The 72,089-nt window shown below is 34.4% G+C and overlaps 3 protein-coding genes across 3 annotated transcripts; 2 read left to right on the top strand and 1 right to left on the bottom strand.

Annotated features, from left to right (window-relative positions):
• The first annotated feature begins 12,577 nt into the window (after nt 1–12,577).
• LOC127107560 (protein XAP5 CIRCADIAN TIMEKEEPER) lies at nt 12,578–17,167 on the top strand. Its single transcript, XM_051044849.1, has 11 exons — nt 12,578–12,703; nt 14,077–14,293; nt 14,386–14,451; nt 14,581–14,849; nt 14,962–15,038; nt 15,236–15,297; nt 15,407–15,538; nt 15,662–15,715; nt 16,399–16,464; nt 16,629–16,703; nt 16,821–17,167. Exons 2-11 carry the CDS (start codon nt 14,123–14,125, stop codon nt 16,869–16,871), a joined length of 1,023 nt encoding a protein of 340 aa, XP_050900806.1. The 5' UTR covers nt 12,578–12,703; nt 14,077–14,122; the 3' UTR covers nt 16,872–17,167.
• A 13,395-nt stretch (nt 17,168–30,562) lies between these two features.
• On the top strand, nt 30,563–32,367 carry LOC127107561 (40S ribosomal protein S15-4). The gene is made up of 3 exons (XM_051044850.1): nt 30,563–30,707; nt 30,808–31,017; nt 31,940–32,367. Exons 1-3 carry the CDS (start codon nt 30,705–30,707, stop codon nt 32,186–32,188), a joined length of 462 nt encoding a protein of 153 aa, XP_050900807.1. The 5' UTR covers nt 30,563–30,704; the 3' UTR covers nt 32,189–32,367.
• Nucleotides 32,368–42,516: 10,149 nt separating this feature from the next.
• LOC127101743 (zinc finger BED domain-containing protein RICESLEEPER 2-like) lies at nt 42,517–44,022 on the bottom strand. The gene is made up of 2 exons (XM_051039190.1): nt 43,812–44,022; nt 42,517–43,592 (listed from the first exon to the last, which is right to left on the bottom strand). The coding sequence occupies exons 1-2, from the start codon at nt 44,020–44,022 to the stop codon at nt 42,517–42,519; spliced, it is 1,287 nt and encodes a 428-aa protein (XP_050895147.1).
• Nucleotides 44,023–72,089: the final 28,067 nt, after the last annotated feature.

The raw sequence follows: 72,089 nt of genomic DNA on the forward strand, positions 1-72,089 counted from the left end.
TTTTTCTTTTGTGAGATTGGTATAAGACCATTGATGGCATCCGGTATCATTGTTTTATTTTAGGAGATTGGTGTAAACCCATGTATTGGTATCCGATATCCGCTTTTGTTCGTGAGATTGGTATAAGACCATTGATGGCATCCGGTATCACCTTGCTTTTATTTTTACTTGCATTGTTGCCTCATTCCAAAGGACACACTTGAATCATCTTCTATATGATTTCAGGAGGTGAACCTCTAGGAAGTTCTACACTCCACCATCCATCCATTTTTGTTACAAATTCTTTTCACATTGTTGACTTTTCAAACTTGTATATACATGTTGTGCAAACATTCTCACTTCTTTCCAAATTAGAAACTTTGACCTTAAGTCCATGATTTTCCAAACTTCATTTTTGTAAATACTTCATTTTGAATCAATCTAATCATACTTTGACCATCCTTTTGTAAATAATCCAAATAACTTCACCCATTCAAATGATTTTGTGGCTTTGTCCATGTTTGTTAAGTTTTCATACATTAGCTATAGGTTTGATTTACCCTAGTTGGTTGATATTAATCTCACCTATTTGTCCTTAGTTGATTGAATTGTAAGTCTTCCTTGCTTATTATAGGGTTAACCCCTCTCTAGCAAGTTGAAGCTTTTCTCACATGGTGGACTTGTTGTTTCTTAAGGTTGAGTTTTCTCCCGTGGGTAACGTAAGACCTTTGAGCTTGTGTTTTAAAATTGAATCCACTAACTTTTGGAAGTTTTTTAGCCGAACTACGGCGTTTTGATCCTTTACCTTTTATGGAAAGGTACGTAGGCAACGGGTTCATCCGTTCAAACACAAAAATAATTAACTTGTACATCCTTTTCTCATCATCCCATTCATGTTTGCACAATATGTCAAAACAAATAAACATTTTTATACAACAAGTGTGAAAAGGGCTCCCTAGGAGTACCTAGGACGTGATGGGTGCCTAACACCTTCCCATTGCGTAATTTACCCCTTACCCCGATCTCTGATCTTTTATTGGTTTTCTACGTGTAAAACTTCTTAGGTTTTGTTCGCTTTTTAACCAATCCTTAGGATAAATAAAAGTGCGGTGGCGACTCGATTCATTGTATGCTTTGCTTATGGTTTAATCAATAAATCATATAGCGACGAATACACCGCTACAGATGGACCTTCTAATATTTCAAGCATGCACTCAAGTTATATTTGTACAACTACTACTAATGCCTCTTCCTCACCAGCCACACATTAATATCTTGTTCATCTCCCTTAATTGGAGCACTTAAATGATGGCATGGAAGTAAGAATTAGTTCAGAAATAGATTAACACCATCCATGACAAGAGGCATAGTGGTTATCATAGTGCGTAGTAACAGTAAATCCAAACTCTCATAATCCATCGTAATAGCACTAGTTGCAACAACCCTCCTTTCTCATTGTCATATGTTTTATATAAATTTAATAAACAAAATCCTTTAAAGTGAAGAGAGAGTGAAAACATGTATAGCTACTACTTTGAATCTTTATCTATGCAGCTATTATTTAGCTACAATAAAGCAGAATGATATGCTCAACAACATGGGAATCACTAATAAATTAACTAAATATCAACTCATGGATGACATGTGAGGTTTTATATTGTGTTATAGCTAGTTTCATAGATGATAACAGTTGTAGAAATGTCTAAAATTCAGTCTCAAACACTTCTCTCCAATACACTCTTGAGATATAACAATATTGATGGACTTTTCAATGCTAGTATTGCCTACGTTACTGGCCTCACCAGCCTTTAGCAAAGACAAATTCTTACTCATAAATACTCAAATAACTACTAATACGTTACTTGATAATATATAAACGGTATCGGATAATTGTCAAAATAATCATTCACAAAGTCTTAGTGAGCAAATAAGCATGGAAATTGGCAAATCATCAAAATGCGTAAAAATACTTCACAACAAATAAATGCCCTTAATATGAAAGAGTGTATAAGGTATAATATAGATTTCTATTTCATCCTACTGACCTGGCAATAGTTATGTCATTGAAACGTATTAAAAATTATGCCCAACAAATTGAAAGTATCGTATTGCTAGCGCACGAAAATAAGAATAAAAACATAATGCATACCATTGATTTTGAATTGTCACCTGTTTCCATTAATGGAGCATCATAATTGAGTAAAAACGTTGGTGCTATAATCCCATTATAAATTAATAAAACGGTTATATTTGATCCGTCACGAAATAACTCAGTAATCATTACTTGGAGCTTTCTATCTCTAGTTTATCCGCATAAGTAAGGTTAAACGAGGTATGGAACGTTAGTTCTTTATGCCACTATTCGGGATCTCTTATTCTTATTCAACCATCATAAGTACAATAATTTTCTTAGGTCCAACACATAAATTAATTGTCATTATTCCATATGTGTCTAAAATCATATTAAAATAGTATCTTACATTAAAAGCATTACGAACAAAAAACAATTAAATAAGATTATAGATCAATAGGTTCATATAATGGTCAAATCAATATAGAATCAAACAATATAAAAATAGGTTCATCATAACACAACCTAACCTAGAGGAGCTTAGTTACTCATAGTGCAATTAACAATACCACAATTGATAGATAAAGATAACATAAGAAGTCCTTTGAAATGATGGTCTCCAATGGATCCAAATGCTATAAGAATCTCTACTTGTTCCCACAAAATCGTACTTCAATCTCCAATTTTTGTAACCCTTGTGAAAGTGCAGAAAATCCTCTTTTAAAGGCGTTATAATGGACCAGAACGCGTCAGAAAAAAACCCAAAAAAGTGACCATCTCGCGCGTGATAACCTGCATCACGCGCACAATGCAACTTTAAATGCCCTATCGTGTGGGTGATGTTGCGTGATGGTGGATGTAATTATTTCTGAAGCTACACCTTTTTTTGCTCCTTTTTCACTCAAATTTTCACTAAGTCCATAATTTGCACACTTAACTATTTTCCCTCATTCTTCTTCATATTTGCATGACTTTCACTTGTTTTACTTTGATTCTTCGACTAAATATATGCAATGACAGAGTGTCATCATATTTTCACAAGTTGTCGTCATTGAAACCAAGTTGTCATCCAAATTGTCATCATCAAAAGCAAACCGTGATAATAATCTTTCAACTTTGATCACTTCTTAAATGTCCTGGAAAATATGGTTCCACACTTATCATCAAATTTTGGCACAAAAAGTCCTTTATCCAATAGACAAAAATAAAGACAAGATAATAAAGGCATATTTAAAACAAAATAATCTATCCCCTTTTGGCAGACATAAAAAGAAAAGGACCTAAAATAGAACAAGCAACAACCATGTTTTGGCGAAGCTTTATCATTAGAGGATGAACCAGATGAGAGAGGCAACATTGGAAATTTAGGCTCAGAAAATACTGAAGGAGAGAGTTGAGGACATATTGCATGAATGATTTCATAAGAGACCCACTTGGTTAGAACATGGTTTTGTTGTCTAAAACTTATGATGGTTTGCTGAATTGCTGCTACGCTACACAAAAGGACCTCATTGTTGTTACAAGAATGCTTTGAATACTTGAGATTCAAATCAGAATGGGGAGGAGCGACATTGATGTCAAGAGTCTTAAAATCAAATAAGCTTAGGTAACCAAATGTTTCTGGTTGAGGCATGCTAGAGCTGGAGGCATTGGTTTGAAAACATGGTGGAGATTGATCAAAGACCGGTGGAGACAAAAATGCACTTATAGCAGCATTAAAACTACTTTCAGCATTCTTTGGGAATGAGAGAAAGGAAAATGGACTTGAAGAAATGAATATCCAAATTTTAGTGTTGTAGTTTGTTGGAAGGAAAAAAGATTTGATCAGGAGTGGTATGCCGTAGGAGTACAAAAAGTGGAAGCATTGATTTTGAAAGTGAGTGTATCCTTAGTGAGAATGTTTGAATCCTCAAAAGGTACAGATGAAACATATACATGAGAGAATGTGTTTTCTACATGAGTAAGTGAATCCTTAATAGGGTTTTGTGATATCTCACTAAGCTTAGATGTATCCTCATAGGGGAATTTTTTATCTGAGGGATTCTCACTAGGAGTGACGTTTTTTTGGAGAGGGTAAGAAAGCCTAAGTTTTGAATTTTTTTAGAGGGTGTTATGGATCTAGAAGTTTTCTTTCATTTTGGAGTATCTTTTTTTGTGACAGGAATTCTCACTCGACCTAGCCTAGATTTGTGTACAATGTTTTGGTATTTAACATTCAGTTTTGTTACAAGATGAATTGAAGATATGAGTTAGAATCATTCCATGGGGTGCACTACGAGTTACAAGAGCAATATTTTTCATAAAATTGAGTATTATATACCCAAGATGGAGAGGTTTTTAATGCATAATATGGTAGATACAAACAAACTTGGAGTTTAACACTAAATATCCTCCAAACTAAACACTAGATTTTGTACCAGGATGATCATGAACCAAATAAGAGTTTTTATACCAAGCGCAACTCACAAACCAAATAGAGATTTTAACGGTCAATCTCATAAACAAATAAGAGCTTTTATACTGGCTAAGTTCACAAACCAAATATAGTTTTTAACATAAATCTTATAAACCAATGAGAGCTTTTATATTGGGTGAGCTCACAAACGAAATGGAGAATTTAATGGATAATCTCTCAAACCAAATGTGAGCTTTTACTGGCTAAGCTCACAAACCAAACAAGTTTGTTACAAAATAAATTCTACAAGAGAAAAATCTCTTGCGTAAATTATAATATTTCCCCTACACCGACTACATAACGAAAAACCTCACTAATATATTTCACTCATAAAGCACTAAGGCAATTTTAGTGAGATGAGAGAAATGAGAAGAAAAGGAGTAGAAAGTGAGAAAGAGTGTTAAAGCATGTTTTGTAGTGTGATTTGAGAGTGGGGAAAGTGCTCTATATATAGAAGAGAATGAAGGTGTGAAAAACATAAGAAAATGGGGGTTTGAATTGGGTTTTATAAAACAAAAGTTTTTTCCAACTCAAGAACACCACTTAACAAGTTAATGAAAATGAGATAAAAACACAAGTATTTTTATCCTGGTTCGCTTGAAACTCAAAGCTACTACAGTCCACCTGTCAAGGTGATTTTGTCTTATACGCAATGACTTAATCCACTATAATCAACATATTACAATAATCACAAAGAATAACCTTCTTTGTCTTCTCAAAGATCCGACTATACCCTGGTCTCCTTAAGGACTCACAAAGAATAACCTTATTTGTCTTCTCAAGGATAACCTCCTTAAGGAATCAAACAAACAGTTTGAATAATATTTTGTGTGTTACAAGTTGCTTCTATACAAGAACATGTTATACAAATGATAAACAAACACTTAAATAAAAATTGTGTGCAAAAGAATGATAGCTTTTCACAAAGAAATAGACTTGTCAAAATGTTGTATCATCAGCATTTTCTTCAAGTCTCCAAGTCTCACTTATATAGCATAAGAAGAAGACCATTGGAGGGGAAATAGGGAAAGCTCATAAAGCGGTTGTCTACTGTTGGATAGTGAAAGGAATGATATTGCATACTGTTCTTCACCCACAAAATCAATGACATGTGTGATGTATAGTACTGTTCTTGCCCACGAAATCAGGTAGTGGAAAGGATATTCGATTTGTACTATGTACTATTTGATCATGTTCCCATTTGATCTTATCTTCAATTTCATTGGCTTCTGATGAAATTTGATGAAGCATGAAATGAAGAAACATAGAGTTGGATTTAGAAACTTCAGAATCTTCAGTGTCTTCATAATCTACAGTCAGAACCTTGATAACCTCAATCGTATGGCTTGAGATCTTCATAATCTTCAGCTACGTAACACAATTTTAGAAGCTTGCCATTCTTCAGAAGCTTTGGTGATCAGAGTCACGTCCAGAAGCACGAACTGAGAGAATGTTGCAGCATCAACATATCGTCCCCTCATAAGCTTCTCAGGAGTGAATCAATACAGAATCAGAAAGATCATTGCAGCAGCAACATTGGACATCTTTCAAAACTTCTTATAACTAGCGCATAGGCAGAATCAGAACTCATTATTCAGAAACTGATGACGTTGCACGTCACATACTCAAAATTGGAACTATATGTTAAAGCTACACAATAACAAACCATTAGGATACCAAAGTTGTTATCAATAAAACTCAAGGTATAGATGTAGAACGCAATCTTGTTCTAACAGAGAAATCTGACTCAAAAAGGAAAACCATCCATGGATTTTTTAATGCTCATAATCGACTATGCATATCACCTAATTGATTGAGTCATTTGCAAAAATGGCAACCCTAATTCCCCAAAAGGAAACTATAGCATCTTGAAAAATATGACCTCACGAGCGTTCACGCGCTCGTGGAAATGATTGAACAAAGTTGCAACCAAACTTTATTTATTCCAAAAGAGGAAAGGGAAAATATTGATAAAACCCTTAAAAGAAAAAAATTATTGTTGCAAACAAATTAGGATTCGGGAGTCGATTATGCAAATGGGAAGTATGAGCACCCCGCACCATCGTTGTACTCAACGTGAACCATTTAGTTAAATTTGCGATTAAATGTTAACGCGTGTCAATTTTTTTCTTCGAGTGATAAAAGATTGAAAAGGAAAAGGAAAAAGGTCGCAAAATGTTTTTATTAGGGTGCTTGACGAGATTGAGGCTCTCGCTCCTATGTATCCTCAGGTACAATGAGGAATTTAAAGTTATGTAGTTCTTCATAGCAAACTACGTGTTGGTTGGTAGATTTTATTGAACGCCCATTTAGATCATGCTCTAGCGGTTAATCGTTGCTTGTGCTTGCGATTTCAGGGTAAAATGTTTGCTTGTATTGCGGTAGAACGAACTAAATAATGTTCTTTTTGAAAAGGTTTTAGATCACATAGGGGCGAGAAAATAGGTTTGATGTGTTGAAAGTTTTTTAGATGGAAGACGGGAATTCGTACAATGAGATCTGCAACAGTGTCCAAACACTCGGGGAAGGAGAATGTCTACACCCAATCAATCCTTTTTCTTCTAATTTATTGTGAAAAATGTGTGGCGAATTAAGTTAAGGTTCTTTAACATAAGATGATTATTTGCACATTGAACTCTACAGCCAGTGTCCAAATAATCGGGGAAGGAGAATGTATACACCAAATCAATCCTTTTTCTTATATATAAGAACCAACTAAAAATTCAGTTAATTATTGTGTTTTAATGCGGAAGACGAGTATTCGAACAATGAGCTCTACAACAATGTCCAAACACTCGTGGAAAAAAGAGGTATACACCTAATTAGTCCTTTTTCATCCGATTCATTTCTGAAAATAAGATAAAAGGAATTTAATTGATTAAGTAAGTGCACTCGATAAGGATTGAGGTTTGATTTATGTTAACTCAAAATTAATCGAAAGAAATGAGTTTTGAAAACTTACCACGTGATGTTGGATCAAGGGTTTTGATTTGCGTTGCGAAACAAATTAGGAAATGATTTTGAAATTGTTTTGAAAATGGTTTCGAGAAAAAATGAAAGGTGAGAATCCTAATGAGGTTGTGAATTTCATCGCAAATGGCGCAAGTTCTAACGTGAGGATGCAAACTCTAGTGCGAGGCGTAACTTAACTCCACAAACAAAAATGAATCGCAAATTGGATATAAACAAATGTAACGGAATAATAGGATAGAAACACATACAAAATAATTACATCACACATTCATCATAATCAAATAGAAGAGGATAAAGAAAACTAAAGTGCACGGATCAAGATATCATAACACGGGGACGCGAATCGATGTCACGTAACGCGAAGACGTGTGATGCAAACTAAAGTAGAGTGTAAATTCCATTTAAATGTAATGACATTGAATCGTTGTATCTCAATACAAATCAAACCACAAGTTGCTAACGCATAAGCACGGTCATGGCAAATAAATCGAAATGCAACAGATCATAACACGAATAAACGAGATCATAATGAAATGAAACTTTAACATACGCAAAGGCATGTCGTAACACAATGGATTGTGCAAGATATAAATAAATCATGTAAGCAATGTAATGACAACAAATTGCACATGTCGCATGTAATTACAAGAAAATCCAACAATGTTGCTAACGCACAACGCAATCATCGCAATCGAATAGAAAAATACATAAAATGCGCGATACAATACAAATCCAGCATCGCAGTATTAATAGTACTTACAACATTTCACCATCAATACATAATCAAAAGCAGTTTCACACAACCGATATATGCGCTCAATATGTATTCAAGAGCGAAACCGAGTTTGAACTCTCGACATCGTAACACAACAAAAACAAATAGAGTAACGCTTCTGCAGTATTTAAAATATCCAACTTACAACTCCAAACTATAAACTTACATGGTGAAACCCGTACAAACAAAAGCAGCAACCCAAAGTTAAATGAATCAATACAAGAAATAAATCCAACTCAAACAACATTGTACAAACAGGAAGTTCAAATAGAATACATAAAATTCGAACGTATAAAATCATAGCAGCACGTACACAACACAAAAAATAATATAATATGCAAAGTGATAACACGTTCGAACCGAAATGTTATCAAAAGTTGTGAACAACAACTGAGTTGAGTTTGAGTTCAGTGATGCTCCGGAAACTGGATCAGAGGCTTGTTTCGTGAGGGTGTTGCGTGCCACATTTAGAAGGGAGGTTTGGAGGGTTGTTACGCGTAGGATACTAGAGAGAGTGAATTGTTTATGATGATGGAGAGTGAGAAGTGATAAGCTGGTGCAATCATGGTTTTGTATTGTTGGTGGAAGAGTTGTGGTGGTTCTAGTGTTGTTTTTTGTCGTGTAGGGAAAGTGGTGGGGTTTGTTTGAATGGTTTAATGGTTATGTTATGGTGTGTAAGGTTGTTTATGTTGTGGTTTTATGGTCAGTTTGGATGGCATGGATAGTGTGTATGGAGGGAAAATTTCATAGCCATGGTTGTTGGATGAAACACGGTGGCCGGAGGGGAAGAGTTTCGTACGGTGGTTTTGTGTAATTCATGACGGGTTATGGTGTGGTGTTGTTTTCTGATTGGTATGCAGTGCAATGTTGTTTGGTGATTGAAAGTAGGGAATATGGAGTGAAGAAGGCAGAAGACTGGTGAGCTTTTTGTTAATGTGAGATGTGTATGCGTTGGATGATTGTGAGTGGAGAAATCTGATGCACAATACTTATGAATGAATTAAAATCTTTAGTAACTGAAGCTTTTTTCGTTTTGAAGTGGGAAAAATATTAGAGATGAGAGGCTGATTAGATTGGTAATTGGAGCGCGACTGATAGGTGAGAGTGATCTCATTGGCCAATTGCATTATAGTTAGCATATATAATATGTGTTTAGGGTTTCCTAGTTTTAATTCAAAAAATGTCCCTTTAAATCTCTTGAATAATAAAATTAGTTTAAATTTTAACAAACAAAAATCAAATATATATTTTTCAATAAAAACAAAATAAAAAAAATTAATTGCTTTATTCATTATTTTTCCTTGACATTTTGGTAAAACATAACAAAAATAAAAGGAATTAAAATGAATACAAATTGGGTGCGAAAATACGCGAAAAAGTAAAATGAATGCATTGAAATAATCTACGTGAAATATACTTTCGTAAAATAGATAGATAACAATCAAATTTTACAGTAAAAAGTGTCCGGTTGAAAAGGCTCAGGCTGATCAAAATGCGAATGTAAACATGATCGAAAAAATTAAACGAGCATGTCAGGTTAAACTACACGAATCGTAAATCAACAAAACAGTTAGCTACAGGTCCGAACTCAAAATTTTATGCCCGTTATGTGTGATTGAGAATCGATTCAACCGGTATGTTTGTAAAACCAAAATTTTATTCTAAGAAAAACAAAATGAAGTTGGATGCATGAAAGTTTGAAATGCTCGGACAAAATTGGGTTATGATAGAAACCATACAACGACTAGTGTCCTAATTGATTAAGAGTGCTCATAATCAATTAGGAAGCTTTAAACATTACTCTAATCGATTGGCTAAGAGCCTTAATCGATTAGGAATTGTATATAAGCCTCTTAAATATTTAGGAACACCTTTTATCAGTTCCTCAAGCCCCTTGATGGTTCCTATAAGGGTTGTAAGGATTTTTATCAAATAGAAACGTTAAAATACTTTTAGATAAGTGTGTACATTGCTTTAGTAGTTTAGAAACTACTCTAATATCTTTTACAAGACTTTGATCACGCAGACACAGATCAGACGAGCTTTCATACATCCTCTATGTCATAACTTTGAAGATTCAAGATCCCTTTCTTGACACACCAATGATTCAAATGTTCATTTAGGACTTGACTTATTCTACCTGTTGATGCTTGATAAGACTTCTTGATAGATACCATCATTAGATAGATTGCTTGACTGAGACCCCGCTTTACATTAGGTGTTTTCTTAAAGAGATCTAATATGACAACTTGATCTCCCAAACATAACATCTTGATCATCACTTCAAATTAGTAATTCACTTCATAATGTTATCATTATCAAAACCATATAGTTCAACTAATTGATGTAGTCATTATACCTACAAGTACATAGATCCATAACTGGTTTGCTGGAAAACACACTAATAGAGCACCATTTTTGTTGAAAGACTCTTTTATCTTAGGGTTAATAATAATGATGTTAGCGGCGTGTTCACATGGAGAATCAATGTTTTAAAACGAGTTGGATACAAAAGCATTAGATATATATGAAAGGGACAATTCAGATTTAGAATTAAGGGAAATATGTGATGAACATTTCATAGTTTTTTTTGTGGTTTTAACTCTAGTTGATCTTCTTGATTAAGAGGGAAGATTGGGTCATATCATTGTTGATTTAGGTTTGGTTTTCCTAGCTCTTGGTTCAGTTGGAAGAGGTTGCATAGATGTTAATTTGAGGGATTTCTAATTTACTTTTATGGAGATGGAGGAGTAATAGTTATTAGATGGTCATCACATAAGACTACTTGAATGTTGATGGGAGACGAGGAAGTCATTTTGCAAAGAAGTTATAGGAAGGAAAATGTTTGAATAAAGGGAAAGATGAAAAGATTATGTAGAAGGAGGAAGGTGAGAAGATAATAAGGAAGATGAAGGGAATAAGAGGAAGCTTGGGAATAGGAAAAATGAGCATGCAGTCTTGAAAAAATACTTTGATTAGATGTATTAGGTTTTTAGGTCATAATGGTTCACACACACATACAGGGAGGGAGGGAGAGAGAGAGAGAGAGAAAATGAATATTTTATAATAAAAAAATGTATTAATGAATTGAATTTAAATTAAATTAAATTAATTGAAAATCTTATTTATTATAAAAGTATTATAGTACTTTTAAAAATATGATTCTCTCTTCTCTATTTTATATTATTTTTTCTATTAAACCAATCAATATCTCAAATATATTTTATTTTTCACTTTTTCTCCCCTCTTACACTCTCTTATCTATTTCTTTTTTTCATAATTTCTTTTCTAAATCAAACATATTCTAAACACAATGTGAGATAAAGAAAATACTTCCATTCTTAAAAGACTATGTCTTTATTTAAATAGTGATGGGTCATCATGAGGAACATCTACATTGGATCAAAAACAACACACAAGTGAGAGAGACACCACATATTCACCAAAAACCTTAAGGTGATAGGTGTATGGATCATCTCACTTATAAAGTGATCAACTTTCACTTTTCTAAGCAATGTGAGACTTCCAACTCACACTTGTATACAACAATCTCCCCCTTAAGTGTGAGTCCATCATATACGTTATTTCTTAAGCATAAGCTCTTTAATCCACATACACTTGTACCACCGTTGCAGACACTACAACAGAACATGTCGTCTGACCACCATATTGTCAGGAAAACTTTCCATATAGGAGTCCGTCCCTTAATTGAACCATCGACTCTGATACCACTTGTTGGATTATCATGAGGAGCATCCACATTTGGTCAAGTGAGAGAGACATCACATATTCATCCAAAATCTTAAGGTGATAAGTGTATGGATTCTCTCACTTATAAAGTGTTCAACCTCCAATTTTCTAAACAATGTGAGACTTTCAACTCACACATGTACACAACAAATAGTATTATAAGTTTCTTTTTAGCGACATCTCTTAAAATTGTCTTAATTTTTTATTTTATTTACATTTATATTTAATTTATTTGTTTAATAATAATAATAATAATAATATAAATAATAATAATAACTTTTACCCTCCATTTAATTGAAAGTAATATAGATATACTAATTTATTATATGTGGATGGTTTTCTAACGTGGATCTACAACTAGAATATACTCTTGGATGAAAAATATGAAAGAAAATGGAGATTTATTTTTGATGTCTAATGATTTTAATATATGTAAATCTATAAGCTGGATTAAAAGGGACAAAATAAAAAACATTATGACAGTAAAAAAATAAAATAAAAATTTATTTGTAAAGGGTATTTTGGGAAGTTAAACAATGGGGTATAGAAGTATAATAGGGGTATGAATATAATGGGCTGATTTTGTGAATTTGGGTTTTTTACTTACCGTATGCTCCATAACACGCTCGCGACATTTCTTCTCTCGCTCGCAACTCAGCGCTGTGCCTCTCGTCTTCTCCCTCGTCGCTCTTCAACTCAGGTAATCATCGATTCCCGATTTTTTTTCATGCGATTTTTCCTCGTTTTTGGTGCTGGATTAGGGTTTTAAGAGTTCAAAATTTTATAGGTTGTAATGAACTTTACGTAATTGTTAGTACTGTGGTATGATTAAGCTTTATGCATATTTTTCCTGGTTATAGCTGATTCTTATCTTGTTGGTTCATACAACGAAGATGCAGCATGAATTTTGTTATGTATATACGCTAATTAATTGTTGAAGTTTTTCAATTCTTCTTTTTGTTTGAATTGAGTTTTTTTCTCTTTATTCACGTTGGAATTCTTAGTAATTAGGGTTATGTATTCTTGGTCAAATATGAATGTTTCCCTATTTTTAAGGAATATATCCCATCTGAAAGGTCGGCATAGAGATTATACTTTTAGTTCCATCTCTTAATCTGGTGTTTCCTATAAATTTCCATCGGGGTACTAGTCTTGTTTTCATTTGAGGGGGTTTGCAAATGTATGGATCATTGAAGTTACAAACAAGGATATTAGAAATCAGTAGGTCAATATAAAAATTAGATTTTTAGTTCCATCTCTTGATACAATGTTTACTATAAATTTCTTTTGGGATACTAATGTTTTCATTTGATGGGGTATGGAGCATTGGGCTTCAATAGAAAATATAGAAATCAGCTATTAGTTGAAATCTGTACAAGTAGGAAGAGTGAGCGGTGAGTTATTGGTGAAGGAGTGAGTATATTATTACAATTTACAAGAGGTTTGGCTTAAATCCTCTGTGATTTCATATTCCTAGAGAGTTTAGAGGCTGTGGCTAAAGAACAACCGGTGTTTATGTAAGACAAAAATGTGTGTATTACTTTGAAAGTTTTAAGGGTTTATACAATGTATATGTTACTAAGCTTATGGAATGGAGCAAATGAATGTAACCAGGCTAGTCAAACAAAACTTCAACTCTGTGTCTTGTGGTTTGTATTCTTTTTTCTTAGGGTTCTTTTACACAATTTGGTAGTTTTATTATTGTAAAATATGAAATTTATAATGATGTTAAGTAAATTATGCAATTTAGTGATTGTTGGAACTAAATCAGAAACCTCAAACTACATATTGAAATTTTTTATTCCCATTTCTTAAATTTATCAAATCTAAACAGTTATTGGAAGGAGAAAAGTAGAAAATCTCAAAATTAAGTTAAATCCCCTAATCTGCTACACACACTAAAAAACTAAACTCAATTGAAGCAAAGCATTCAGATATCTACTCTATGTGTCTGGTCTTAAATTCAAATACACTTGGGCTTTTTGGCCCAGACCCATGTGGGCTAATGTTGAATGGGGTGGGCAAGTCCATTCCCAGCTGAAATACTCATAATCCCTTTCTTCACAATCACAGACAGCAGGTTCCATAATTTTTTATCTGAAGAGAAAAAGAGAGAGAGATGTCGGGTATGGGAGATGGATACGTGGGCACTGCCCAAGATGCAGTTCGGATCCGACGGCTAGAGAAACAGAGAGAAGCTGAACGTCGTAAAATCCAAGAGCTGAAAACCAAATCTGCCACCTCCAATGGCCAACCCGGTCTCCTCCAATTTGGCTCCAGCACTTCTGAGGTTTCATACCACTTTCTTTTACTTTTTCTTCTTTCAATTTTCTTTATTACTATAACTAACTAACTAATCCCCCTTCGATGTCACCATTTCAGATTCTTGAAACTGCTTTTAAGAAAGAAACTGTTGGTCTTGTCACCCGTGAACAGTATGTGGAGAAGGTATCTAATTATTATTATTATTGTTATTATTATTATTATTATTATTATTATTATTATTATTATTATTATTGCCCCATTCAATTCATTCATATGTTCATACTAATGAGAATTTTGAATTTGAATATTCAGAGGGTTAATATTCAAAGTAAAATAGAGGAGGAAGAGAAGGAGAAGCTTCAGAAGCAACTACAAGAGGAGGAGGAGCTTCAATTACAAAAACGCAAAAAGAGGAAGATCAAGGGAAATTCGAGACTATCATTTTCCGAAGATATTATTGACAATGATGCTCAGGAAGAGGAGGAGACACATCAAAGTAATAATATAGAAACAAATGGAGGAGTACGGTGTGGTAAGCTTGGTAAAGACCCCACCGTCGAAACTAGCTTTCTACCTGACAGGTGCGCCACCCTCTCTCTCTTCTATCTTCAATACATTCCCATTTTTCCTTTATTTGTTGCTTTGTTTGTTTCTCTAACGTTTGGGCATAGGAGTGCTGAGCATTTTGTTCAGTGAGCGAGAGGCTGAGGAGCAAGCTGAACGCGAAAGACTGCGCAAACAGTGGCTCCGTGAGCAGGACCAAATTCGAAGTAAGTCTGCATACTGTTGTTTTATTATAATGGTAGTTCTAATTTTTTTTCAAAAAAAGGATAAATGGTTGAAAAGCATAGCTTGTGGAATATGCTTGCTTAGGGAAGAAGATAAGTGTAATTGCTTATTTTCTTCTACATGCTTAATTGCCTCCTAACTCTTGTTTATTCATGAATATATTGTTCCTGGGTTTCAGACGAGCCTCTTCAAATCACATACAGTTATTGGGATGGAACTGGCCATAGGCGTGTCATCCAGGTAAGTGAAGGCATGTGTTTCAACTTACTTTTAAGTCCTAAATAAGTATCTTTTTGCTGATTTGCTATATAATATTACATCCTGGTGTATTTATCATTTTGTAATTCAGGTACGCAAGGGTGACACCATCGGGGAGTTTCTTCGAGCAATTCAACAGCAACTTGCGCCTGAATTCCGAGAGATTCGAACAACCTCGGTTGAAAATCTGCTTTATGTGAAAGAAGACCTCATCATTCCTCATGTACGAAGACTAAATTTGTTTTAAATTTTTAGCAAATCTACGTGCATCTTTGTGTGTGGACATGTGCCCAATTTTTTAATTCAATCATATATGTTTTCATACCTGTTTCCGTGCATATTACAGCAACACAGCTTCTATGAACTAATTGTGAACAAAGCGAGGGGAAAAAGTGGACCGGTATGTTTCTTTTATTCTTTTTTCTTGAATTTGTTGTGTTTATTTTATTTCCGAAGTTGTGCATCCAAAATTTTCTGAGAACATTACATTCACATGTATTTTATTCCTTTTCAAAACATATATAACTCTAAACCTTAATTAACAATTTTTTTTGTTGCTAGAAAACAAAAAATCCTAGTTCTTCTCCTTTAGATGGCTCTTAAGTTGAGAAAAGAAAATAGTAGAAAGATGTTTTTGTAGTTTTTGCTGTTAGGGTTAATTTCTTTGTACATTACGCACGATTGAAAACTGTAAACACGTGATAATGATTGAAGGAATAGGAGAGTTGTGACAAATCATATATTAATTAGTAGAAGGTGCAATATAGAGCTAAGATTTGTCCTGTGTAAAAGGGAGGAATAGTTGAATGATAATTCATTGCAGTAATGAATCAATTCTCCATGGTTTACATGAGAGAATTCAGTTCTTTTGACCAGCTGGTATTCATCGGCATTCTGTAGAAGTGTCTTTAACTTACTAAGTTTTATATGGCTACTGCTAAAACATTGCATTCCATCTCTACTGCAGTATCTCTGAGACATAAATGTCGTTCACATTATGTCATTAACTTGGAAATGTTTGCTGATTATCCTTTAATGATTTCCAGTGAATTAACCTTATTAAATTTTCATATATCTATACAGCTTTTTCATTTTGATGTGCATGAGGATGTCCGGACAATTGCTGATGCCACTATAGAGAAGGACGAGGTACATTTCCTACTCAGTCATTGCGATCACTTATTTGAAATTCAAGTTTACAAGATAGTGAAAACTAGACTGACACATGTTTGTCCCTGCGTGTTTTAGTACACTTGTTTTTTATCTTTTTGCTCTTGGTCATCCTAATCATTAATTCGTATCTCACCCAACAGTCTCATGCTGGAAAAGTTGTAGAAAGGCACTGGTATGAGAAGAACAAGCATATATTTCCCGCTTCAAGATGGGAGGTACTTTGTTTCTCTCTTCCTCTCTTTAATATGCTCAGCTTTGACTGCTTGTTACATGTAGTAGCAGTAGTAGCAGTTTATGATTCCGTTTACAATTGTTTTCGCTGTCTATTGCAGATATATGATCCAACAAAGAAGTGGGAACGATACACCATCCATGGGGATTAAACTTTGGCTTCCAAATAACTTTATTTGGATTTGCTGCTTCTGAGTTTTAATCTGATCTTCAGTTGAGCTGATTACGCCTCAAATCTCACCTTGATAGTGCTGGTTCAATTAGTCAGATTTATAGCAATTCCAGTGTTTTTATCTTTTTTGCTATAATTTATTGTTGTAGAAACTTGGACAATTAGTCAGATTTTTTTTACATTACATTGGAAATCTGAGAGACTGGCTGGGCATCTAAAATATGCAGACTTTTTTTTTATGTAATCTAAAGTTTGAGGGATGATTTTTTGGCTTTAGACTTTTTCTTATATTTTATATATTACAAAGAGTGATGACAAAACCTTTTTTTTTTTGTTGGCAATGGATGGATAAACAAAAAGTATAGTTGTGTTGTGAAATTTTTATTCAAATACCCTTTTTTTTTAATTCTAAAATAACCCTGTTTTCAAAAAAAAATCTCAAATTATCCCAGTTTCAAAAAAAAATTACGTAAGGCATAGGCGTCAGATCAATTGGCGCCTACTCTTAAATTTTAAGTAGAGGTGCCAATTGGATTGGCTACAGCACATGGTGCTGCCAATTCAATTGGCGTCCAAGTGTTATTTGGAAGAGGATGAGCCAATTGGTTTGGCGTCTCAGTGTAATGTATAATTTTTTTTGTTATAAATAGAGGTGTTGTGTGAATCATTTTTTCACATCTCATTTTGTCATATTGCAAACATGTTTGATGTTTGTCGTTATGGAAAAGTGATTTATTTGAGAGGCAAACCTCTGATGTTGATGTTCTTCTAGAACATCTGTAGTTTCGATCAACTGAAGAGGGAGTTGGTTTGTTGGTAAAAAATTAGAAGTATTGAGAGATTTATAGAGAAATGATGTTTGGAAGAGATGACATCAGTTAATGATATATAAAAATCCAAGGTTACAAAAAAGATTATGATGCAGATGTTGCTCATAGATTGAGACATTTGTTCTTACTATGTTCTAGTTGATGAATCGCACAAAACTCCATGCGTGGAATCAAAGATAAGAACCTTCGCAAAAAAGTGGTTAAAGATTGTAATCGCGTGTGTGCTAGTTTTGATACTTTACTCTTTCTCACTTTTATACAACATTTATTGAATATTTGATCCAACATTAGCATTGCACTTCATCTTTCACCTCTTGTTGCGAAGGTAGAAGTCAATCTAAAATAGGTTGTTCTGACCAAAGCGGTTATTGGTAGATTTCTAATGCCTTTGAATACGTCGTTCATGCATTCCACAAGGTTTGTTGTCATGTCGCCCCATCGACAGCCTCTGTCAAATGCCCTTTTGCACTGCTCTACTGGTACATTATCCACCCATCTTTCTGCATCTGCATTAGACAATCTAATTTCATCACGGTAATGTTGAAATGACGACTGAGTTAGAGCATACATTGCATTTACCACTTTTTTGCGAAGGTATCTTTGATTGCATGCATGAAGTTTTGTGCGATATGTCTAATGCAATAAACATGGTTATTGTAAGCACTCTCAATGGAAGCATGTCTATCTGAAATCAAATAGACATTGGTTTGTGGAGCAACATGTGTTCTGAGATGTCGAAAGAAGAAACCCCAACAACCAGCGGTTTCACCTTCAACCAGAGCAAAGACAATGTGAAAGACATTATTATTGTCGTCTTGTGCAATAGCCATAAGCAAAGTACCCTTGTATTTGTCGTATAACCATGTTCCATCAATTTGAATAATAGGTTTGCAAAATGCAAAATCTTTGATGCACAGTTCGAACGCCCAAAAGAGGCAGTGAAAGATTCTAAAAGAGGCAGTGAAAGATTCTATTTCCAGCAACACAGGTTCCGTCTGGCGTAAATGCTGGCAATGTCTCCATAATTGCAACAGTTCCTGATACGTATGTTTTTAGGGCCCATAAAAATCGTGACAATTCTTTGTATGAATCCTCCCATGTGCCGAATACTTATTCAACAGCCTTTGTCCTCGCAATCCACGCTTTCTTGTAAGATATAGTATAATTATATCTTGTGACGATATGAGATATTATTATACTCACCTTCACTGATGGATCTTTGTTAACAAATGGCAAAATGTCTTGACATATCAATGCAACGTTTAATTTACAGCGATCTTGTTCAACATTAGTTGCAATGCAACTGTGAGGTTGGTCTATAGAAGCTATCTTCCAAGAGTCGCTTCTCTTTTTGTGAGACGCATCCAACTGAAACTTACAAAGTATGTTACGACATTCTATGACATACCTTCTCGAATCAGTGCGTTTCACGGTGAAATCAGCAGAGTTATTCATGTGAAATTTTTTGATAGCTCGCACACATTCTTCTTTAGTACGGAAGATGTCTCCCACTTTTAACTCACCATCTGATTGTGTATACGGGTTATAAAAAACACAGTTGGATGTTTCATCGTCATACAGATCCATGTTTGTCATATGTTGAGGCAGATTATGTACATGACTTGGAGGTAATGGCGTTGGATGATCGCCATCTTCAATGTTGTTGTTCAACATATGATCGACCTGTGTCTCGGTCTCTTCTTCTTCTTCATCAACGACGTTGACTTCTGCTTTTGCTTCTGCGTCGGCTTCATCCGATTTGTCTGAATCAAATTCATCAGATTCAACTTGATTAGTTATCTGAGATTTCTGAGATGATATACTTGGTTGAAGAGTAATATATAACTCAATAGAGTTGCAACCAGAATGTTCGTGACTAACAAACATATATTCAACATCATCATCGTCCCGTACCTTCAGCGGGAAAATTTTGCATTGACTGTTCTCGAAAAAAAATTGATTTTGATATGTGATATGTGACACAAGACCAAATCCTATGCGGGATTCAATTCGTTTTTTTAAATGCAAGAAATATGAATTTCTCTTGATCGTAAGTCGAATAGTATCGGTGTTTCGAAAACAAAACCCATATAGATCAGACTCATATGTCTCACTGGTGCAGTGAGCATTGATAGTATATTTTGGTACATATGACATTGTAATATTTCTTGTGCAAATGAAAAGTAATATTTTTTGGTGCAGATGAATTTGTGTTGATTGTTGGATGTAGATAGTAAGACATTTAAACAGGTAAATGATGTATCAAGCATGCAAAGCTAGAGGTAAGTGATGTGTCAAGCATGCAAGCAAGAGATAAGTGATGTGTCAAACATGCAAGCTAGAGGGAAGTCATGTGTCAAACATGCAAGCCCTAGCGCCAGCCCAATTGGCACTACCTTGTACTCCTTGTACATGGGCGTCAGTCCAATTGGCGTTACCTTGTCTTCTATGCAGACCTCGTAACTAAGCATGCAGAGACATGCATGCGTCATGCTAGGTTAAGATGAAGCATGCATGCAAGCCTATGAGGAGTCACTTTGATTGGCGCTAGCATGTGACAATTGCACATGGGCGCTAAACCATTTGGCATGAGCATGCAATCACCATTATCCATGCATTCATACTTTTGCATGTCACACCTTATAAATAGCCAAGCAAGTCTCGTATTTTTTCCTCGCCAACAATCACTTATTCCTCAACAACAACAACAACTATTTCATCTACAATAACAACTATTTCTAATATTTACTCCGACAAGATGTCTCTCCTCACAATGGGTGAATCGCACAGAGGCACAATTGCAAACATAACAACTTATGTAAGCGTTTAATTCTTCTATTATTTGTCTAGAATAATTTTTAATAACGATACTTAATTTGTTGTTTATATTTTATAAAGTAACGTATTTTGTTGTTCCTTTTATAGGATGTTTCTAGGTTTCGAACTCGGGTCCACGAATTTGTACACATGGACCCGATGATTCAACCATATGTCGAACTCGCCGATTTTGGACATATAAGCAAAATAATGTCTTGGTTGGTGGATAATAAATTTATTATTGCGTTATGTGAAAGATGGCGTCCCGAGACACATACATTCTGGTTTCCAGTCGATGAATGTACCGTGACGTTAGAAGACGTCTACATGTTATTGGGACTGCCTATCAAAGGTAAGGCGGTAAATGGTAAAACCAACTATGCGAATTCAATTTGCATGGACCTCTTGGATGCTGATTTGTTAGATGATAACTCGAGAGGTCAAGGTATACTCCTTTCACGCCTTAAGGCATATTATAACAACTTACAGTTAGATGGGAATTCTACCGAAGAGGCTCGAATAATAAAAACTAGGTGTTATATTATGCTTTTAATTGATTCATTTTTATTTCCCGAAGGTAGTGGTTCTAGTATGCGTGTTATGTATTTACCTTTACTAAGACATGTAGATAGAATAGGAAGTTACAATCGGGGGTCCGTTTGTTTAGCTTATCTTTATAGATCTTTGTGTAAAAATTCACACAAAGACACATCTACATTTTCTGGATGTGTTGTTTTGCTCCAAGCATGGAGTTGGTCCAGACTACCGTCCCTAGCGCCCGTCAACAACAACTCGTTCACATTCCCGTATGCACAAAAGTGAGTTCTTAAAAATGGACTATATTTACTTACTTTACCGATTATTATCTTTAAATAATATTTTTACTTTTATGGTGCAGATGGTCGGCACGTGGTATGAGTTATAACAGATGTCATAAACAATGTATTACCCAGTATCGCAATCTCTTGGATCACCTTCGACCGACAGATGTATGGCCATTAACCTAATTATTTCGTAATGATTTGTTAATTTCTTCTACCAGATTTATAATCTAATATATGTTCACATTTTAGTTCATTTGGCTTCCATATCTAAATTTGGATCATGACCATGAAATCAACGAACAAGACGCAACTGTTTGGACTGCATGCACACTGATCATAAGATTCACCACTGTGGAGATGCACAATAGTGAACATGTTAAATTGCAGTTCGGTATGCTTCAACACAGCCCAGATCCTCCGATAAACCTAGGAGAATGACATCTACGCAAAGTTAACGACTAATGGAACTTTAACGCATGGCAAAGCTTCTCTAGATCTAAGTGTCACAAATGGAAGCACCGCCAAGACCATGCCTTAACAGATGTTGTGATGCTAACTGAAGAAAAACCAAGTCGTAATTATATGGCTTGGTACAGATCGGTTGGATTTGAGTTTATCGCTGAGGATATGTACCTATACGACCCACATCAGGCAACTTACACACCAGAAGGCTCAACATCTAACCCCTAACAACATTGTCATACTGACTACTCACAACCCCCTATCCATCAAAATTTACGATCCACAAACACACAAACATACAACCCTAACATGCCATACACCCAACCACAATACCAAGAGCATACTCGTACCACCACCAACAACTAGATCGTCATCAAGAGACCCAACATCGTTATGCACCCAACACATCACCCTACCATAGCCGCCTTAGCCAAAACACTCAACGATCATTTAACACCAATCGTCCCTCCTCCTACCATAGCCAAGAAGCTCAAACATCTCAAAACCAAAACCTTCAACAACCATATGTCTACCAAACACCACAACAATCATTTCAACCTTTCCTCGACGCATCATTCACACCAATGTCTCTCTTCAATTGTCTCGGTCGCCCTCCAACAACTCAAGCACAACCCAACTACTCTGGCATGGGTCATGAACTCATCTATGGCGGTACCACTTCGATGCATACACAAGACTACGTTGATTTGTCTGACTATCTCAAGCAATCTCCTGCAGTTGGTGGTGATGTTACTAGACCCTCAGATACTCAAAAACCTGGGGTGATTCATCAACGTGGGTTTGGGCCACGAGTTCGGGTAGCTAGGGCATGTGGGATTGAAGGTCGGTTAGGTGATCCCGGTCAACGACATTAGTCTTTTTTGTGTAAACGAGTATTAATATTAATATGAATTGGTTTGATTTCGACTTTATCTATCATGTACAATGTTTTCAAAAACAATTTACGAAACACACAGTTGTCAGACCAATTGGTGCCTCCTTTTAAACTTAACATATAGGCGCCAATTGGATTGGCAACACAAGGTGGCTTAGCCAATCCAATTGGCGTCTCCTCTCTAAGTTTAAGAGGATGCGCCAATTCATCTGGCGCCTTCTCTTCAAAGTGGGGTAGATTGAATTTTTTTTTCAAACAAGATTATTTTAGGATTTTTTTTTAAAACATGGATACTTGGATAAAAAAAATTGTTGTTGTTTGTCTCTCCCATACATTTTTTTTCGTGTTGGATCAGTAATAAATTGCATTGAAAATTACTGATATTATGTGATAATTTTTATTTAATTTTTTATATAATTAATTTATAGAATGATGGAATGATTTGATTGTCAAAGAATAGTTATTTTAACATGAAATTAATGTCAGATTTAGGTGAGTGGATGTTCAATAAGAAATCTGCTTTATTTATCTTAGCAAGAAAAGTATTATAAAATGGATGGACAGATTTGAATTAAAAAAAATTACAAGAAAAATAATAATTAAGAAATGTAAATAATTATTTTATTAGAAATCTGTATCTCTTTTATTCAAAAAAAAATGTTGCTCTAACATTTTTTCTATCTCACTTATGATTTTCAGCAAAAAGAGAATAATAGTGTGAGCTATAGCTTTATCACTAGAAACATAATTTTACCTTTTGAATTATGGTTAATTTTTTAATGCATCCTATATATTTTTTAGTCAGTGTAAAAAATTTAAAATATCCTTCAATTTTTGGAGATGTATTACTAGACGCATCTAATACAAACCTAACGTATGTCATTCTGAGTGACGCTCTATAAGTTAAGACATTTCAAAAAAATACTTATAATTGATCGATTAAGTGGAAATTTCGGAGATGCGTTTTTGAAAGTTTGAGCAAGATTTTAAAATGTTATGTTACTTTTGCATGTCAGATATTTTTGAAGATATATCTCCTAAATAATCTGATAAAACATACAACTGCATGATCGCACAACCATTGTTGTTTTTCTTTACAAACCCTCACCAAAAATCCTTCCATTCTCAATCCACATTTTCACTTCAAATCTCCAATCTTGTGGTTCATCACACTAAAGAGCAAAATAAGTTAGACTTTCAAGTAAATATAATTCATTTCAAATTGCATTACTCACATTAATCATGTTTTTTGTCTGAAAAATAAGCGTTGTTTTCATTAGATATCGTGCACCCCAATATTTCCCCCCAACAAGTTGTGTCTCAGAATGTCCAAGGTGTTGTTGTGAAGGCAATAGATGTTGGTAACGAATTTAAAAATGAGCAAGAGTTTGAATGGCGTGCTTCAATGGATTCGTACGGAGGCCTCCAAATAGGGATTCAGCGTGGTTATCGGAAAGTCCGATAATGGTTCGAATAGAAGATGTGTTTTTGTGACAATAACATGCGAACGAAATGGGAAATATAGAACTCCATTCTGGAAATTTAAAAGAGACGACATCGGTTCAAGAAAATGTCAGTGTCCCTTTAAGGTGTGCGTGGTTACATGTTGGCAAACAAAACTTGGAGATTTAATGTCTTATGTGGTTTGTATAACCATGATTTATGTGAAAAGTTAGCCAGCCATCCAATTGTGTGTCAGTTCATGCCGGAGGAGAAGGAATGCATTGTTGAAATAGTAAAAACTAACCAAGTTGAGTCTGTCCATGCTACATTGAAGACTTGATTGGGAAATAGTAAGGGCGAGTTGTATAAAGATTGAGACTATGTGAACCAAGTGATTCAAAACCAGCATAATGAGATACAAACATCATTTGGTCAGAGCATCACAATTTTGAAACACATATTTAAAGACAACAATATTTACTCTTAGTTGGTCGACAACATATCTCAAGCGAGTTTGAATTATATTTTTCATGAGGCTAAACGAGCTGATAATGTAGACTCTGATAGTATAAAGTGTGGATGCACAATTGTGAAAATATATGGTCTCCCATGTGCTTGTGTTATTTCCAAAAAATATGAAACTTGGTAGCACAATAAGATTAGATGAGGCTTGCACTCATTGGAAGAAGCTTAGGTTTGATGATGATGGTGACATGAAAGACGATAAATCAAATATCTCTATTTTGACCGAATGGGAAGTGATACAAAATATATTTTCAAAAGCCGATGACAACATGAAACTCCACATCAAAGAATAATTGAGGAAGATTTCTTATTCGAAAACCACCGACTTGAAATCACCATCTCAACCAATAAAAACAAAAGGTGTTCCGAAGAAGCTCAAGCCTACACTGAACTACAACTCAATTGTGCAGTCTCCTTCATATTTTGAACATGTTGACAAAGTTTTTCAAACTCACAAATTCCAAAATCTCTAAAAAGTGTTTTCAAATAAGCTCACATTAGCAAACCACCTCATATGTCGTCTCCACCAAAGATTCCATTTATTGACGAGATTTCGATTTTTATGCACAAATACATCAAACGAATCGTCAATGTTGAGGGGGACGATAATTATGGACATCGAGCTATTTCAGCTTTACTCGGTAAAAGAGAATATAATCATACACTTGTCCGCCATCAACTTATCCAAGAGTTGATGACTCATAAAGAATCATACACACGACTGTACGAAAAGAAAGAACATATCGATGAAGTTTATGAGTCTCTTGTTCCTTGCCTTTGTGGACCATCGGAGGCAAAATGAATGTGCTTCTCTAAAATGCGTCACCTAATAGCATATGCGTATGATAGGGTGTGTATTGATCTTACACAATACATTTTTTTGGAGACCTTCTTTCCATTGTGTACCGCCCCTACCTCAAAATTCAAATGATCGTATTATATGTATTTGATGACTTTCAAAATCACGACATTTTGTTCAAGTTTATTTGAAACCGGGATGTCATATACCACTTATATCACTGAAGTGGACGACTAATTCAACAACAAAAACGAGACTTGGCCAAACCATTTTATGAAAATGATGCAAGAGTTCCAGAAATTGAGAAACATTGAAAGATAACCAAATGCATAAAAGTCAATGGGGATTGTAACAACCCGTATAATATATATCTAGAATAATATCATACAAGTGTTATTAATTGGTACTGACACAACATAAGGGCCTAAGGGCATCATTATATACATGTGTCCAACTAAAAACATCAATGGGACATGTTATACAATAGTGCCTAAAAATAAAACTCTAAGAACTATGTACAATATCTTCATTGTACACAACTCCACAATGGAAGATCGAAATAACTGCATTCCTTGAAACATCAGTAGATAACTTCTCTTGAATTCAACCTGCAAGGAATACATGAAAAATAACAGCAATAATGGAATGAGATAATAATCTCAGTGAGTTCTCCTATCCTATGGATCCACTCGGCTCTACAGGGTTTCTACTCGATTCTAACTTAAGTATTCACCTTTCGTTACTTGTGCATCACTCGCACCTTATAACTAGGATTTGAGTAACTAAGGGATGATCACAATGTATGGAAACATATCACTTGAGTTCACATAACTCAACAAATCACTATTCGTATTCACGAAACACCAATCCATGAGCGGACCTACGTCTAGGGCAAGCCCAATTCATGCATGCTCATATGATTCAACTTTTACGGTGGATATCGGGTCCTCTATGAGTCTCAAGCTCAATCTAAGCGACTATCACCTGTATGGGCCTCTAACCCACTTAGGGTATATTTCACCGTATAGGCCTCTAACCCACTTTGGTGTCCACCTATCCCCCATGTCCGCCATGGTTGGGGCTCAAACCCAGTTGAGGCACGAATCATTGGTGTCACATACTATTGCTTACTCGTCTAAGCATATCAAATCGGGATGTACACCGTCAAGGATAAAACATTCTAAATACGTGATTAATTCCATAAAACATAACTAAATTATCTTTCTAAGTTATTCTCCTAGGTTTCCTCACTCATCTTTGTAAGGTTTTTAATCATGTTATTTCACAATCAAACATCCAACCAATTCATGGCATGCACATTAGTATAGCAAATATCATACATGAAACATACATAGTGGCATAACATGTCACAATAAACCCTTGGCATATCCGACTCACAACATACTCATAAGTATCTTAGGTTATTCAAGTCGTCATACACAAACAAGTCAAACATAATCAAGCATACAATCATTACTATCCTCTACCAAGCATTATTGGTTAGTTCATGGTCTCTCATCATCATGCAACATCTCATTAGATTAGCTTTCCAAAGTTTCAAATCTCATATCAATCGGGTTCACGGTTCTTGAGTTATGGTGGAAACAAGAACCACATATCTTAACCTAACTAATATTCTAGGTTAAACCCATTCGATCTCATGTAAATCGACCGATTAATGTTAAAATTAAAGCATACACATCATGGTACAAGTCATGATACATCTAAGGTGGTTTAGAAACATGAAATAAGTGGTTTTAGGCAAAACAAGGCTGGACCAATCGATTGAGCTAAGAGTCAATTGATTGCATGAAGTTTCTATAAAGTATTTTTAACAAAAATTGTCAGGACCAATCGATTGAGCAGTAGCCAATCGACTGACATCAGTGAAAATTCAGCTTTTTCTTCACAGAATCGTGAACCGATCAATTGGTTCTGCAACCAATCGATTGACACCTGTATAATCTTCAAAAAATACCCCTTCTAAACACTCTCTTTTCCAATTCTACCACTCATAACCATACCAAAACATATATCATTATGAATCCATGCTAAGACACATAACAATCATGCAATCAAGACAATAATCACACCAACTAACATGATATCAAGAACAACATGAAGCAACATCAACATGTTATTATCAACTGCCACAATATCATAACAACCTAGTTTCCCTTCATGAGATTCTTCCCCTCCCCAAGGCTAAATATATCTAAGAACTCACCTTGGTTTGATGATGAAGATGATGAAATAGAGATGAAGTTGCTGCTGATGATGATGAAGATGAGATGATGGTGGTGTTGATGAAGATGATATCAATCTTCTTATTCCTCTATGAGTTTCTTTTTCTTCTTCCAATTCTTTCTCTTCCTTTTCTCTTCTCTTCCTATTTCCTTTCTTTTCTTTCTTTCTGATAACTCTCTTTCTCTCTTACCCACTATCTCTCTTTTCCTTCATTCATATCCATTTCCTCTTTCTTTCTATACCACACAATTATATATATAACATGTATTTAATATATATTATAATATTAGGTAGTAATACAAAATATCTCAATTGATATTTTGTCTTCTAGTATCAATTGACTAATTATTAATGTTATCAAAATGTACCAAATTGTACTTATTAATAACAGTCATTCTCTTTTAATAAGGATAAATCTCTTTAGAGTTTACTGGTTACTCTATTGGTCTCAACTGATAATATTTAGAGCACATATGAGTTCTAATTGTTCAAACTGACAAGAGATATATATAGGAACTCAATTGGTTTCAACTGACCACTAATTTAGCATTTAAGGGAATATGGAATATTACAAGGATACCGCCCATAGATTTAGTCGGTGACAAATGTTTCGATTCATTTTAGTTGTGTTTAGTCGGACAAATAAGTGTATGTAATTGTATCTAAATATTAATGATATTAATGAAGTGTAATTTATCCAATTTGTCATATTGTGTCTTAATAGATTTTTTATCTTTACTATAACAACGTTTGCTCATTTGTAAAAAAAAAATTATGTTTCAAAGGTTATGTTTTCAAACCTGTTCAGGAGAGGTTCTAGAGTTGCATCTCCATAACAAGATAATAGGGTGCGGGAGATATATCTTCGGAATCAACATGTTAGGTTTTGAATGGTCCACAATTGTCTATAACTTCTATAAATTAAGATGTCTTTGTTTCTTATTTCACACAAACTGAAAATGTCTCAAATGCCACAAATAAATATCAACTAATATGTCACAAATTTCTCCTTCTCCAGTGCGACACTTAGACAAAAGTTTAAGCTCAACGAGTACCCATCTCTTGCAAATATTAAATACGAAATCCTTCATCTCCTAACTTATGGAGACAATCGAAGAATTGTGAAGCTCGAGTACTGTTCACCGTCGATTGACAACAAATGGAAAATTGAGTTTAACAACTTTGAGCTCAAGATAGGCGCAGATGTAAAGGCTATGTGGAATACATATTTCCGTTTCGAAACAAAAGTTCCGCTCGAGTTGGAAGCGACGATTTCAAAATCGGTCGAAGATATTGTGAAGATGTTGAAACGTCCACCTGAATATTGATATTGACATGCCCGACCCTGTGCAAGTGCTGCAACAAAGTGCCTCACATTTTGAAAGGCCCCAAATTTTTAATTTTTTAATTTTTTTTATAAATATTAATAAAATAAATAAAATATTATTAAAAAAACTCAATAATTGAAAGAAATATTATGATAAAAACTAAATACATATAAAAATTAAGATTGATCAAAACTCAAAATAATTATAATTAAATTTATTTTTAATTAATACATAATTGTATTTTTGATATATATTTTTTAATTATTATAATTGTATTTTTTAAAAAATTTGAGTCTATTTTTAAAATTAGAACGGGGTCTCCAATATGATTGGGCCGACTTTGGATATTGAAGTGTAATGTTGCATTTTTTTGTTGAAATCATCCCTGTAATACTTATTTTATTTTATGAATGTTAATTTTATTTTGAAAAATTACATGTTTTTGGTGTTTGCTTCTCCTGTTTATAAGACGTCACTCAGAATAGTTTACGTTGAATATATATATATATATATATATATATATATATATATATATATATATATATATATATATATATATATATATATATATATATATATAATGCATTAAAAAATCTCCTAAATTATATAAACCAGATATATGATCGGTATTGTAATAAAAAAAAGACGGTGCTTAAACATGACTGCACCTTAATAAATTAGTAATTTTTATAATAAAATTAGTTAAGGACTCCAAACATTTTTTTACTAAACAAAATTTAGGTGAATTGAGTTTTAATCAATTTTGAGCATCTATAATAATAGTTACAAATTATTAATAAAAAGAGTTAACAAATCGGTAACATGTAGGTGAATTGAGTTTCTAGATTAAGTTTCAAGCATCTATAAAATAGTTACATATTATTAATAAAAAGAATTATTGAATACTATCAATTTTTATTGATTGAATTGATCTTAGTAGTCTAATAACTAAATCATTTAAAATAAATAAATAAATAGTATATTATATATTCAAATCCGCATATTTATATTTGATATTCTTGTATACTCCCTCCGGCTTTTTTAACGATCACTTTTTTGAGAAAAATTATCCCTAAGTAATTATTATAGTGAGAGAAAAATTACTTCTAAATAATTATTAAAAAAAATAAAAAAAAATAAAAGTAATATCTGACCAAAAGTATTATAGGTAAAAGAATAATTATTATTTAAAAAATAATAATAATAATTAATTTATTTGATATGTGAAAAAAATCAAAAAATAATCCTTAAAAACTAATTGAAGTATAATTATAATTATATTATAGAGTGAAGAATATGAATAAATATGAGAGATGTTGCTTTTAGATATATGAGAAATGGGTATACAAAGAATCATTAATGCGATTTCTCCTTATGTTTATTTATTGTTACTGTATTATTTAATCTTAAAACTTAATAATAATAATAATAATAATAGTATTTCAATGGAGACGGACTTTTTTGTATTACAAAAAGATAAATGGGCTTGTACTAAAGCCCAATGAATGTAACCCAGAGGCCCAGGGTTACGGTATCAGCATTACAAAACCCTAATTATAAAAAAACGAAACGAAAAACCTAACGAGTTTTGTTCTCCTAGTTGAAAACCCAGAAGCGGCCGAAGCAGCAGAACCAGCGCAACAATGGTGAGTTTGTTTTCTTCTCCTTCCAAAACTCCAATTAAAGAGTATCACTGATCTCCGATCTTGTTGTATTTAAATCTGATTTCGATATTCAATTTTGCAGGCGGACGTTGAAGTCGATGCAGCAGCCGCAGCAGGGATTCCAAAGAAGAGAACGTTTAAGAAGTTCAGTTTCAGAGGCGTCGATTTGGATGCACTTCTCGACATGTCCACTGATGAGCTCGTCAAGCTCTTCAGTGCACGTGCTCGTAGAAGGTTCCAGAGAGGTCTCACCAGAAAGCCCATGGCTCTCATCAAAAAGCTTCGCAAAGCGGTACGATTCGATTTTCCTAATTTTTTTTTGTTTATTTACTTTATCTGAAAACTGAAATAATAACAAGAATCGAATTAATCAGCATATGCTAGGTCAATTAGTACCTTAAGTTTTCTAAATAACAATTTATTCCTTTAAATTTGCTTTTTCTAATGCATATCAGACTGTTCAAGTTATATGCAAAATGTTTTACATTGTTGATTTTGATGGATGTTTACTGAATATATTTTGATTGAGTAATTGTTTTAATAATGTTCTTAAATTTAATGTTTCAGTTGTCATTTTGTGATAGGTTCGAATAAATCAATATTAGGCTAGGTCAATTAGTCCCTTAAATTTTTAAAATTGCAATTTAGTTCTTCAATTTGCTTTTTAATATGCATAGGCGACTAGAACAAGAAATTTCTAGCTTCATGAAGAATCAATTTTGGAGGCAGAATCAATTCTACTTTATAAGGACTAAAAACCTCAAAATCACTCTTGAATTAATTCTACACCTCTAGAATTGCTTATGGCTATTCCAAAAGAGTAACCAAACAGGCTATTAATATATTTTGATTGAGTAATTTTATTGATTAATGTTCTTAAATATAGGGATTTATTTGTTATTTTCTGATTTTAGGTACTAGTTTGTTTTTTGGAATGTGAGCTGAAAGCGTTGTTCCTTAGAATTTTTTGACTGAAATGCTATTTCATATTGTTGTTCCTTGATTTGTGAATTGGATGTCGAAAAGGGAGACATAAATGTACTTAAAATTAGGGATTTGTTTCTTATTTTCTTAAATTTATGGATTCATTTGTTATTGTGATTTTAGGTAACAATTATTTTCTTTATAATGTGAGATGACATAGTTGATGCTTAGATTTGACGACTGAAATGCTAATTCATATTGTTATACCTTGATATGTGAATTGAATGTAGAAAAGGGAGGCGCCACCTGGTGAGAAGCCAGAACCTGTAAGGACCCATCTTCGTAACATGATTATTGTACCCGAGATGATCGGAAGCATCATTGGAGTGTACAATGGAAAGACATTTAACCAGGTTGAGATCAAACCTGAGATGATTGGGCATTACCTTGCCGAGTTCTCAATTTCATACAAGCCTGTTAAGCATGGTAGACCTGGTATTGGTGCTACTCACTCCTCCAGGTTCATTCCTCTCAAGTGATTTATTCTATTTGGGAGACTCTTTTTGGGAGGCTACACTTGTACTTTGCAGTTTATTTTGAAGGAAGAAACTTGAAATGATTTTGTTTCTTATGTTTAGTGCATTTTATTTTAAGTTCTTGGTAGTATAAACAATGTTTTGATAATGACTTAATTATTGAGTTTCAGCATTCAGGCTTATGTTTTGTTTGTCTTAAGTTGTTCTTATGCAATGTTTTATGCAATGATACTGCATATGTGGGATGAAGCATTATTGTGTCGCCTTGTTAACCTTTTTTGTTTGGTGGTGGAGATGATGTGAAAACCACCTCCAATCAGTGTTATATTTTGCTCGAGCTAAAGTAAGTATGGTTTTTGGAGCTCCGATGGTAGCTTTTTCCACATATGAACTTCCTGTGAATCGAAGTGGACTAAAGAATAATTGTATTTCTGGAGATAATGGAAATGTACTTCTGAAAAAAATTAAGTCATAAAATTGAGGTGACTTGAATAAGAATATGGGCATGAGGTGAGTCCGGAGATGTATCTCCAAAATTTGAGGGGCATTTTTCGGTTTTCAATAAGGGTTTTTTCCATATTTAAGAATCACCTTCTCTGCCTTCACCCATGGTTTATAGCCAACAGTTGTCCCCCTTTTATTTTAAAATTCAATGGATTCTATGATTATGGGTCGTGTTAATGGAGAATTTGTTCAAATCAATAATATTAGATTATTGCTGAGATTGTTGTGGATGTTAACCTTGATGCAACCTCCTATCATTGCAATTGATGTGTGCTTGCTGGTTAGAGTAAATTCAAAGATATAAAGGCCATGAACTTGTTTTAAGCGATCAATCACTTAATCAATCTCAATCATGGAAACGTTTCTTGTTCATGACATGATCAAGGATATTTGCGATTCCATTAATAAGAAGCATCATGGTTCAATGGAAGTTAAACCCTTTTTTGTTCGACGACGGAATCAAATGATATACCACCTGTTGATTGATGGACTTCATAATAACTTGCTAATGGTGGGTTCTCAGGATGTGGCAATCATTCGGCGGAAAAAAAGAAGGGTTGTTTGCCTTTCATGATAAATTTCTTGAATCTGACAAATTGAGTGATACCTCAAATATGTCAGTTTTTGAAAAAAAGGTAATTTGAAATTTCATATCGGAGGAATTGTTCAAGTTGTAATGTAGATATACTAAATATATGGCTTAGGAAAAACTTAATGAGCAGTAATCTAACAATTAATTTTCAAAGGTGTACTTGCAAAGTATTTCATGTCATCATGTCTAATCAAATCTGTGATATTTGCTTCAGTAATCATTCCTACTTGCATGAAGATCACACAAGAAGAATATACTTAGTTCTGGCATTGTTGGTATGGTCATCCAAGTTTTAAAGGTGAAAGGATTACACAAGGATGACTAATGTTAACCTTGACACAACATACTCGCAAGTAGAGTCTGGTTTTGTATAGGTCATCCTCCTTTTCTCTACTCAGAAGCTCCCATTTTTAGCGGCAACCCAAAACCTATTCATTTTCAGTACATTGTTGATAAAATTAGATCAAAACTTACAGCTTGGAAAACATTTATTTTGATAATCACAAAAAATACAACCCTAAGTCAATGATACAAGGAATGTTGATGCACACATTAATGGTTTACTCTTTAAGGCCAGGGTTTATAGACAAGGTGGTCACACCATACATCACATTTCTTCCTCAATTTGTAGTAGCCTAAACGTCTAGGAACGAGGCTATACCTCCATCGAGATCCATTACTTTGGATGACAAACTCACTCATAAAGTGTACACATAACCTCCCTTTTCAATCTTTTCCATGATAGCTCTGAAACCTTGCACCACCTTTTCTTTGATTGCGCACTTATGCTCGGAATATTTGGAATTGGTTAGCTAGTCTACTTAATTCCTACCCATTAATCTAGTTAGTGGAAGATTGTTGGGGTATCTTGGAAACCAGATCCTCTAATTATTATAGACTAATTCTTTTATTTTCCATTACCAGCATTCTCAATGGCATTTGAAAAGCTAGAAACAATGTTAGACTCAACATCATTTTCACAAATTGAAAAACTACATCGGCTCAAATCTTGTTCTACGAAGCTTAGACTTAGACACAGATATGGGACACGACACAGAAACGGACACGAAGATTTGTTAATGTAAAAAATATAAGACACAAATACGATTATATATATTTTATATATTAATATAATAATGCAATTTATAAATATAATTTATAAATAATTTAAAATAAGAAGCAAAATTTATGTTTATTTAAATCTAGTACTTTCAATCAACGAAAAAAGGATATAAATCCACAAAAATAAAATGGTATAAATCATATCATAGTCACTCCACATTGAGAAAATCAACCTATCCAAAAACAAGTCAACAACTTCAAGAAATTCACTGTCATCTAATGAGGCAAACTCATCTCCGACGACATCTCACATTTTAGTTTCTTCTTTATAATATTGGGGAGTGCTCATTGATAGAAGTGTAAGGTTACTATGCACACATATTAAAGCTTTTGCTTGATGTGGTGTTATTTTGTTTCTCTTCGAAGAATGGATAAATGAATGTGCTCCAATTTCTTTCAACAGAAGCAACGAAATGCGAAAAAATAAGGAATCCTAATTGCGTTGTTTTTAAGTGGGGAGGTGGAATATGAAAGATAAAATTTTTTTTTTTTTTAATTTTGAAAATTTTTGAGTTTTTTTTTTAAATTCTGAAACCTTTATTTGAAATAAGGTGTCGTGTCCGTGTCCGTTGTGTTTCAATTTTATTTTTCGTTGGACACTTCAAAAACGTGTCACATACGTGTCATACGCGTGTCATATGTGTATCCATGTCGGACACGTGTCAGACACTGCGATACACCGTGTGAATGATGTGTCAGAGTTTTATAGATCTTGTCTCAAGTTTATCTATCGCGCAATTTAACCAAAGCACATTTCAGTGTCTCAATCAAATGTTTCATTCTTCTAAAAGGCTTTCAAGATGAAAATTCATCCTCTTAACCCTCACTTTTTCGAAGAAGTCATGTGGATTTCCCTTCTCCCATTTTTATTAGATCAAATGCAATATCGATGGAGCTTCAATTGACACTTCTAGCATAACCATTTGTGGAGGTATGTTTAAGGACTATAACGCAAACCATATTTGTACCTTTTATTGTTATCTTGGCCATGTTAATGCTCTCTTTACAGAGCTCATGGGAGTAATCCTTGCCGCAGAACATGTTATTTTTCAACATTCAGACCTTATTGAATATGACTCATATTGTTGAGATAATTATGTGTTGTTAAGATTACTATGGGTTGTTGAGAGTATAATTCATTTTGTTGAGATAATTACGAGTTGTTGAGATAACTATAGGTTGTTAAGAGAATATCTCATATTGTTGAGATAATTATGGGTAGAGATAATTATTTGTCGAGGGAAACTAGGGATTAGGATTTTAGATAAATTAAAACCTCAGATTATACATATTATTTGTAACACTATAATCTTTATGCAACTCACAAGACATAAATCAAAGGAACTATAGATAGTATATAGTCGCATACGTAGGCAATTTGGCCGAACTGCATGAACAAAACTTTTATGTGTTTCGCTTTACTCTAATTTGTATCCACGTTTTTGTTATAACAATTGGTATCAGATGACGCTTAATTTGGGAGGTGCAAAATTTGAAGTGACTCGATTCGATGGAACAAACAATTTCAGTTTATGGCAAAGGACATTTAAGAATTTGTTGGTTTAACAAGGTTTACAGAAGGCACTCCGTGATGAGAAACCGAGATACATCACAAGAATTAATTGTAACGAGATGAAGGAGAATGCCACATGTTTAATAAGACTTTGTGTTTTTGATGACGTGATGAATCATATTCTGGACCTCACAACTCTGAAGGATGTTTGGGAAAAACTGGAAAATCAGTACATGTCCAAGACGCTCATGAACAAATTGTTTGCGGAGCAGCGTCTCTATAGCCTGAAGATGCAGAAAGAATGCGATTTGCAGGCTCATGTCAATGATTTTAACAACATCCTCGTTGATTTGACACGAATTGGTGTGAAGGTTGGCGATGAGGATAAAGCCATTATTTTGATGTTCTCTTTAACAAGCTCTTATGATCACTTGGTGACCACTCTCACACACGGGAAGGAAACAATCACGTTGGATTCTATTTCTTCTACTTTTTTGCAACACGCACGACGTCGCCAAAATGTAGAGGAAGGTAGAGAAAGCTCGTGTAGAAGTTTATTTGTGAAGGAAGGTCAAGATCGTGGCAGAGGCAAGGGCAAGGTAGTGAGTTCTGGAAATAAAAAGAGTTTCAAGTCCAAGGACAAAAAAACAACAGAATGCTGTGGTTTCAAGCAAATTGACCATTGGAAGATGGACTGTCCAAACAAGTCAGGCAACAATAGTTCAACAAATGTAGTTCAATATGATGGCTTATGTAGTGAAAAGGATTTGCTTTGTGTTTCATCTGCAAAGTGCACTAATGCATGGATTCTCGATTCTGGGTGCTCTTACCATATGACGCCGCACCGGAAATGATTCAACTCTTTTAAATTAGGTGGTTTTGGTTTTGTCTATTTAGGTGATGATAAAACTTGTACCATCACTGAAAATGGGAAAATTAAAATTTCTTTGAATGATGGTGGCGTGCGCACGTTGAGTGAGGTGTGTTATGTTCCAGAATTGAGGAAGAATTTGATTTTCTGGGTACTTTTCAATCAAATGGTTATTCATTCTAGTCAAATGGAGTCAAAGACATCATGAGGGTTAGCAAGGGTGCAATTATAATGATGACGACAAAGAGGACTGCATGAAAATTTATAAGTTGTTAGGGGGCATAGTTATGGGTGATGTAACATCTGTTGAAACAGATAATGATGCAACAAAACTGCGGCACATGCGCTTGGGTCATATCAGTGAACGTGGGATGATGGAATTACATAAGAGGAATTTTTGGAAGGGTGTTTGCAATTTCATAATTGGAATGTGAAAGTATTGTGTTCTTGGGAAACAATGTAGAGTTCGTTTTAAGACCAAACAACACAAGACCAATGAAATCTTAAACTATGTATATTCTGATGTTTGGGGTCCTACAAAAGAACCCTTCGTTGGAGATTCCAAGTGCTTTGTGACATTCACTGACGATTTTTCTCGTAAGGTATGGGTTTATTTCATGAAATATAAATCTAAGGTCTTTTCCAAGTTCAAACTATGGAAGGTGGAGGTTGAGAACTAGACAGGGAGAAAAATAAAGTATTTGCGGTATGATAATGGAACTGAATACACAAACAAGAAGTTCATAATTTTTTTGTGGAGAATGGAATCTAGATGCACTTTTCTATGAGGAAGACACCACAACAGAATGATGTTGCAGAGAGGATGAACATGACTCTAACGGAGAAGGCAAGGTGCCTTAGGTTGAATGATGGTCTTTCAAAAGGTTTATGGGCAACAACACTCAATATGGCATGTTATCTAGTCAATAGATCACCACATGCTTCATTGGATGGAAAGGCTGCAGAAGAGGTGTGGACAAGTAACCCTATTGATCTAAGTAATTTGAGGATTTTTGGGTGTCTAGCATATGTGCATATTCTCAGTCAGGATCGATCTAAACTTGGCCCCAAGTCAAAACAATCCATCTTTATTTGCTACAATAAAGGGGTGAAAGGGTACAAGTTATGGGACCCGATTAAAAAGAAAATGGTTGTCAGCAAAGATGTTATATTTAACGAGCAATCGGTGTTGAGTCACTCAGATGTGACAGTTGTGTCAAACACTGATGTAGAAAGTTCAAATCAGGACAAGATTTAAGTGGACATTGAGGAGCTATCAGTGAGTCGAAGATAGATTGTAACCTAACAATAGGATGAACTAGACTTTGATTTAGGTGGAGTGCAAGATTCAGGTGGAGTACAGGACTATACACTTGTGCGTGATAGGGAGCTCCGTCGTATTACACCTTTAGTCAGATATGGGTTTGAGACTTAGCAACATATGCTCTTCTTACCAGTTCAGGAGACCCTTCTACCTTTCGAGAGGCTATGGCTAGCCAGGAGAAAGATAAATGGATGGGTGCTATGGTGGATGAGATGGAATCCTTGAAAAATAATGAGACGTGGGATCCTATTCAGCTGCCACAGGGAAATGAAGCTATTGGTTGTAAGTGGGTGTACAAGAAAAAGTCATCGACAACAGAAAAATTAGGGGAGAATTTCAAGGCTCGCCTAGTTGCAAAGGGGTATTCACGGAAATAGAGGATTGATTATGATGAGACTTTTAGTCTGATCGTTAGACACACTTCTATCAGAGAAGTATTGGCCTTGGTAGCCAGCAAAAATATGCATTTAGAGTAGATGGATGTGAAAATAACTCTCCTCAATGGCAATCTAGATGAGCAAATATACATAGAGAAGATAGAGGGATTCAGTGATACTGGACATGGCAGACTGGTTCGCAAATTGAATAGGTCTTTGTATGGATTGAAGCAGTCTCCAATGCAGTGGTACAAGCGTTTTGATTCATACATGCTCCAGATTGGCTATAGAAGGTGTGATTATAATTGTTGTGTTTATATGAGGAGCCTTGATGATGTCTCTTTTACTTTCCTATTACTTTATGTTAATGATATGTTGATTGCTGCCAACCATTTGCATGATGTAAATGAGTTGAAGACCAAGTTGGATAAGTAAATTGATATGAAGGATATGGGTGCTGCACAGAAGATTCTTGGGATGGAAACTCACAAAGACCGAGGAGCTAATAAATTATGGTTGTCTTAGAAAAGCTATGTTAAAGGTGTTTTAAGAAAATTTGACATGAGCAAGCAAAGCCTATGAGTACTCCATTGGAGAATCATTTTAATCTCTCTTTGGGACAATGTCCGAAGACTTACTCAAAGATTGAAGATATGTCTAAAATTCCTTATTCCACTGCAGTTGGTTGTTTGATGTATGTTATGGTTTGCACTAGACTAGATTTGGCACAAGCAGTTAGTCAAGTGTGAAAGTTCATGTCCAAGAAAGGGAAGCAACATTTGGAAGCAGTCAAGTGGATCCTAAGGTACTTGAAGGGTACAAAGAATCATGGTATCATGTTCAGCAAGAAGCAGGGTGTTCCATCAGCTGTGAGATATGTGGATTCTGACTATATATGTGATATGGATGATATGAGGTCTACAACAGGGCATGTCTTTACTCTTGTGGGGGGACATATATTCTGGAAATAATTAGTTCAAGCCATAGTAGTTATGTCTACAACTGAGGCAGAATACATGGTTGTAGCTGAAGCTGCCAAGGAAGCATTGTGATTTATAGGGTTAGTGAAAGAGTTGTGTATTGAGCAAGGTGTAGTTCAGTTGCATTGGGATAGTAAGAGATCCATCTATTTGGCAAACAATCAGGTGTATCATGTTAGGACCAAGCATATTGGTGTGAGGTTCCACAAGATCAAGGAGTTGTTGGCGTCAAGACATATATTACTTTATCAAGTTCACTCTTTAGAGAAAGCAACTGATATATTGACCAAGTCAGTCACCGGTGACAAGTTTAAACATTGTTTGGACTTATTACACATTTCTCAATGTTAAGCAGGAGGTGTACCTCCTGAGTTTCCAGGATGAATTGTTATGCAATAAGTAGGGGTGGACAACGGGCCGGGTTGGGCGGGTTCGGGCCCAAAACCACCACCCAACCCAAACCGCGGGTAGCTTTTAAAGACCCATTTCCGCCCAAATTTAAATACGGTTTTAACGGGTTTGGTTTAGACGGGTTTCGGGTTAATACATACGGGTATTTCGGGTTAATAAACTAATCCAATATTTAATCCCAAAAATATTTTTAAATTATTTCTTAAAAAATTCTTTAAATTTTATTTTACCAATGGATATAAGCTAATCTAAAAATTCAATAATTGTTCACATGACCAATGGATATAAACTATCAATGTCTAGTTTTGATGATTAAATATAATATAAATCCAAATTAATACAACATTGAAATATTTTTGTTATGAGTAAATGTTATCAAATACATAAGTTGGTATTGTCATATGTAAATGCTAATTTTTGACAGGGTGTTTGACAAACATGATCATTTCCAAGAACCTTCACACAAGTTGTTGCCAAATCCTGTCAAAATTAAACTACATTTTAGTCACACTAAAAGAAACCACATAACCACATAAACAGAAACATGAAATGGACCACAAAATCTGAACCTGTTAAACCACATAACCACATAAGAGAAATTGAAAAGGACCACAAAATCTGAACCTGTTAAACAAAAATCAAATAAGTATATTAGGACCACTATTAAACAAACATGAAACAAAACAGGGACCACTATTAAATAATAAAGTTTAAATAACTTACTTAAATAGAACCAAGAATCACAACTATATGATAAACACTTATGTTATAAGCTGCAGATTATGTTGCTTATCCAAACAGGGCCATATTCCAAAACTCAGACTTACTCTAACTACTGGAATTGTTGCTTATCCAACTACTGGAACCCAGATTATGTTACTTAAATATTACCACGCTCTCTCTTCAGTAAATATATACAGCTGCGAATTACCAGTCCAAAATGATGGTTACAGTAACTTTACACTTCCCTTTCATTTTGCTGTCAACAACTTACTCTAACTAGTAACTACCGTGTATTTTGGGCACACGTCAAAATATCTTATCATCAATTGAAAGTGACCATTAATTAAAGTTTTGAAAGTAACATAAGATGTAGATTATGTTGCTTATCCAAACAGGGCCATATCCAAGGATGAGTTCCAGAGCCTCACTTTTTTATGCAAATCTGAAATTGAATCTGTGGGTTGTATAACAACTGGAATTCTGCGATTGCTTAAGCTAGAATGTTCTGTTGGCCAGTCTGTAATGGATCAGCTAGGCAATCTAGGTATGGCATAAGTTTTTAATGTATGCAATACTTCATATTGACCTATTAAAATGATAACTACAGTAAGCCTAGAAACAAGAATGTTAAATCATAACCCTTACCTTACCTTGCATTTGCTGCAGCCCAAGCTCTTCCTGCACGACCTCTATTGCTGCTCATTTACCAAGTTGATCCTGGCTATATGGCATATGTTGCTGCTCATTTACCAAGATGTTGCAAAATGTATCAATTGATCCTGGCTATATAGCGTATCGTCACAGTTTTACCAAGTTGTTCCTGCATGGCCTCAAAATGTTCTATTGACACAATTAGCAATACTTCATCTAACTAATGGACAACCGACCATGACATTACCAACTTTAATTCATAATTAATTAGTAGTAAATCCAACTAAAAAACCACTAATGATAATTAATACAATAATATATTGTTTGATGCATACCAAAATTTGGCTAGCTTGAATATCTTCAAAATCCACAGGAGAAAATATATATTGTTTGGCCATTGAGTAGTCACAAAATATAAGTCACATATGACTTCAAAAAACATAGTTGAACTGAAAAATTAAACAAGAAAAATATTAAGCTTTAAAAAGGAATAAAGTAATAAATAAATCAAATTAATAAAGTAAATATACCTCCATATTTTTTAAGCACAACCAGAAGGTTGTGGCTGAGACGGTAAAGATCCTCTTCTTGCTGTAGAAGAAATTTCTTCAAATTCTAAAATAATGAAATAAACATTTTTTTAGAAAGATATAACAATTATGAAATAAAGATATAACATTTTTAAAAATAATTTTACCTGCTATAATATCTTCAGAAAGCTCAAAATCTTCCATGAGGTTCAAGTCTTTGAAATAGGTAAAAGACGACTTTAACTAATTCTGGGTGCAAATTAATGCCTCTGCCATTTCAGGTTTTAGGGAGCTCCTATAAGTTTCTAAGACTCTCCCTCCCGTACTGAAGGCACTTTCTGATGCAACCGTAGACACTGGTGTGGCAAAAATATCTTTAGCTATTGTAGATAAAATAGGATATTGTGTTGAATTGTGTTTCCACCACACAAGAAGGTCAAATTTAGGATCCCTTTTGACACACTTACTAGAGTAAAAACCCTCAAGCTCATTTTGTTGATCAATCGAGTCTTGTTCCTCTAAATGTTGCTCAAAAGCATCGGCTCTAGCCATTAGTGAAGGATGGCCAGCTGTTGTTTCATCATTGGAAACATTGTTTTCACCACTACCAAGAGGTTGTCTATTATGATTTTGGTCATAAGCTTGCTTATACCGATCATACAATTTTTGTAAGCTCTCTTTTATAGATTTGATCAACCCGGTAGCAAACACAAATCCGACTCCATACATATCCTTAAAAGTCCACTAAATATAACCCAACTTGTATCTTGGATCCAAAATAAATCAACTTGTTCATCTTAGTAGCACACCCCCAATATCTATTATACTTTTCCATCATGTCCCCACCCACACTTGCAATAACACCATTCAAGTTCATAGTAGTTTGCTTCAGCTCACAATAGATCGCAGACACTTGGTGAAAAGCACTATGCAAACTCACACTTTGAGAGGTGGAAAAAACATTAGTTGCTTCATAGAATAACTTTAAAAAAGAGATAAAAGCTCTAACAATGTCCCAATCATCACTACTAGGAGGACTACCTTTTCCAAAGAACTCCCTATAGCTCGACTCTTCATACTCAAGCTTATCAAAAGTAGCTTGAAACTTCTCTGCAGCCTCAAGCATCAAATATGTCGCGTTCCAACGAGTTGAAACATCGAGACATACTAGTTTTTTACAAGTTATTCCAACAAATTCAATGCATTCTTTAAACTTGGCTGCCCTATGAGGTGAGGACTTGACAAATCTAACAACATCCCTAACACTAGTAATAGACAAATGCTTATCTTTCAAACCCTCATTTACCACCAAGTTCAATATGTGAGCAGCGCACCTCATATGAAAACATTTTCCATCCCCCATCATCCCATTCATAGTTGATATTTTTCTATGCAAATATGCTACAGCTACATCATTTGAAGTTGCATTATCAACAGTTATGGTAGACACATTCCTAATTCCCCAATCCCTTAACGCCTTTTCAATCTTCCTACCTACCATATCACCCTTGTGGTTTGGAATAACTGTTAAGCTTATAATTCTCTTTTGATAGTTCCATTTGTTATCCACAAAGTGTGCCGTAAGGGTTAAGTAGTTTTGATTTTGGATAGAAGTCCAACAATCAGTAGTAAGTGCTACTCTATTGCAGTCAGACTTAAAGAAGGCTTTTAGTTTTTGTTTCTCATCCAAGTGTAGCTGAAAACAGTCTCTAGCTACTGTACGCCTAGATGGGAGAGTAAATTGGGGCTGCATTACTTTAGAATAGTACTTAAAACCTTCCCCCTCAACTGCACTAAATGGTTGTTCATCTAGAACCACAAAAATTGACAAAGCTTTTCTACAAGCTTGCTTGTCAAATTTGGAGCTAACATGACCAAAACTAGATCCTTCTACAGAGGGGTATGTAAGAATAGTTTAGGTGGGATCAGTGGTTCTAGGCTTCTTTGCACATTTTAGAATGTGATGGTTCATGTTGGTGGTGCCATGAGTCCTAGGGTCACATAGGTATTTTTTGTGGCAGTGTTTACAAGCTGCAGTTGGTGTATCAACTAAGTCATCTGGTAATCTAATAAAGTGCTCCCAACAAGCAGATGATTGCCTAGAACCACTTGCACTAGCTTTCCTCTTCTTTGTAGGTTGGGAATTAACTAATTGTGCTCCAACAACTTCAGTTGTTGCGGTTGAACCAACTTCATTCATGACATATTGAGTATGTATAGTTTGATTAGGCTGACCCATCATTGAAAAATGAAGGAGCCATAATCAACATAATTGAAGGAAAAGCAGGTTGCAAAATTTAAAATAGAAATCAAGTAAAAATTGGCTATTTGAAAAAAGTCATTAACAGATAAAATAACATGAAAATAGATGATAGCTATTTGAGTTGAAAATGAAATGTACTGAATTTCTACAATGACTTAAGAATGTTTGGATTAACTTACTTCAGCTTATTAACCAACATAATTTACTTTTAATTATAAGTTCAACAAGATAATTTGTAAAAACAATTTGAAAGGTCCTAAGAAAAGCACTTAAAGTATGAAAAAAAGCAATAAATGGTGCAAGCTGTTACTTGTTTTCTGCTTTAGACTTTTCAATTTCTTCTTTCAACATACACTCTCTTGTTAGACACTTGCAAATTTCAGAGTTATAAGAAAAATTCCTGTAACAATACAATATACATCTCACAAGTCATAACCATAAAGCTAAACTATAACATTACAATACAATAAGGACATGTCATTTTGAAACTGAGTAGAGTAAACAAAATATACTTTATAGAACAAAATTTAGAAAATTATACATGAATTGAAGGAAAAGCAGGTTGCAAAATTTAAAATAGAAATCAAGTAAAAATTGGCTATTTGAAAAAAGTCATTAACAGATAAAATAACATGAAAATAGATGATAACTATTTGAGTTGAAAATGAAATGTACTGAATTTCTACAATGACTTAAGAATGTTTGGATTAACTTACTTCAGCTTATTAACCAGCATAATTTACTTTTAATTATAAGTTCAACAAGATAATTAAATTTGAAAGGTCCTAAGAAAAGCACTTAAAGTATGAAAAAAAGCAATAAGTGGTGCAAGTTGTTACTTGTTTTCTGCTTTAGACTTTTCAATTTCTTCTTTCAACATACACTCTCTTGTTAGACGCTTGCAAATTTCAGAGTTATAAGAAAAGTTCCAGTAACAATACAATATACATCTCACAAGTCATAACCATAAAGCTAAACTATAACATTACAATACAATAAGGACATGTCATTTTGAAACTGAGTAGAGTAAACAAAATATACTTTATAGAACAAAATTTAGGGAATTATACATGAATTGAGGGAAAAGCAGGTGGAAAAATTTAAAATAGAAATCAAGTAAAAATTGGCTATTTGAAAAAAGTCATTAACAGATAAAATAACATGAAAATAAATGATAGTTATTTGAGTTGAAAATGAAATGTACTGAATTTCTACAATGACTTAAGAATGTTTGGATTAACTTACTTCAGCTTATTAACCAGCATAATTTACTTTTAATTATAAGTTCAACAAGATAATTTATAAAAACAATTTTAAAGGTCCTAAGAAAAGCACTTAAACTATGAAAAAAAGCACTTAAAGTATGAAAAAAAGCACTTAAAGTATGAAAAAAAGCAATAAATGGTGCAAGTTGTTACTTGTTTTCTGCTTTAGACTTTTCACTTTCTTCTCATGCTTTGACTAGTGACAACCTCTTTTCTATTGCAACTCTTTCAAGCACCGCATCTGAACAAGAATGAAATGTCATAACTTGTAATGTTAACATATGAAGCACATATAAAAGGAAGAATCTAAATCATATAACTGATCCTGATAGTGAAAAACTATTTACACCAATATCATATATAAAACTAAACTCTAGAAGAAAAACAGTGCCACAAATAATAAAGGTAGCAAATTCATTCCCCAGAAGGGGCATACTTCTGTTGATAGAGTCATAGAGCCCTCTTGTGGTTTCTCTTCAGCAGATTCTTCAGTCTCTGCCGGTGGTGCGGTTATCGTGAATGATGGTGGTGGACTAATGATGGATGGTGATCGTTAGATCTAGGATTTCATGGTGGTGAGAGTTGAAGGTGGTGGGTAGTGAATGATGGTGGTGGAACGATGTTGAGAATTGAAGCTAGAAGATTTTCATGGAGGTGCGGCTGTGAGTGAGAGAACAAGAAAATGCTTACTGGTATTGGGTGTGAGTGAGAAAACAGGAAAAAAGAGAATGAACTTTGGCTGGAAAGAATTACTAACCCTAGGAGGGTATCTCAATTGGGCGGGTTAGGGTATCCGCGGTTCAGAATTTTGAACCCGACCCGCCCATATAAACCCAATTGAAACTGCTAAATTTAATCACTGGCCCGATAGACCGTTTGAACCCGCCCATTTCGGTTTTCTTTTTCGGTTACCGGTGGATTTGGCCGGGTGAACGGTTCCTGTCCACCCCTAGCAATAAGTCTTCATAGGCGTTTGATATTCGCCAAGGTGGAGATTGTTGACTATGACTCATATTGTTGAGATAATTAGGGTTATTGAGATAACTACGGGTTGTCGAGAATATAACTTATATTATTGGGATAATTAGGGTTATTGAGATAACCTTCTTGGTATTAAATCATTATCTTTAATGACTACCAACATTTATACGGAGTGAAATTATTGTGTTGTAATTTTAGGTAATATAGGCCTAACATCTACAAGTTATACTTGACATACATACTAATGTCATCATGAAATTCAATAGAAATATGTTAGGTATTCCTATATTTAGATTTTGCTAACTCTTAATAGAAAAGAGATGAATATGAAAGAGAGTTCATATTTAGATTGAGAGAAAATGAAATTATGTTATTTAATCAAATAGAAAATGAAAGTTGTGTACAATGGAATAACTTGGTTTCTATTTATAGGGTGGTTGATTTGCACTCTCTCTATTGCAATTCAACTTTTATTTTTACAAAACAATTATTGGTACTTATAACTACTATACTCTAATATTTCCCCCTTAAATGGAAGATTCTTCTTCCATGGAGCTTTTGCTAATGTAATGTTGTCTTCTCTACAACTTTAAACTTACCCCTTAGAAATAGAAATCTTAGTGAGGACGGAGGTTTCATCAAGAAATTTTCATATTGGTTTGAAGCGGGGATGTGATGCACACAAAGGGTGTTGTTGATGCTTTTTTCTCTTAGGAAGAAGATATCCAACTCTATATGTTTTGTTTTGGCATGGAGAAGAGGATTATGAGAGAGAGTCATTATGCTCAAATTATCACAATATATGATGGTGGGTGTAAGGGTGACAACTTTGAGATTTAGAATGAGAGATTGAAGCTAGAGTACTTCAATTACAGTATTGGCTAAACTCCTATATCTATCTTTTGTGTTAGACCTGACCACTAAGGTTTGTTTCTTTGACCACCAAGAAACCAAATTTAGGCCAAGATATACACAATATCCTGATATTGACTTCTTGTCTTCAGAGCCAGATCCCTAGTCATCATCTGAAAAGGTTGCAATAGGGATTAGTTTAGTAGGACTAACTGAAGTAAGAATAGTCCATGATGAAATGTATCCCGTAGATATCTTAATATTCTCTTGACTACAACTCAATGACTCTCAATAGGTTGAGGAAAAAATTGACATGATTTGTTAACAGAGAAACTAATTTCAGGTCTTGTATTGGTGGCATATTGTAATGCTCAAACAACTTGAAGTTGCATGTCCCTAATACAATCAGGGGGAGAACCCCAATACAATTTTGTTGCTTGTCTTGTCTCTTTCGTTTCATTTATTATTGTTTATTGAGTTTCCTTCATTATTGCACATCTTTGAATCAAGTTTTGAATCAATTCATTTTTTAGCATGCATAATTCAATTATTTGTATTTGAGTTTGATCATGATGCTTAAGTCAATTTATTGAGTTAGTGAAATAAGAACCATATGTGTTGTTGGTTCAAGTTATGTGGAAAGGTAAATCTCAAAGTATTATGAAAAACATGAAAAATTGAGATTTTATGTTCATGACTAGAATCATGTACATATTCTGACTCGAATCAAATTGAACAGAGGCAAACAAAAGTTTTTTCAAACTTGTTACTCAAATCACATTTTTATCTTGATTCGAATCTGGAAGCTCTATGGATCGAATCACAAGTTGCACTTGATTCTAATCAGATAGATCCTATCAGTATGTGCCTCATTTGATTTGAATCATGCTTTATACCTAACTTAAATCACACTATTTTTCACATATTTCTGTTTGGCTCTGTCCAAATTGACTCAAATCAAGTTATATACCTGATTCAAATCATGATCCTTCATGACTCGAATAAGATTTTTATGGTGACTTGAATCATACGAACAACTAGTCAATTTATTTATGGGATTTTGTTTCACTTTACTTGCTCATTTGACTCAAATCATGAAATATTATTGACTCGAATCTAACTAAAGTTTTCCATCCATTTTTGTGCTTAATCTCAAGCACATATAAACTCATGGCTCAAATTCACTTTCGGTCCCCCTAGTTTGGGCGTTTTAAATAATTGTTTCCACCATTACATAACCAACTATTATAGTCCCTTAATTTTGATGGCCTTTGGATTTTTATGGTCCCTTATCCAATTTTGCTTATGTGTCATCTTTATTAATGAGATGGCTGGTTGACTTTGGATCCATGTCATCAATTTAGAATATTTTATAAAAAAAATTATTATTTTAATTAACAAAATATTTAAAACATTTTTAAATAAAGAAAACACTTTTTAATTGTCATAAAAAACGAAAAAAGAAAAAAAAGGTCAAATCCTTAATCCCTCATTCGCACCCATCGTTCAGCAGCTTCAAAATCCCTAATCCCATATTCACACCCATCGTTCAACAACTTATAAATCATTTAAGTGTGCAAGTAAGTTTGTGGTGATTACGAAGTTGGGTTTCAAAGTCTCCATTTTGTGAAGCTGGGTTTCAAAGTTCTTGTGATTTTACGAAGATGACGAACTCACAATCTCAAAAGGGGAGAAACAAAGAGGTCAAATATTGTGTAATGTTATTACAATTTTATTTTTCATCTAGTAGAAAGTCAACAAAGAATTTTGATGAAAAAGGCATTTGTTATGGGAAAGCATTAATGGAGTTGTAAAGATTATTAATGATGAAGCATCGAGTGACTAATAACGAGGGATCGACCGAGCCGTCGACACATGAAAATATGGTTTGGAGGAATCTCAGGAATAAATCCCCAAAACCAGGACCGCTAGGAAAATTGTCCAGAATCTCGAAAAGGGCAGTCGACAGGGGCCTTTATTTCAGCAAGAAGACCAGTCGACTGAACCACGTAAGGTTGAAAGACTACTAAGTTACAAGTCCAAAGTCCTTAGTAGGCAGCATTGACAACACGTTGGAGCGATTACCATCAAAGGTTTGTGAGGAAGTTGAAAGCAGTTACAACTCAACATGGGTTTTAAACAGATATAGTCGTGGATGAAACATAAACATGCTAGTAGGAGCCCGAAGATTGAACATGGAGTGAATGCAGCAGTTCCTTAGTGGTCATAACCATCATCGATGGTTACTTTGTAAATAGAATAAACAGTAGACTTATACATGGGATCAAAGGTTGCAAAATTTTATACATACTCTCCATACCACTCGATTACCCGAGTTAAAGAGCGAAACAGTTAAGCGAGAAACATGTATATGTTTGCGTCTAGTCTTTTCATTAGTCTTTTGTTTCCTTAAACAAAACATGAAATTTTACTTTTGCTTTGTTTAATGTCATTTATTGCATTTTACCTTGTCATTTATCTCAACTTAACTTCATTTAAAGTCTTTTTTATGTTGTTATCGTTCATGCGACGACTACATTCAATTCACACGCACGTGTGTTCCCACAAATATTTTTGACAAATTTCTTTGGAGATTTTTTGATGTAATCTCATAGACTTTCTAAACTCGTGATTGTTTACCAAAAACACTGGTAAACAAATTCGCACGCCCAGTGAGACCCTTTTATGTGAAAGTTTTTGCAGAATAAAGGCGTCTTACGTTATTTTCTTTATAGTGCGTCTCCATTTGTGAGGTCTTGTGTTGTATAAACTTAAGGAGTGGTAAGCAAATTTTCAAAATATCTCGCAAAAATCAAACCCCTTCCCAGAGTAATACTCTAAACCCAAGAGGGCAATCAACAATTACTAGTATTGGCAGTTTTGTGGCTCCAACCTCCATCGAGGAAATTCCCACTGCCATAAGCCAAGTAGTGGCATATTCCATGCCACCAGATATGGGGATTTTATCACCACAAGCGTCAAGTGCACCAACCTTTTCTAAGGAATTACGAAACTTAGGAGACCAAAGACCTCCTTATCTAGGTTTCTCGTTACCTCAGAAGGAACAACCGTATGGCATGCCAACTGCAACGATGGCAATCTTGCACCCTAGTACGCCAGTATATTCATAAAACATGATGGCAACTTCATCGCCCTTTAATCTGTATTTGGCTTCAGCATCCGATATGGGCAACTTCTGATAACTAGGACAACTACCGGGAGGTATGTGGTATTTTCTGCCCAGGGTACTTTGTCCTTGACCAATAACTTTATTCAGGCCATGAGACAGTTAATGGATGAATTTAACCATGATATGGTCCATACGATTATGCAACAAATAAGTAATGTGTTTAGCCCACTTATAGATAACACGAATAAGAGTTATTAACAATTATCCCACCAAATGTGTATGATTGCTTATTTTTTTAGTGCACCACCAGCGCCGTTAACTCAAGTGCCTAATTTTCCTCGGGGGGCTAATCCCCCAGAAAATAGGGTTGTCGAAAACAATCAAGGGCCAGAAGGCCTCGATATGGTCCTGGTTCGACGAAACTAAGATGCCGACCAAATCCTTAGACAAGCCCGACTAGACAATACAAGGGTACAAGATAATATCACTAATGTTGCCGAACGCGTTTTGGTCCAAAGTGGCCTCAACGCGGGCCTCCCCAAACCAAACTATATATCTCACTGTTTAAATATGTAAGGCATATCGAATTGCCTAAGGGCTGGAAAGTCCCAAAGTTCACCAAGTTTACTGGTGATACTGATGAATCCATCGTCAAACATGTCTCCCAGTACCAGGCCGAGGCTAGTGATTTAGCCAACATTGAGAATATGAAAATAAAGTATTTTCCGAACTCATTGACTAAGAATGCTTTTACATGGTTCATTATCCTTCCCTCAAATTCCGTATTTACTTGGGCCCAATTAGAAAGGGCATTCCATGACAAATTCTACATGGGACAATGTAAGATTAGTCTCAAGGAACTGGACAGTGTAATGAGAAAAATGGCTAAAAGTATCGATGATTACCTCAATAGGTTTAGAACTTTGAAAGCAAGATATTTTACACAAGTTCCAAAACATGAGTTAGTCGAACTGGAAGTAGGGGGTCTTGACTACTCCATTAGGAAGAAATTAGATAACCAATACTTAAGACACATGGCCCAGTTGGACAATAGAGTTCGAAAATTCGAACGATTGCAGGCCGAAAAAGCTAGAACCTCCAAGTTCAGTAAAAAGAAGGTGGCTTATGTCGAAGTCGACAACATAGGGAATTTATACGACTCAGGGTATGAGTATGTAGAGGAGAATGAGGTTAACCTGTCAAAACTAAAGTCAGTTCCCCCTTATACATGCAAGTTGATAAAACCCTAAAATGGGAAGAATTCTGTCAAACCCAAAAATGAAAAATTTGTTGCTAAAACATATACCTTCGATGTTACTAGGTGTGATGAAATCTTTTATCTATTGGTTATTAATGGACAAATTGTTGTTCTTAAAGGGGCTAAGGTTTCACCATTAGAATAAAGAAATAAAATGGGTTTTGTAAGTTCCATAATTTTTTGGGTCATAAAACTTCTCAGTATGTACTTTTCAAGGATCTGGTGCAGAATGCTCTCAAGGATGGTAGGCTCAAGTTTGATGACAAGCAGAAATCGCAGCCAAAAGAGGACATTAAAACGAAAGTCGAGGCTCTCTTTATCAAGTCGTGGATAACATGGTGGTTGACATTATCGACGAGCCTGGGGTTGGAGACAACAAAGAAAACTATGAAGATCAAGCATCGAAGGCCTACCCCAAAGGTGAAGGATAATTAGTCAACTTTTTGAGTCGTTGCAGGTTGAAGGATTCATAAGTGATGTTGTGCCCTAGGTGCAGCTATGTGTTTGACAAAGAAGCTACTAAAGAGCTGGAGATAAACCCTTACCAAGCTAAAAAGTTTATCAGACAGGATAAACCTAAATAACATTTCTCTAACAAGGTAAAAGGTTCACCAAATATCCAAGGTTGGACTTATGTCCCCACTACAGATGCATCTCCTAAAGAATGGTTGCGCACTGCTGGGAAATCAACAACTGATGGGGGGAAATGGAAAGTAGTCAATGTTGGTTATGCTCCTCAAAAAGTGACAACTCTCAAGTATCTAAGAAATACTATTATGTCTCGTAGACATACATGGGAAGAAAAAAACCACGACTAGGACTAAGTGGAGGAAACACCATAGAAATGAGAAAGCTGCACGAGAGGCTGGAAGTTCCAGCAGAAGTGATAGCATTCAAGTTGTTGATAAAGGCCAAATTAGTTGACGGACTGTTAAGAAAATGTTGTTTCCCCCTCTGTCACCAATAAATAAGGAGAAATCAACAAAGGATAAAGCAGGTAAATATGTCGACACAAAGACATACAACTTTGACTCAAGATCTGAACCAAAATTAGATATCATTTGCAATATGATATTTGTTTTTCCTTTAGAATATGACGTTGTCACATAAGTGATTGAGGAAGAAGGTATTGGTGAAGAGCTAGCTACCCAAAAACCTATGTGTTACTATGTAAAGAATTATGTCTCAATAAATGAAGATCACTCCATTTTTGAAAGGCCAGACATGGCCATGCAGCAGCACACGAAGCCTTTGTATATAAGGGCCAAGGTAAATGGCGTAGGGATAAAAAAAATTGATTGACTATGGAGCATGTGTCAATGTTATTCCCTAGTCCCTCTTAGAGAAAATTGGAAACTATAGCACATATTTAGCCTATAACAACATGTTTTTGTCCAACTATGAGGGCAAAACCATCAAGCCCTTAGGGGTTATTCAAGTTGACATAGTGGTAGGGACTACTACCGTAAGGCCAACATTATTTGTGGAGGTGCCAACAAAATCAAATTACAACCTACTATTAGGTCCAGAGTGGTTGCATGGCGTAGGATGTGCACCCTTGTCTATGCATCAGAGGATCACCATCTGAAAGCCTGATGGGATTGTCGAACACATCGAAGCAGATCAAAGTTTTTTCTAGAGCAGATGTCAATCGCACCGACAAACCTAATTTTGACAAGAAATTGTCAAGCATTTCACCATGTCGACCTGCCAGCGAAGGCTTTAACTTTGAAGGGCGTGAGGTATACTACACAGTGAACCTACATCCTCAATATGATTTTACTTGAGAATATGAAACTGTCAAAGTGTACAACCGATGATCTGAATCTGATGAAGATCATGATTGAGTCACGTACGTTGGCTCGGATTCCAACCTATATGGATGAAAACAAGATATTAGCGGCCTTAGAGGCCGAATCTCAACAAATATTGGTTGTCGAAGCCATTAAGTCTGAGAACTCTCGAGCAAATCAATTTGGCTCTACCAGCCAATTAACAACTTCAGAAAGACGAAGGCTAGATTGCATCTATGATAATGAGCCTTTGGGGTTCGAGAAACACCAAACAATCTCGACCAAGAAAATGCAAGTGCAAGATCCTTTGGAGGAGATAGAACTGGGAGATGTGACGATGAAAGGGCCAACATACATTAGTGTCAAACTAGCCCTACACTTGAAAGAAGAAGTAATCAAAGTGCTAAAGGAGTTCAGAGATTGCTTCGCCTGGGACTATGATGAAATGGATGGACTTAGTCGTGATTTAGTGAAATTAAAGTTGTCGATCAAACCTGATAAGAAGCCAGTAAAATAAACCCCAAGAAGGTTCATGCTAGAAATCATGTTGAAGATTAAAGCTGAAATCGAGAGATTGCTCCAGAACAAGTTTGGTAGGCGTGCCAGGTATGTCGAATGGCTAGCTAATATTGTTTGAATTGTTAAGAAAAGTGGCACCATCAGAGTCTGCATAGACTTCGGAGATCTTAATGTTGCCACTCCTAAAGAAGAATATCAGATGCTAGTTGTTGAGATGTTGGTCGATTCAGCGAATGGATTCGAATAACTTAGTCTTCTCAATGGATACTCAGGTTATAACTAGATTTACATTGCAGAGGAAGACATATCAAAAATGACATTTCGATGCCCAGGGGCCTTAGGCACATACGAATGGGTAATCATGCCTTTTGTCCTGAAGAACACTGGTGTCATTTACCAGAGAGTAATGAACTCGATGTTTCATGACTTCATTGAAACATTCATGCAAGTGTACATTGATGACATAGTTATCAAATCTTCATTCGAGAATGGACACCTTGACCATCTTTGAAATAATTCGAAAGGATTAGGAAACATGGGCCTAAAATGAACCCATTAAAATATGCCTTTGTGTTAATGCAAAGTATTTTCTTGGCTTTGTCGTCCATAAGACGGGCATAAAGATAAATTCAAAGAAGACCAAAGTCATACAAAATACCGAGTCTCCGACCAACAAAAAACAACTTCATCCCTTATTGAGAAAAATTAACTTTCTAAGAAGATTCATTTCAATTCTGAGTGGCAAGAAAAAAGTATTCTCACCACTACTACATTTAAAGAAAGAAGAAGGTTTCATGTGGGAATCAAAATATTAACAAGCCTTTGATGAGATTAAGAGGTGCATATCGAAGCCTCTAAAGTTGTTACCTCCCATGAGGAACAAAACTATGAAGTTGTACATTACTGCATCTGAGTCGACACTTGGGAGTATGTTAGCTCAAGAAGATGATGATGGCATCGAAAGAGCCACATATTATTTGAGTCGAATCATGAATGATGTTGAGACCAGATACACTATGGTAGAAAAATTGTGTTTATCATTATATGTTTCTTGTACCAAACTCAAGCATTATATAAAATCTTCAAATGTGTTTGTTTATTCACACTATGACATAATTAAGCACATGTTATCTAAACCAATTTTACATGCTAGAGTTGGAAAATGGGCATTAGCCCTAACTGAATACTCTTTAACTTACGCACCTTTAAAGGTCATGAAAGGCCAAATTATTATTGATTTCATAGTGGATCATGCAGTAACATAAAGAGCACAGAACTATGTCGACTTCCTGGCATGGAAATTATATTTTAATGGTTCCACTCATTCCTAGGGAACGAGCATGGGGGTTTTCATCATATCCCCATAAGGGATTCCAACAAAGTAAAAGTTCAAGATTAACGGTTTTTGTTCTAACAATGAGGCTGAATATGAAGCCTTGATAAATGTATTACAATATTATTAGATTTGGGGGCAGCCAAAGTCAATATCAAGGGTGACTCTGAACTGGTAATCAAACAGTTAACAAGAGAATACAAATTCATTAAAGATAATTCATAAATATACTTCGTCAAGGCAAATTCCATGCTTAAACGATTTGAACCTGTGGATATTGAACATGTACCACAAATAAAAAACCAAGAGGCTAATGAGTTGGCCCAAGTAGCCTCATGCTACAAGGTAGCCAAGAGAAAGTTAAAGAACTTGACTAAAGTAAAAGACAAGCTGGTATCGACTAGCATTATCTGACCAGAATTGCCAACGCCAAAACTGGTGGGGGAAAAGAAATTAATACCATAAAACTTTGAAACTTTTACCATCAATAACATATCAAACTACGACTGGAGAAAGGAATTTATCGAGTTCCTTAAGAACCCAACAGGAAAACCGAATCAAAAAACTAAATACAAGGCGCTAATTTACGTCATTATTGGGAACGAGTTGTTCAAAAATACTCCACAAGAGGTGTTGCTCAAATGTATTAATGAGAGTGAGACTTACTTGGCAATTTCGGACACCCATGGCAGATTGTATGGCACTTACCAAGCAGGCCACAAAATGATGTGGTTGCTGTGTGGAAAAGGGGTATACTGCCCTACAATGTTGAAAGATTGCATTGAGTTCTCTCAAGGATGTCAAGAGTGTCAGAAACATGGAGGAATACAACATCTGTCCTCTAGTGAATCACATTTGATCACCAAGCCATGACAATTCAGGGGATGAGCATTAGACCTAATAGGTGAGATCAAACCTACATCTCCTAAAAGCCATATATATGTCCTAGTGGGCATTGATTACTTTACAAAATGGGTCGAGGAATTGCCTCTGACTAACGTCGACCAAGACACCGTGATTGACTTTATACATATTCATATCATCTATAGATATGGAACAGATGAAACCATAACATTTGACCAAGGTTCAGTGTTCGTCGACAGAAAAGTAACAGAGTTTTCCGCAGAGACAGGAATCAAATTCCTAACATTGACCCCCTACTACACACAAGCTAACTACCAGGTAGAGGCTGCGAACAAAGTTATCATAAATTTGATTAAAAAACACATAGGCCAAAATCCAAGAAGTTGGTATAAAACCTTGAATCAAGCACTTTGGGCTTGCAGAACTTCGCCCAAAGAAGCCACTAATTCTACACCATTTCGACTGACGTTTGGTCACAATGCATTTTACCTGCAAAGATATGCGCACTGTATGTGAGGATTCAAAGGTAAATGAAATACCGTCTGACCAATTTTGGAGCATCATGATGGGCGAGTTAGTCGACCTGGACGAAGAAAGGCTACTTGCTTTAGATGCCTTGATGAGACAAAAGAAGAAAATAACTGAAACTTACAACGAAAAGCTTAAGTCAAAAGTCTTTTATGTCGGAGATTATGTCTAGAAAGTTATACTTCTTATCAACAAGAAAGACATGGCTTTGGGAAGACGGTTACCAAATTAGAAAGTACCTTTCAAAATTAATCAAGTTTTTTCCAATAATACATATAAGATTGAGGAATTAGGCCCTAATAATCGAACGCTGCGAATAAATGGGAAATACTTAAAAAAAGTATAGGCCCATGCTTCAAGAAATCAATATAAAAAAAGGACAATTGTACTCAAAATATCATTGATTTGGCCATAACGGTAATATTGCAAAATCGCCAAAAGCGGAAAATAGTACAGAAAGATAGAAAAAAAACAAGAGCCCTATATCTCATTTCATGCTATCAAAACGAGTATGTACATGGTCGAGCCTCTAATTAATCTGAAGGTCCTTGGCTTTCAAGCACTCTAGTTCCTTCTCCAACTTCCGTGCAGTCATGGCTCGTGCTATACCCATATTGACCTATGCACCCATCGACGGTTCAAGACAGTTGAAGTCATAAGTGTCTATAGCAACTCTTTTCTTCTTTTCCTTCTCGACGAGAGACTGCAAATAGTTAATCCTCTAAGTTCAAGCCTAAATGTCATTATCAAGAGTGACAAGAGCATTTTCATCATGGATTTTCACCTCCCAATTGGCCAACAGTTTCTTGGACTGAGAGACTATGTCCTGTTGTTGGGATAGGGCGCCAGACTTTTTCTTAACAAGGTTAGCAGAAGACCTTTTGAGTTTAGTGACCAGGACTACTTGGTCTAGAAGAATCTCCAAGTCTAGAGCAAAATCAGAAATCATAGTTAGAATCTCTAGCCGACCCAGTTTAAACACTAATTCTCAGAGTTCAACAAGCACAAGAAGATCATTGTCAACAATCTCAAAAGGTCTAATCCAACCACTTTTGACTTCGACTGCTCAAATAGTTCATCATGGTTGGGATCCAAGGAAGCGTCATTAGGGTCAGGAGAAACGTCATTTAAGTCATCAAATGGGTCGACAAGACGTTTAAAAAGCGATATTGACATCTCCAGTCGCTTCCTCTTTAAACTAGACGAACTAGGAGATGATGTTGAAGTATGAGCAGTCGTTTTGCCAATTAGGTTCTCCAAGATCTAGGGTTGTGGACTAGGATTAGGCGTTGAAAGGGCACATTCTTGCATATCTTTAGTAGTTGGAGACACTAGTGTGTCATGAGGAATCTACACAACAAAAGAACGATAGTGGTCAGAAGCCAGGATGTATAAGAAATAAACACATTGTCGAATTACCTCTCTAACATCCAGATTTAGACTGGAAGAGGCAGGACCAGGGTCAAGAGTAAATTTATTCCCGCTATTTCTTCTCCTTTACAAAGGGGTGTCTTCCACCCCGTCATGTGCGTCGAAGGAAAAGACATGCTCAACCCTAACCCTCACCACACTCCCTTCAGATGCTCAGGGTTCTCGGGCAGCGCAAACTCTGGAGCTATCGAACATTGTCCCACTTCATACAGTGCAAAATGCATTTCCCTAAGAGTCCTGTATTAGGAGTGAAGGGTCGAGGAGAACCAGAAACTCCATCCTCATCAAAAGTCTCAGACTCCCCCTAATCAGATTGATCTAAGCCAAACAACAATACAGAGGTTAGAAACTTATCAATACATGAGAAGGATGCCGATAATATATATCTTTAACTATATACATGTTGCCCGATGGAAAACAAAGGCGTTCGAGATGCGTTATGCCATATGGGTACAATCTTCCACCGACTGATAATAAGATTTCCACCAGTCTTCGAACTCTTTCGTGCAGTAAAAAAGAAAGAAAGAACCTAAAAGAGTGCAGATGGAACAATTTGTTTGTGAAGTTTCTAAGGAATTTGTCTAAGGTTTCCTCAGAAGCGTCATCCGTAATAAATAGACCATACCACCTTGATTTCAACTTACTTGGAAATAACCTTAACTGAGAATTGTAGGGTAGAACCTTCTGTCCTGGTTTTTATCGTGATACATTTTTGTTATCTCTTTGTAATCATAGAATTCTCATAAGCTTGGAGTCTTATTTCCTCCAATTCATCCAATTTCAATAACATTTTCCTTTTAACAACTTTTTCATCAAAGTTCAAGAATTTTATTACCCAATAAGCTTTATGTTCTAGATCAACTGGTAATTTACAGGATTTCCCATAGAACAATTGACATGTATATAGTCCCAAACACATATTAAAAGTTATCCTATAGGCCCAGAGATCATCATCTAGCTTTTTAGACCAACCTTTTCTTGAAGTAGCAACTGGTTTTTCCATAATTTTCTTTAACCGTCTGTTGAATACTTCTACTTGTCCACAAGTTTAAGGATGTTAAGGCGTGGATACTTTGTGTTTTACATTATATTTTGCAAGCACACCTTCCAAATACTTGTTTCATAACTACGTCCCTCATCATTGATCAAGACTCTAGGGACCCCATGCATAGTAAAATAATCATTTTTCAAAAAGTTAGAAATAATGAAGGAATCATTAGCAGTACAAGCAATCACTTCAACCCATTTGGTAACATAATCCACACATACAAGAATGTAAACATGGGATTTAGATGATGGTAAATGACCCATTAAGTTAACTATCCAACAATCTAAAGGTCATACCTCTAACATACAATTAAAGGGCATTTCGTCTCATTTTGAGATGTTACATGTTTTCTGACATTTTAGAAATTCTTGGACATACGACTTACAATTTTTAAATAGAGTTGACCATGAAAATCCACTTTGACGTACTTTAGTTGTAATTTTTTCCCCAATGTGGTGGCCTCCATAGGCTGAGCTATGACAATGCCATATAATGCTTCTTGCCTTTTCACTTGCAACACACTTGTGAATCAAACCATCAGGACTAACTTTGAACATATATGGCTCATCCCACAGATATTATTATCCTATTTGTAAAAATTAACTTTTGTTTCCATATTTAGTCCTCAAGAATGTTTTTAGTAGCTTCGTAGTTGGCCATATCATCAAATCAAGCTCTTTTGTTGATTGCCATCAAGTGCTCATCTGGAAAACTTTCAGTAATATTTTTCTCCTTCTTGGTCACTTCACTATTTTCCAACCTAGATAGGTGACCATCTACTGCACTTTCCACGCTATTTTTATCTTTGATTTCTAAGTTAAACTCTTGTAACAACAATATTCATCTGAGTAATCTCGACTTAGAATATCCTTTATTGAAGAGATATTTCAATGTTGCATGATATGTAAAAATAACAACTTTTGAACACATTAGATATGCCTTAACTTTTCCAATGCAAACACCACATCTAGTAGTTCTTCTCCGGTGGTGGTGTAATTCACCCGTATTTCATTTAAAACTTTACTAGAGTACTAAATTGCATGGAAAAATTCTTGGGGCATTGGCCAAGAACTGCTCCTACCGCGTAATCACTCACATAACATATAAGTTCAATGAGTAGTTCTCAATTTGTACCAATGGTTATGGGTGGAGTAACTAACTTGTCTTTAATAGTAGAAAAATATTTCAAACAATCAGCGTCAAAATCAATATCATTTTCTTTCCCTGGGAGGTTGCAAAGAGGTTTTGCAATCTTTGATAAGTCTTTTATAAACTGTTGGTAAAAACTGACATGTCCTAGAAAACTTCTCACTCCTTTCACTTTAATGGGAGGTGGTAAGTTTTCGATAACCTCTATTTTTGCTTGATCTACCTCAATACCTTTTGACGAGATTTTTTGTCCTAAAACAATACCTTTGGTAACAATAAAGTGGCATTTTCCCAATTTAAAACTAGGTTCGTTTACATCTCTTCAAAATAACATTAAGGTGATCAAAACATTTATCAAAATCACTACCGAATATAGAAAAGTCATCCATAAATACCTTGATGGAGTTTTCAATCATATCAGAAAATATGGATAGCATGCACATTTGAAAAGTTGATGGAGCGTTGCATAATCTGAATGGCATCCTGCCATAAGAGAACACTTCAAAAGGGCCTGTAAAAGTGGCCTTTTATCAACGGGATCAATGATAATTTGATTGTATTCAGATTAGCCATCTAAGAAGCAATAATAAGCTTGGTTTTCTAACCTTTCCAGCATTTGATCCATGAAGGGTAGTGGAAAATGATCTTTCTGAGTAGCTTGATTTAAGCTCCGATAATCAATACACATATGCCATATGGTAACTGTTCAAGTTCGAAGCAACTCATTCTTTTCATTGTGATTGGCGATCATACCTCCCATTTTTGGAACTACATGCATTGGACTCGCCTAAGAACTATCAGAAATATGATAGATCATACATGCTTCAACTAGCTTTGGAACTTATTTTCTCACCACTTTTTTCATGGTAGGATTTATTATTATTTGAGGTTAAACTATCGGCTTGAATTCTTCTTCGAGTTTTATCTTGTGCATGCAATAAGCAGACTTATGCCTTTCAAATTAGTAACACTCCAACCAAGTGCTTTATTGTTCTCTTGTAACATTCTCAAAAGTTTTTCTTCTTCCAAAATAGATAAGGACTACTATTAAAGGTGGGTTTAAATGGTTTCTCACCCAAGAGTACATATTTCAAGTGTTTTGGAATATCTTTCCATTCAGAGTCCCTTGGGATTTGTATTGAATTATTTTGCTCGCCACCATATAATTTTTCTATCTTTCTCAACCTATATAGCCTGTAATTGAAGTAAACATTCTGCAACCTCCATACCAGATTCATCTTCAACCCTTTCGGCTGAATTTATAATTACCCGATCCATTGGTGGTGAAGGTGTTTCTTCTGCAGGTACCTCTTGAACAATTACTTCTATTATATCAGTTCTATAGCACCGATGATTCTCTTTATGATGTTCCATTGCTTCTAACACATTAAACATAAGTTTTTATTTGTTGACTCTCAAGATCAACTCCCACAATTCCATATTAATCAAAGCTTTACCTGTTGCTAAGAACAATCTTCCTAAGAGTAGCAGTGTTTCATAGTCTTCTAGCATATGAAGAATCACAAAATCAGCTGGAAACAACAAATTATCTACTCTCACAAGTACATATTTGAGAAATCTGTGTGGGTAAGTGATAGAAAAATTAGCTAATTTAAAAGTCATATGAGTTAGCTTGGGTTTCCCACAATTCAAATTTCTCATCATAAACAACAACATCAGATTGATGCTTACTCCTAAATCACATAATGCATAAACAATTGTTAGTGAACCAATAGAACATGGAGTAGAAAATCTACCTGAATCAGTGAGTTTAGGTGGAACCTTGCGTTGAATTATAGCATTGTATTCTTTTTCCAAAGCAATATTCTCATCATAGTTTAGTTTACGCATTCTAGATAAGAGCTCCTTCATGAATTTTTCATAAACTGGTATTTGTTTGAGAGCTTCACAGAATGGAATGCTAACCTGTATTTTAATAAGCCTCTTCATGAACCTTTTGAATTTCCCCACTTCCATTTCCTTCTTTGGTGTCTTTTTCAAGATCGTGTAAGGTGGTTTGACGTAGTAAGGTAGTTCAGGGTTAGGTTCATTTAAGATATGTTTCTTGGTTCTTCTTAAAGGTCAGTTTCGATCTATAGTTTGTAAAAGGTATCCCCCTTAACTGATTCTTCACTCATTTCCTCACTTTTTTCTATCTTTAATTTTTTTTCTCAACCTCTTTTTCGACTCCTACCACTTATTCAACCTTTTTCTCAACCTCAATTGCTTCTTTTTTTCTCGCGACTAGCCCCAGGGTTTAAAGGTACTAATATATTCCTTACCAAAATGACTTTGTAACTCTCATTTTTCGGGTTGTCTACCATATTCCCAATAAATCCCACTACTTGATCTAGGTTTTGATTCTAGTTAACTAGATAACTAGCCATTTTGCATTTCTAAATTCTTGATTGAAGCTTCTATGTTCTTACTCATAGTTTCTTGAATCTTTCCATACTTGTTAAAAACTTGCTTGAGTGGCCTTCATAAAGTTTATCAAAGCTTCTTCATATGGAGATATTTTCCTTTGTGGCACTTGAGGAGCTTGTGTAACTCGTTGATTTGCATTCAAAGTTTGATTATTACACCACTTAACATTTGGATGATCTTTCCAACAGGGGTTGTAGATGTTCGAATAAGGATTATTCTTCTAAAATTTTGCATACTGAGCTTCAACAATATCTCCCTTTGGTACATAGTTTTCATTTGCATGTACATCCCCACAAAAATCATACCTTAGTGTCTGAGCCTGAGTCAGATTTTCCAGAATAATAGTTATTACAGCTAATTATTTCGAAATAACCTCAAGTTGAGCTAATATTATTGTATTCGAATCTATTCAAGCACACCATTTGGATTTATTGTTTGGTAACTTTCTAAGCGATATTGATTCTGGCACATTCTTTCGATTAACTTTTTTACTTCATCTTCATTCTTAGTCTTTATTGTACCTCCAACCGAGGCAACCAAAAGCATTATCGCTTGAGCTTTGAGACCTTTAGAAAAATGTGTCATTTGCTCTGTAGTACTCATATTATGATTCAGACATCTTCAGAGTAATAACTTAAACATTTCCCGTGCATCAGACATAAGAATCACCTTGCTCAAAATTTAAGATTTCTGCTCTTCTTTCTATAAACTCAGCGTTTGTGAAAAATCTTTCCTGAAATTTGTCTTCCAATTCCTTCCAAGTTTGTATAGTATTGTTCAATATACACTACAACCAATCTTTTTCCCTACCTATTAAAGAGAAACTATAAACCGTAATTTTATCTAACCTTTAGTCACATCATCTAGCTTGCACATCGAACAAGTCTCATTAAGTTTAGTCAGATGCTCCCAAGGGCCTCTGATAGCTCTCCCGTCGAACGGGTTGTGTCTTAAACCTGAAAGCAAAAAAATTTAATATCAAAAGTAACAGGGTTAACAGATTGAAAACCTAAAGATATTTGTCCAGCATCAGTTCTTCTACAATAATCCCCTATCAATTACCTTGGTGGATTAGCCATCTCTTTTCTTTCTTCTTCCAGTTCCTCTTTAGCTTGTTGTGCTTCTCTTCTCACTTTCCAAATTACTCGTGTGGTTCTTTCGATTTTTGAACCTAACGATATTAGTCTTGAGCACGACTGTCGCATAAATAAATATACAATACCTCAGTAGCACTGCACCAAACAAAATTGAATAAGAGTAAAAAATAAAAATAAACAATAACTAAAGAAAATAAAATTTGAAATAAAACGTCGCACAAAAATTGCATTGTTGAAATATTCAACAATCCTCGATAAAGATGCTAAAAACTTGATGACTAATTAACAAGTGTACTAATTATGTTAAAGTAGTAAAAGTATAAGGCCGTCTCCACGGGGATTACATTATTTTAACAAGGTTATTAGTGTGTTTTTAAAAGTAAATATTAGGGGGTTTTCAAGTTCCGATTTGTAAAAGTAAATTGCAAAAATAAAGTTGTTAGAGAATACGATATGAATAAAGAGATCAAGTTTCGTTTCGAGTCCACTGATTATCACTATTGGTAATTACGTCTAGTTGTACGAATTAGATTTCTAGAATTATGATAAATTGACACGGTTGCTATACCCAATTCCTTGGTGTATAACTCACTCTTTTTAACGACAACTCGATAATTCCTTAGGTTAATTCAAAGTAAAAACATGCAAGAACGTTCGTTAATTTCTTAATCACAAAATTATTTATTCCTAAATCAATTACTAAGTTTGAAAAATTATCCTCTTTCAGGTTCATATTGTTAGGATCAATAATCGCTATGAACTTAATTTCAATTTATATACACTTCAACAAACAAATAGCATTAAGATTAAAGATAACTGAATAATAACTAGAATATTAAATCATGAAAAATAGTACAAATCCAACTACATAGTTCAACATAACAAATCAACTTCGTCTAATAAAACGTAATCAAGAGTAAATTAGCTACTCATAGTAATACAAGTCAGTACCATGACTTTAGAAGAAACGTAAGCGAAAATTAATGAAGAATGAGGTCTTCAATGGATGAAAACTCTAATTCCAAGGTCCATAATTGCCTTACCGTTAATTTATGTCTCCAAAAGTTCATAACCCTTTTAAAAATATGCCTTTTTTCCTTTTAAACTCTAAAAAACGTGTCAAATTATCTCACTATCATGGCCATGTTCAGTATCTTCGCACCCACAATGCATTGGAAAGAGTAATATCATGGTCACGATGCTTTACATCGCGATCCCGATGGATCGCATAGTGGCCACGATGGTGCCATGATTATTCTAGTGGGAAATTGCTTGTTTTGCTTTCTTTTTCCTTCCAAGTCCATAATTATCCTATTTCTTTATCTTCTTCTATTTTTCTATAATTCTTCTTCAAACTAAATCATTTTAACTTGAAAATAACTTGAATTAATCATAAATTCTCGTGAAAATCATGTAATGACAAAGTGTCACCAATAATTGTTGAGTCAGGATACCACTATAATGCAACAGATAGAGAGTTGTTTGATCATTTCCAGTAATGTAAGCTTGAGGTTTCTTGCTTTGAGACTAAGAGTAAGGAGAAGTAGCACGTTTGAGAGAAATACCAGAAGGAGAGGCATGCCACTATCTAGGAGTTGGTGGAGCTAATTGTTGACTACTAGCACTATGTTGAGGAGTTGTGTTTTGCCATGAATTCATGAATGGAGATTGCAAGAAAAAGCCTATGGTTATGTCTCTCATCTTTTTGGATGATAAAGCTTGAACATAGTGATGATGATAGAACACTCTTGCATCATGTCCTATCTTGGAGCAGATTTGACACTGAACATGTGTCTTTCCTCCATTTCTACCACTATCTTTAAAGTGGTTGAAACTTCCTCCATAAAAAATATGAGATACATCAAATTTCTATTAAGACTCTTGACTCATCATTTGGGACCGGGCTTCTTGATATGTCAGAAATTTAGAGTTTGAGATTGGTGTAGTATTTCCTTGAGTTAGATTTACATAGAGAGGTTCATGAGTTAGAGTGTGATGCACTATATCAAACATTACGTCATGTTATAGGAGCATTATTTTAGGAACAATCATTGCACAAGGCTCACTATGATACTAAATTATGGTAGCTAGGTCTTGATATTTAGTAGGAAGTGCATCAAGAGTTGTCTTCAACTGATCGCGATGGCAGTTGGATCTCCAATTGATTCAAGAACATATGTGACTTAACTATTATGAAAATTGTGTGGTATCCCTTTTTTATACACTTTAGCTCATAAAAAAGATGATGCAACTTCAAATATATTTTCATTCGTCAAAACCGATTTATTATTGACCATACTTCATATGCGTAAACGCATCTCACAACTCTAGAAAGAACTGAATCTGAGAGAGTTGTGAGAAGCCATGTAAAAAGAAGAATATCCTCTTGTTTCCATGATGGATATATTGTATTTTCAATGTTTGAGGCATGATTTTGAACTAAGATATATCTATGAGGAATTTATTGGTTCTCAAGATGACATTGAAGATTATGGATGCATAAGATACCTTCAACATTATTTAATTTTTGTGGAAGTCATTGTTATGGATTATATGATCATGATGCCATAATATAAAAGATATGAAGATGAAATCAAGTTCATATTTAGATTGAGAGAAAATGATTTTTTTTATTTAATCAAAATAGAAAATGAAAGTTGTGTGCAATGGAATAACTTGGTTTCTATTTATAGGGTGCTTGAGTTCCAGTGAACGTAACTAACTCAGTGACAACTCAACAAGAGATTGTTACAACAAGCTTCTAATTAATTTCTCTCTATTGTAATTCAACTATTGTTTTTACAAAGCAGTTGCTCATTCTTATAGCTACTATAGTCTACTACTCTAATAGCTTTTGAGGTTTTAGCCTACTCTTCCTCATTTTTTGTATTTACTTTCGATTTTTGTACCAATGACACCTTTCCCACTTTTGACTAAAAGAGGAAATTGACTATCGCCTACACTCCAAAACAAAATCGAGTGTTAGAAAAGAAAAATAGGACCGTGATGGATATGGTAAGGAGCACGCTAAATTGTAGAAATGTTTTAAAGGGTCTTTTCTAGAGAAAATGAATAGGTTAATTTATGTGCTAAATATAAGTCATGCGTTTGAAATTAAATATGTCAAACCTAAATAAATATGGATGGGAGTCAAGCCCCGTATGTATCACTTTATAGTATTTGGTTGCATAATACATCTGCATATTTCTTATGCACAAAAAAAAGTAAACATCATAATATGTGTCATGTTGGGTGCGAGTGATAAATCTAAGACCTATAAGTTGTATGATCTTGTTATAAAGAAGATAAATGTGAGTAGAGAAAATCCATCTATGACGTATATCAGTCAAAAACTAAAATTGAATCTTCATTATGCTATAATTCAAGTTATATTCGCACGAGGATCTAGAATTACTTTTAGAGGGCCTAATGAAATATTTTTCAAGCCCGATTAATGTGTTCAATTAGAAATTTGAGTTGTGTGGAAGGACTGATATACCATTTATGGCATTAGAGTTCACAATGGAGCATACGAGGCTTTATAAATTAACATATCTAAGAAATTTATCAGGGTTTTATTCAAAAGGGTGATTAGATTACAAATATTAGCATTGGTAAGAATACTAAGGCTCCTCGTATGTTTAAAAAAAATTCTTATAGAATTGTGGATGTTCATGAGGCTAATACTGAGGAAACTATTGTAGTGTTTGGTGTTGACTGTGAATCTAGAGATACTTTCAATAATGGTTTCGTTAGATATACAATTACTTATATGAATGTTTCTGATTATTTTAGTCTCAAAAAATTATGGAGGGAATTTCTCAAATATTTTGAATGGAGTTTAGGGTTGTTAGGGTGTCAAAGGCTTATGTGAATGAAGTTTACCCTATTTGATTAGTGGTTTGATTTAATTTGATTTTATTGTTACTTATTATACTTATTATACTCACTAAAAGTACAAATGCTTGACAATCCTTAGTTGATAAGGGTTGTCAAATATTCAATCGTTTTTTTTTAATATTATAGATGATGTCAAAAAGATGTTACCCCGAGAAATATCTTTTATAAGTTTGGATTTTGTTTGAGATGTTTTTATCCTTGAAAAAATAGATAAGCAAGGAAATAGTTTTGAATTTGTTAGATTTAAAGGTGTCAAAGATGTGGAACAATTGTTATCTACATTTGGATTGATACTTATAATGTGAGGATGAATCTATATAGATTTGTTAGGGGTTCAGGATGTCATAAGCATGGTGGTCCCTTACATGTATCTGCATCTTCTTCTCAATGTGAAGTTCTTAAAATGGTCATTTATGGTTCTATATGCTAAAGAGTACATGTATCTTCATCTTCTTCTCAAAGTGAAGTTCTTAAAGTGGCCATTTATGGTTTTATATGCTCACGAGGTATGTTAATGATTTTGATGATGACAAAGAAAATAAATTAAAAATCACGAATGTCATCAAACAAATAAGAAAATTTGAAACAAATAAAAAAGCAAGTTTTTAGTAATCGGTGAAAAAAGAGCATCATTAAGAAATTGTTGCAATTGCTAAAAGCTCTCCTATGATCTTATGTTTTGTTGTTTGTTTATTTTTATTGCATACAAAATATAAGATTAAATGTCTCTCTCTCAAAGTATTAAGGTTGTATGATACATAGTAGAATTCTTTTTCAAACTTCATCTAATTTCAAAATCTTAATTTTAAACATTTTAGTTTGGATAAAAGTTTTTAAAACTGAAGCATAATGAATTATGTTGCTTATTTAATTAATTATATAATGAATTTGTCTTATAATCAATTATGAAACTTGTCTACTAGATTATAGGGAGAAATCACTCAACAATAAATTAAGGAAGCCTTCTAATTAATTATGGTTCAGATCTAGCAAACACTTTCCTATTTTGCTAGGTCATAATGATTATGATCGTAACCTAATTGATTATTATATATCGATAGTTGTTCAAAACACTCAATCATTATATCAATAGTATTTTTAAAGCACCCAATCATATTGTTTAATAAGTTTATATCCTCAGTTCTTCAAGGGAGAAATGATACCTCGTATAGAGAAAAAATATTTTAAATAAAATGTCTTTATAAGAAATAAAAGATGAAAAGGATGTCTCATATATGAAAACTTTTAGAGAAATTCGGAAGAAAAGGACTATGAAAAAGAAATATTAAGTTAAACTTCAATGTCCTCTCGAGAATGGACTAAAGGGAAGAAGTTTATTAAAATCTCATAAATTCTTTTGACCTAGGTAAGAAGAGATAATACATTTGTTAAGGAAATTGAGGTAAACCCTTACACCTATTTAACAAATGCAAATTAATTTATTTTATTTTTATGTCTTTATAATATTTTCTCAAATTGAATTAATAATTTTCTTTTAGTATTGACAAGTTAAAATTATTTATGTAGTAGTAAAAATGGGAGGTGCTAAATGAAAATAGGGCATGAATCAATTAATAAAGTCTAAACTCCTAAAAAATATGAAAATTTTGCTTCACTAATCAATAATTCTCTGAGCATAATCGATTATGGAAACTCAAATAAATATGTGTGACAGCTAATTAATTATGTCCACTAGCATAACTGATTATAATTTGAAAATCTACCGTAATCGATTATAAACTCCTCCTAATATATTACGCGATGGAAATGATTACATTATAGTTGATTACAACACAATCATGATTGATTATGACCTGATTATAAAGATATGGATTTCTTTTCTCTTATAAACAAGTTTCTCTTAGTCTTCTACACCTTCTTTGGTTACTCTTTTTTTTTGCATCATCATTCATTAAATCCAAATGGCACTAAAGTGAATTAGAACTTTACAATTTTCATTCTCAAGTCAAAGTACATTGATGGAATTTTTTCATAAGGAAAATTTTTTATTTTATAAAATTATTTGATCAAGCTAGGTTGAATAACTTTATCTACAATAAAATAGATCGAGTAATCACTTTGGAGGTCGGTGGAACTCCCAAATCTCTTTCGGTTAAAGGTTTTAGGGATATTATAGGTCTACCTAGTGAAGATACTCTCCATACTTTTGACTCACCTCATGATTTTGAAGAACTATTCAAACTTCAAATTTCCACTCAATCTCTGTTGGTTAATCCTTCGCATGTCATAGAGCACCTCTCATAGTTGGATTTATGAATGTGACATATCGTCTCATTCATTATGTGGCAACGAATGTGTTGATTCCAAAAAGTCAAACCACGTTTAGTTAGTGAAGTCAGTTAGGGTTATTACGACTCATGGGATTAAAAGTATAACTTATGGTTAACAACATTCAAACAAACTAGGAAAATGAGTGATTGAAAACATCCTAGATTTTAGAAGGTCTGGTTCTTGGTTTCCTTATGGTGATCTCATCACGAAGATCACGATACATGCTGAAGTAAGTTTGGAAGGAGAAGAACGTGACTCAAGCATTTTTGAGATTGGTTTAAGAAATATAAATAAATCTAAGGCATTTAAAAGGATTGAAGAACGAGTTTATGCTCTAAATGCTCATGCTAATCTAACTCCTCAAGCTCCTCAAATTTATAAGCAACAAGAGCAATAAAATCTAGAAGAGTTCAATTGTTAAGTGCCTTTAACATTTTTTACTTAATCTCTCATTCAAACCATACTTGCAAGCACTTAAGATAACAACATGATGCTTCACCGTTTGACTTCTAGAGTCGATTTCATCACATATTTCTTAGGTAATATGAAGGTCCTTTATCCTTCTGAGTTTTGTGGTGATGATAATGATGGTGCATAATAGTAGTATCATGTAGCTTTTATCTATTTATCTTGTTTATTTTCCTATTTTGTTGTTTTTTATGTTAATTTCACTACATGTGGGAACAAATTATTTGTTGTTTTGATTTAAATAAAATAAACTACTGTTTATATTTTGAATTTAAATAGGGGAAATAGGTATCATCTCATTTGAACCTTAGTTATTTGATATTTTAATTATATTGATATTTTTGAATAATGGAATTTGAATTTGCAATTGTATATTATGATTATTTTAGAAATAAAATTTGTATAATCATTTAATGTGACTATACTTTTCTAGTTATTAGATGGTAAAATACATTTTAAAAAACATCAATTTTATAAGCATGCAAAAAATTATGCCTTAAAATTTTAGGTTCTTCTTCTTCTTCTTCTTCTTTATTATGCAAAAGGGGATGAAGTATACTCTTTGGGGGAATAGACTCTCTTTATCTGTCAGGGGGAGCTAACACTCTAAACTTTCTTTTTTTCTTAACCACTTTCTTAGACACCTCTATAAAATATGCATTATCATCATAAAGAAGGGGGATAAAGTACTTCTATGTGTTGAACAAGTATGTCAAAGGTTTTGATGATGACAAAGAAAACAAAAGAAAAGCTATAAAACATTAACAAACGAAGAAGAAAGTTTGAAACAAATAAAAAAGATAGAAGTTTCTGGAGATTGGGGCAAAAGTGTAAAATGCCAAAGAATGTCATCAATAAATGGTTCTAATTGCTAAAAGATCTCCTAAGATCACATGTTTTGTTATTTATTTATTTTTATAGGATTAAAATATAAAATTAAGTGTGTCTCTTTCTCTCAAAGGACTAATGTTACATCACACACAAACACACTAAAATCATTTTCAAACTTCATCTAATTTCAAAATATTCTTTTAAAACATCTTGGTTTTGGCAAAGTTTTTGAAACCGAAGCATAATTGATTATACTACTTATTTAATGAATTATACGTTGAAATTTACCTTATAATCAATTATGGTACTTGTGTAGTCGATTATGGTGCAAACTCACTCAAAAGTCGATTAAGGAAGCCTTCTAATTAATTATGGTTTAGATCTAGGAAAAAAATTCATATTTTTCTAGGTAATTATCGATTATGGTCGCAACTTAATCAATTATGATGCAAATTCAATCCTAAAAACCTTCATTTCTTTACCAAATGCTTTTCTATAAAAGTGGACTTGTGATAATTTGAAAAACATAATAAACCTGAAAATAACCTCTCTTCTACATATTTTGTTGCTCTTAGAGTTTTCACATTCACTTAAATATTATTTTAGTGTTGAGAGACCAAACACTTAAGTAGAGTTATCTTGCACAATCCTCAGTTGATATGTAATTGGAAAACAAGAGATAGTTGTTGTCTTGGAATTTCATGTTTTGATATAAAAGTTGTAAACTAAGTCTGAGATAAAATCTATGTGTAATAAGATTGTAGGTTGATCATGTTGTTAAAGCTATATGATAGTGGAAATCTCAATTATCTATCCTTGGAGACTCGATACATACCTCATGGGTTTGGATCGAACAAGAATAAAATATGACGTGTTC

The sequence above is a fragment of the Lathyrus oleraceus genome, chromosome 7, assembly GCF_024323335.1.
Source record: "Lathyrus oleraceus cultivar Zhongwan6 chromosome 7, CAAS_Psat_ZW6_1.0, whole genome shotgun sequence".
Taxonomy (NCBI): domain Eukaryota; kingdom Viridiplantae; phylum Streptophyta; class Magnoliopsida; order Fabales; family Fabaceae; genus Lathyrus; species Lathyrus oleraceus.

Coding starts and splice junctions, on each gene's coding strand:
- LOC127101743 (XM_051039190.1), bottom strand. CDS start 44,022: ATGGGTCAGCCTAATCAAACTATACATACTCAATATGTCATGAATGAA. Junction 43,593..43,811: donor TGATACACCAACTGCAGCTT/GTAAACACTGCC, acceptor TTGTGGTTCTAG/ATGAACAACCATTTAGTGCA.
- LOC127107560 (XM_051044849.1), top strand. CDS start 14,123: ATGTCGGGTATGGGAGATGGATACGTGGGCACTGCCCAAGATGCAGTT. Junction 15,298..15,406: donor GCCATAGGCGTGTCATCCAG/GTAAGTGAAGGC, acceptor TTTGTAATTCAG/GTACGCAAGGGTGACACCAT. Junction 16,704..16,820: donor TTCCCGCTTCAAGATGGGAG/GTACTTTGTTTC, acceptor TGTCTATTGCAG/ATATATGATCCAACAAAGAA.
- LOC127107561 (XM_051044850.1), top strand. Junction 31,018..31,939: donor TCAAAAAGCTTCGCAAAGCG/GTACGATTCGAT, acceptor AATTGAATGTAG/AAAAGGGAGGCGCCACCTGG.